We start from the raw sequence: 72,089 nt of genomic DNA on the forward strand, positions 1-72,089 counted from the left end.
AACAGTGGGAATAGAAATAAGCTTCTGACTTTCAACTTTACAGTAAGGCCAAATCTCTTCCTATCCTCGGGTCAATTTTATAACGAAGAACTGGTGAATGTAATAGGCTGTGTATCATTTACCACGGTGGTAAATGAAGTCATTACTACTGTTCAAAAAAGGCCCTAAGGCCATCCTGTTATAAAGAGATAAATGAGACCAGGAGACACTTTTGTTCTGTGAGATCAACAGTGAGAAAACGGGGACCTGGCTGAAATAAAACAACAAACACATGAAATTTCTCATTTATAATTTTAATCGAAGCATTGCTATTCATTTTTTCTTAACTCTTTCTTATAAGCACCAAATTTTAATATCTAGGTCAATTTTTTTGGGAAAGAAACACCATCAAAGAACTTCCCTCCAGAATAAAACAATGATGTTCATTCCTCCAAACAACTGAATTTGAAGTCTACTGAAACAAAACAAAAAAGCCCACACACACACACAGAAAAGTAACAAAAATCACATTCTAGGGGTTCAGTGCATTTAGCAGCCTTCACTGTGCTGTCTAATCATCCTTCAGCTGACTTTCAAAAAAATTAACACCCCAGCGCATCAAAATATACATTTTCCATTTGTTTTGTTTAAATTAAAAATAATAATTAAAAAAAGAAAACTTGAAGGAATTCACAATCAATTGCCTGACTCATTTCGATGTCATGTACAGCATATGAAGGTCAGGAAGGCTATTTGCAGCACACATGATTAGGAGATTGGTCTTCAAGGTTTAGCTTTCTTCCAAACAGTGTAAAATACCCACCTGGACAGGGAGTCAAGGAATAAGAGCAGGCAATTCAAGGAAGAACAGACAGCACTTAAAATTTGTTTGCTAACCTACAAATTGGAAGATGGATTGAAAGCTTCATGGATTGAAGCACTGAGGTGATGGCAATTAAGGCCTCTTAAAACATGGCCACTTGACCACCTGGACTCCTCCCCTCTGTGACCGGGAGGACACTGGAAGGGAGAAGGGAGCCAAGTGGAGAAAAAGGTAAAGGCATACAAATATTCCCTCAGGTGATGCTACTGCTTCCTAAGTCTTTAGATGTTTTAGGGAATGAATATGACAATGAAGGGTGGGACAGAGGGGAGAGATTGGGGATGGGGGGAGGGGGAGAAAGGAGAGGTAGGGAGGAAAGAGGAGAAAAGGTAGAAGGATGGAGAGACTGAGAGTTTCTACAATCTCTCAGTATATAAACAGATCTGACTGTAAAAAGTGCTCCAAAAGGAGACCGTTGGGAGGGGGAGAGAGGTCAAGGATCCCCACACGCCATGGAAGCAAACGGCCACCCCACAGACTGCTCCCCTCCTTCCCAGGACCTAGGGGGTTTCTTAGGGCTTGAGTCTCTGCCACAGGCTGCCAGGGCTCGTGGGCAAAGAGCAGTCACAGGATCCTAGACAGCAACGAAGACTGCTGTGACAGGAAACTGGACTCGGCCACCTCAGATAAGGAAGCTTTTATCTGGAGACTAGAGTCTGCCTTTTAGGAAGAACGGCATCTTAAATTTCCAACGATAATACTCTCATTCTGGTTTTTCTCAGGACTCACTTTACAAAGGGGAACTAACAAAGACGACCAACGTTATTAACTTTGCAATCCCCGGCATTATTTTTGGCTCGTGGTTTCTAGTACAAGCCAGGATCAGGTGAAGCGTAGAAGCTAATATTAAGGTGGGAGAATCTCAATATAAAAGTAAAATGAGTGACAAAACATGAGTCACCTAACTCTGGGAAATGAACAAGTCACCTAACTCTGGTAGTGGAAGGGGAAGTGGGCGGGGGGTTAGGGTGACTGGGTGATGGGCACTGAGGGGGGCACTTGGCGGGATAAGCACTGGGTGTTATTCTATATGTTGGCAAATTGAACTCCAATAAAAAAAATTTTTTTAAATAAAATAAAACTCCAGCAAAAAAAAAGAAATAAGAATGTGGAAGTAGTTTGTAAATAAAGTGATACACAATTAAGTATATTTCTGTTACATTGAGATATTAGTCTCTAGAACCATATTTTTCAAAATCTTATTAAAAATTTGAGTACTTTTTCAGTGTAAAAAAAATAAAATAACATGAGCATATTCATTCTTTTTGCCTGCTACAGCTCAAGTGGTGCTTCCCCGACTAGGGCTTCCGAAGCTATATATGTACGTCAGTCTCCTGGCCGGCCGGTTAAGACGGCTCAGCAGGACTTCCCTCCAGCCTCTCCTGGGTGGGGCCTGAGAATCTGCACCCTAACTTCTTCCCAGGGGATGCTGCAGTTCTGGGGCTAGCCTCTGACAACCAATGGCGCTTAATCAGCGGAACCACCTAGGGAGGCTGTGGTAAGCCACGCCCCAGAATCGGAGGGTGGGACCCAGGAAGCAGCACTATTTCAAAGTTTTGGGGAATGCCAACGTGCAGCCACGATTGAATACCGTGGCCTTATATAGTACAGAGCTAATCCCATTTATTATTGGATTTCAAATGTTGAACTGGCATGGGATTTACTTGGGTCTTCTGATCTGACAATACAGTGTTATGGTCCAAGGATACAATTCCAAGTATGAGGGAACACAGACGATCTCCTTTGAGAATTCCACAGGACAATACAGGCGCCCAAGCTGTTCTTCATAGAGCGACAAGGCTTCCGTCAAATTCACACAGTTACCCTAAATCAAAGAGAGAAAAGCAAACAATGGGATTCTTGAGTCTTACTGAGGGCCCCTGCTCATGGGAAGGTCTCTAATAAATGAAACCAATTTTATCATTAGATGAAAAAGTTCATCTCTGAAGATAAGGCTTCTGTACTTTGACAAACTGCATTCAGTTCTACTTACAGATCCATTAGCTCATTATCCTTCTACCTCATTTACCAAGCCATTTCAAACTCTTCAGAGTATGAAGCAACAGAAAGCAGGAAGACCAATGTCTCACTAGTAACAGAGTCACTGTATCAACACCATTGCAATGAGCAAAGATTCATACACAGTCATTCAAAATGTTTGCCCAGTTGTCACCACAGTGTTGAGAATGAAGCATCAAAATGATCAGGTTTTCCATTTCCAGAATGGCTTAAAACTACAACCTCCCTAACAATCTGAAACAATGACACAGAACTATATTCCCATCTCCATGCTTTCCCCCAAATAGGTGATTTTAAGGCCGAAGAGGACAAAAGTTTACTCAGAATATATGTGCTAAGGCTATCCTGAAATTCGACTCCTTATCATTTTCTCCTGACTTCATTGTTCTAAACTGTGGTCAAGGAGACACAGTGAAGTCGGCTGGGGGCTACAGGGACAGTTTCCACTTCTGGACCATCAAGGATAAAGAGTGAGCTACTCTGTGACCGTGGAGAAAAAAAAAGGATGAATCAGATGCTGGCTAAGAACAGGGTAGAGCTGTGGATATAGTATCTGCATGGTTCTACAGCAGTGCTGCTGTTTGTTTTTTGAAAGTAATCTCTACACCCAACGTGGGGTTTGAATTCACATCCCCAAGATTAAGAGTGCCACTTTCCGCGTTCCACTGATTGAGCCAGCCAGGCACCCCTAGAGCAGTGCTTCTTAATCGTTAATGTGTGTATGAATCACAAGTGATTTTTGTTCGGTAGGTCTGGGGTAGGGCTTATCATATTAGCACAATTTTCCCCCAAGGGCTTTTCAAAATGGGTACTTAATACCACCTATTTCCTTTTAACCTCTGAAGTTCTTAACATTCTGAAGATTACTGAACATGTGTGCTGATTCTATTTCTTCTTCGCTATCACTGTGCCTTAGAATAGGTAAGTACAATGTAAAATGAAAATCACTTACAAATGAAGGCAAGGCATCCTGTGATGTAAGCATCCCCAAGAAGGATATTTCGAAATCAACCAACCAGCTACAGGCAAGTGGGCAAAAAGAACTATTCTGAGAGCTGCCCTCAGTGGTTTTAACTTAGCACATTTGCTCAGCATGACGTCATCCTTCAGTGCCAGCCGGTTTAGTAACCCATCATCTAGGGTCCTGCAGTGGGATTTGGCCAAAGTGCCCTTCACCAGTATATAATTTGGTTTCAACATTAAGTTCACTGTGAGAGTATATAAACACCACATGTGTAATTTTAGATTCACAAATAGAAAACACTGCCTGGATGTTTTTAGAACACATCACCACTGGGGAAGCTATAGAATGGAAATGCCACCTAGGTGCACAGTTCAATGGCTTTTCTTGCCATCTTAAAATTGACACTGCATTCTCTTTATTGAGGGCATATGGGAGGATGTCCTTAGTAAGAATGTGGTAAGGAAATAGGAAAGTTTCAATTTGTTCTTCCCCAACACCGTCAAAAAGTAGTTTAAAAAAAGAAAGGAAAAAAACCTCACCACAAATGGAGACCTACCCAAAAAAAGTAATGTGATACATTTTACTTTACTTTCCTGTGTTTTTAAATGGAAATACATTTTTTTTTCTTAAGAAAGACATATTGGATCTGTCTCTGCTGCCATAATGGTGCACATCAATGTCCTGGCAGATGCTCTCAAGAACATTAACAATGCCGAAAAGAGAGGCAAATGCCAGGTACTTAATAAGCCATGCTCCAAAGTCAATGTCCGATTTCTAACTGTGATGATGAAGCATGGTTACATTGGTGAATCTGAAATCACTGATGATCACAGAGCTGGGAAAATTGCTGTGAACCTCACAGGCAGGTAAAACAAGTGTATGCAGAGTGATCAGCCCCAGATCTGATGTACAACTGAAAGATCTAGAAAAACGGCTCCCCCTCCACCAGTTTGGTTTCACTGTGCTGACAACTTTAGCTGGCATCATGGACCATGAAGAAGCAATACAAAAATACACAAGAGGGAAAATCCTGTGATTCCTTTTTCTAGGGATGTAATACATAGATGCAAATAAAATGCCTCAATGGACCCCCCCCCAAAAAAAAAGGAAGAAAAGACATATTGGAGATGCAGAACAAAAACCCAAGAGCAGAGAGTTAAACACCTCTTAAGGATGAGAAGGGAGTAAAAAAAAAAAGAAAAGGATGAGAAGGGAGTAATGTTGGAGGGGGTGGGGAGGAGTGCCATCCTAAGAGGTGAATCCCAGTTTAGTAGTTCGGCTCTAGAAAGTTTTCTTTGCCCCGTGTTAGCTGTGGGTAGAGGTGACACTTTTTATAGAATTCTGTATTGTTTTTATCTTTTATTATTATTTATTTGAGAGAGCACAGAGAGGGACACAGAGGGAGAGAGAGAATCCCCAGTAGGCTCTATACCCAGCATACAGTCCAATGTGGAGATCGACCTAAGCCAAAATCAAGAGTCTGACACATGGGGCACCTGGGCGGCTCCGTCGGTTAAGTGTCTGACTCTTGGGTTTCGACTCAGGTAATGTTCTCATGGTCATGAGGTGAAGCCTTGCTTCAGGCTCCATGCTCAGCAGAGGGTCTGCTTGAGATTCTCTCCCTCTCCCCCTCTGCTGCTCCTGTTCATGCTCTAATAAAATAAATAAATCTTAAAAAAAAAAAAAAGTCAGACACTTAACTGCCTGAGCCATCCAGGCACCCTTGTTTTTCTTTTAAATTTAAGTTAGCAGGTTATGAATTCTGTAATGTAAAAAAAATTAACAGGTCCAGAAGAATACATCCTTAACAACACCATTCTTATCAAGTTAAAGCAAACTACAAAATATAATGATTTAGGAAATTACACATGTAAAACACCTACAAAGAAAAGTACAGGGTGGAGGGGTGTCTGGGTGGCTCAGTTGGTTAAATGTCTGCCTTTGGCTCAGGTTATGATCTCAGGGTCCTGGGATCGAGCCCTGCATCAGGCATCCTGCTCAGTGGGGGAGCCTGCTTCTCCCTCTCCCTTTGCTGCTCACCCTGCTTGTGTTCTCTCACTCTTATCAAATAAATAAATAAAATCTTTAACAGAAAAAAAAGGAAGAAAAGTACATGGGGGTACCTAGCTGGCTCAGTCAGGAGTGTGTGACTCTTGATCTTGGAGTCAAAAGTTTGAGCCCCACATTAGGCACAGAGTTTACGAGAGAGAAGAGGAGAGAAAGAGGAAATAAGAGAAAAACAGGAATAAAAAAGAATAACAGTAAAGATAGGTTACCTTCTGGAAGGTGGACAGGGATTAGGAAGGAATGTTGATGTGTCAAGCGAAGGTACTAGTTAATGTCCACTTCTCAAGCGAGGGGTGGTGGTATTTTGCATAACTTATGTGAATGCCACATACATAATTTTATATCAAAAGACCTTCAGGGTTTATCTTAATGGGGAGTGGAGAAGACAAGTGAGGGAGGTAAAGTCCCAGGACCTATCTCTTCCAGTCTCTTGAAAGCAAATCTTCCCTGGATTCAACCCCCACCGCCCCCTGCCCTGGCCCACCAGAGCCACTCAATTCCCACCCACTCCACAGCACAGCATTCCCTACACCTCCCCAGCTTTGTGGTGCAGTAACTAGGCTGTGTTCGTGCAGTCACAGTCATACTAGTGACATCAAGAACTTGCTACTGTGATGCAAGCGATTTGAGGCAGGACATTCAGGTTTTGTCTGTCGCCAAGTAACAGGTCAAACAACATTTTCATCCCATCTTGACACTTCAGTTCTGAGCTACATGCTCTGGGAAGGGGAGGTAGGCGTGAATCAAGAGTATCTCCTGAACATTATCACATGGCAGTTTTAAAAAGGACTACGGGGGTGCCTGAATGGTTCAGTCGGTTAAATGTCAGACTCTTGATTTCAGCTCAGGTCATGATCTCGTGGGCTGTGGGCGAGCCCCAGGTTGGGCTCCAGGCTCAGTGGAGAGTCTCCCTCTACCCCTCCCCTCAAGTCATGCACGTGGGCACACACATGCACTTTCTCTCTAAAATAAATAAATCTAATTAAAAAAATAAAATAAAATAAAATAAAATAAAATAATCTTTAAAAAAACTTTTAAAAATTTAAAACATACATCATGACAAATCAGCATATCCTGAATCAAACCACCCTGTGCTCTTGACTCAACTACTGCCTCTTCCAAGGCCTTCTACACTTACTCCACATGGATTGCACCATGTGACACATTCAACCACCGAAAGTACCATATGATCCCAGAGTATCGTAAAGGAGCTTGCCCTGTGTTTCCAACTGTAATGAATGCAGGGACAGGAAACCTATCCTAATGTATCTTTTGAACAGCCCTGGGCGTGATTTTTCCTAAAAGTTGGTTGGTAATGGCAAATTATCAAAGCCTGGATCATTAGTATCTACAAACCAGCTGTGGTGATCTGCTCAGCAAGCAGCACTTGTAGTAGCCCCCCACCCTACGATACCAGCTCCCCAAGACAGCAGTCTAGCAGGCAAACACAACAAAAGAGAACAGTCACACTTCCTTCCTAAGTCTGCCTGTTCTGTGCCACGCTGCCTACAGTGGCCCCGAACGGTTTTCAGTCTCTTTTGGTGAAAAATCCCAGAACCTCCCATTCTTCCCCAACTTAAGCTGCTAGAGAGTTCTATTTACGGAAACCTAAGAACCAAATTCTAGCCATATGCTCGGCTTGAGAAATAGCCACTCATGAAAAAAACCTAACTCATTGAATTTGGTTTGTTCTCACAAAAGTAAGACAACTTTAAGCAGGTTTCATGGTAGACTTCCTATAAATCATGGGTCTGCAAACTCCATCTGTAAAGGACCAGAATGAAGAGTTTAGGCATAGAGATCACAGTCCCCATCCCAACCACTCAGTGGGCACCTAGAGCATTAGAGAAGTCAAAGGTAAAATGTCACGAATGGGTGTGGCTGTCTGGCAAGAAAACCTTATCAAAACAAGCAGTAGGAGAGATCTGGCCCATAGTTTGCAGACCCCTGCTTTAAGAGAGTCAAGCCTAGAATGTGTTAAAAAAATTTCATTTCTAAACATCAGGCCAAAAAAATCCATTCATATAGTCATCTGTTTCCCTTGAAGTTCCCAATACTTTCACCAAGGGCAAGGTCTCGGATTAATCACCATGGGGAAGGGAAGGGGAAGAAAATGGGATGGGCTGAAGACTAATTCAAGATGTCTGACAGTTGCCAAGTTGTTTTCAGCATTATTAATCTCAGATTCCATCAACTGCCCCGGGCCTGCATTAAAATGCCTCCTTGGGAGAATAAAGTTAAGACCTCTCTACTAGTTTTTGACATTTAAATATACTAAAGCTTTTTAAAGGGGTGGGGGAGATCTCCCGAAAGCACTTAATAAGAATTATAGGGACCATAGTGCAGTACTACCTAAGTAAGTGCTTATCTTCTGCTAATGAATCAAGGGATTGTTGTAGCAATAAAGTGACTCAGATCATCATTTAGCTCCTTTTGTGGTCATTTTCAGAATTTTCTTCAGGGCTTTAGTAGGTTATATGTATATTTTTTTATATAACATACAAATTTTAAACTTTTTTTTTTTCCAATTTAAGAATCCCATAGAGAAGGAGGAAAAAAAAACAATTTGCTTCCATCTGGTGGTAGGAGCTCATACTACAGTCAAAGCAATTTATGAAAGTTATGTTGATAAATCGGCTTTCCAGTGAAGAATCTCCTAGAGGATGAGAGGGAAAATTTTAAAAAACAAGACCAAACAAAAATATCACGATCTGTGTCTCCATCTGGTGGCAGTACATCATAGTACAGCCACAGCCCCAGGTCAGTGAGTGAGGACACTGCGCAATAAAAGGACACAACAGAACTCATTAATTCCCACAAGATGACAGGTCAGCTATTTATAACCTACTGTTTGAAAGAACATAATTCAGTTACAATGTTCTATCCTTAAGAGACAAATTCCAATAAAATGCATGCAAATTTCAAATATAAAATTCTTATGGAGAGTTTTGGGAAGAAACAGTTAAGCAGTCTACCTGTGTAAAATATTTCCCATCCTGTTTCAGTACTTTCATTGAGAGGTCAAGAATCAGTCTGAGAAACTCCCATGTGGAATCTGGATGTTAAAAAGAAAAATGTATGTTATACAAACATGGGTTTGCGTGCATCAGAAACAACATCTAAAGTCAAATATCAAAAAAATAAATAAAGTCAAATATCCACATTAATATTCAACAATACCAAAAAAAGAAACAGCCAAGAGCTTAAGACCCAATATTCAAGAGCTCATTCGTGAAAATTTGCTGTCATTTTTGGGTGTCCTGCACACACGTGCACAGACTTACGCATGATCAAAAGCAAATATCCATGTGCTGAGCACTGCTTTCACGATACCAATAATGATTTGACAGAAAGGCAGAAGTGGAAATCTGAAAAATAACAGCTTTAAGGGGGAAGTAGTGACATCCCGAGACAAACAGCAAGGGTCATCAGGTGGGGACTCAGTTTGCAAACTCAGCAGGAAGGCAAAGTTATAGAAAGAACAGTAACACCAAAACGCCAAGCGGGCAGTGGTTTGGAGTGTGTGTTTTGAGAATGGGGAACTGTTTCTAGTGTTGCTTAGAAAGGTCACCAGTTTGTCCCATGACAAGTTAAAAATCACAGAATAGAACTAAATTACCAAACAAGCTAATTTCTCAATGATGTGATTATGCATCATTTTATTTAATGTTTCTCTCAAATGACTGAGTAAATTTACTCATTTGGTGACAGAAACCCAGCCATCCTTCCACTGTGGGCCTCAGTTGAACCACCCTTGAAAACATGAAGGAACTTATTAAGGAGACAATCTCTAAGAGCCTTCCATTCTAACAGGGTGCGCCCCCAAAAAATCATTTTCATTAACATGTTGGTTATAAAAGAAAAAACAGAATCTACCTTCTTCTGGAGACGTGGAGATTGGAACAGCTGTCAAATCATTAATCACATAATCAAACTCTCTCCCTTCTTTGGCGTACCTCTTCAGTACTGGAATACAGTCTTCTATTAGAACCTTCCAAAAAAGAGGAATAGATGCGTGTAAGCTGGCTCCTATGGAAGCATATACACCCTTCTAGAGGAGGGAGGAAAATGCAAACTGCTGCTGGGATCCACAGCACCTGCCACATGAACAAAAATGACTTCCATCCATGCCTATAACAGCTACAAATCAGTGCCTACTATATGCTTTGTCTGCCTTCTGATTTAATCTAAGCAACACATCTACAGGTACTATTATTATCCACAGTTTAAAATGGGAAAAATTAAGAGGGGTTACAAAGGGGCGCCTGGGTGGCTCAGTTGGCTAAGTACCTGACTCTTGATTTTGGCTCAGGTCATGATTTCAGGGTTGTGGGATGGAGCACTTGGGCTCTGTGCTGGGTGAGGAGTGGAGCCTATTTAAGATTCTCTTCTCTCCCCTCTCTCTTCTTCTCCCTCTGCCCCTCCAAAAGAGAGAGAGAGAGAGAGAGGGAAAGGATATGCAGCGTTTGCTTCAGCAGCACACATACTAAAATTGGAAGGATACAGAAAGATTAGCATGGCCTCTGCACAAGGATGAGAGACAAATTCATGAAGCATCCCATACTCTTGGGAGACAGAGTAAGAAGGAGAAGGGGGGGGAAGGAGAGGAGAAGGGTTACGTAGCTTGCCCAAAGGTACCCAATAGGAAATGGAGCCAAGAAGTACACCTATATCTATATGAAAGCCAAGTTCACACTTGAATCTATATTGCCTCTCCTACTACTATCTATATTTTCTTCTACTTTTAGTTTTTCTTTTTATGCCACTTAATGACTACATTGTCTATTGATTTTTTACATCTCACCTCAAACTATTAACCTACAGTTTTTCAAGATATTTTTTTTTACCACTTTGAATACTGTTGGTAATACAATTATGTAAAAGAATACCAACTCCCACAATCACAATTATTAATGAGTACAGCAGTTAAGAGCTGGAATTCTCAAACAGATCCTTTACAATAAACAGTTATCCTTGAACAACATCGGTTTGAACTGTCTGGGTCCACTTATTTGCAGGTTTTTTTCCCCTAATACCATAGAATATTGTAAAAATATTTTCTCTTCCTTATGATTTTCTTAATCACATTTTCTCTAGCTTACTTTATTGTAGGAATATAGTATATAATACATATAACATACAAAATGTGTTGACTATTTATGTTCTTGGTAACACCTCCAGTCAACAGAATGTTATTAAGTAAAGTTTTGGGGGAGTCAAAAGTTACATGCAGGGCAGCCCAGGTGGCTCAGCCATTTAGCACTGCCTTCGGCCCAGGGCATGACCCTTGGGGGTCTCAGGATCGAGTCCCACATCGGGCTCCCTGCATGGGGCCTGCTTCTCCCTCTGCCTGTGTCTCTGCTTCTCTCATGAATAAATAAATAAAATCTTTAAAAAAAATTTTTTAAAGTTATGTGCAAATTTCTGTGTGTAGGGGTCAGCATTCCTAACCCCCATGTTGTTCAAGGGTCAACTGTACAAGGAAGTAAGTTTGGGGCTTTCCTTATCTTTTAAGTATTGAAGCCATAGGCTGGGGACCCATCTGGCTGTAGGTAACATCCTGAACTAACAGAGGAGTTACTCTCCTTGCCTTATATTTTTCTAGTTACAAAATACATACTCATGAAAAATTCATAGAAGTCAGAAGTCGTTTGCCAAAATTCCCTAAAATAACCCATTCCAGGATTTTTCCTATGAATGTTCTCACAGAGATCCTCAAGTCACAATTTTAAGAACTCGATCTTATAGCCCTAAGGTTTTATAACTTGCTTCACTTAATGTATCATCTAAGTACAACCATTCGAAGATCTAGAAGACACTAATCAATCCTGTGTGATATGCTCAGTTTTCTCCTATGCTCGTATACACTCTTACCAACACACGTTCTCAGATAAACACACATGCTGTTCTTTTTAGAACTAGGATCACACATATTCTGAACTTGAAGTTTTTCATCTAACACTGTTCGGTGTCATCGTAGATTTTTGGGGGGGATAATGATTTTTTTTTAAGATTTTATTTATTCATGAGAGAGAGGCAGAGACACAGGCAGAGGGAGAAGCAGGCTCTATTGGAAGGAGCCCGACGCGGGACCCGATCCCGGGACTCCAGGATCAGGCCCTGGGCCGAAGGCAGGTGCTAAACCACCAAGCTACCCAGGGATCCCCTAATTTTTTTTTTATATTGTACCATTCCATAAAAAACTACTCTTTAACCTCCTTGTATAGATGTCTGGCTGTAAGCCAGACATTCAAACACTAGGTTGCTGATACAAAAGGGATGTAGATTTTAGTTTTTATAGTTTGGATAGTAACTCATGCCCCAACTAGCTATGCATGCAAGCACCTATTCCCTTGCATCCTCCCCAACACTGGATGTTGTCCCTCTTCTATTGCGACAGGTCCTTCGCTAATGTCTTCACGTGAACTTGCTGGGCCACTAAAAGGGGTGAGCATCTTGTTAGAAGTTTATAGGATATTTAATTTTTGTCTTCTGAGAAATACCAGTTCATGCCCTTTACATTTTTTCCATTTAATTATCTTAATTTTTAAATTTTAAATTGTAGGGGCTCTTTATATTATTAAAGGGATTAAATCCCTGTCGTGTCTGTTACCAGTTTTTCCAGCTTCATTTATGGGATTAGGTTGTTGTTATGGTTTCTGGGTTTGTCTTTCTTTTAAAAGGTTTCCTAAATCCAAAGTTAAATATGCTAAATTTCCCTAAATGTATTAAGTTTTTGTATCCAGAGCTTAAGCCATCTGAGATTAACTTTTCTATGGCTTCCAAGGTCATGTTAACTTTGTTCTCATGGGAATGGACAGCCCATTGTGTTGGCATGGCCTATGAAATCAACTAAATCTCCTTTTCCCAAGCAAACTGAAATATAGCTTAGGCCATCTATTACTAGTACAAATATATACTCAGACATGTTCAAAGTCTCTGTGCCATTCCTTTTATCCATTCCTGTGTCAACACCACACTATTTAGTTACTATGCTTTAACAGTAAATGATAAACAACAGGAAAATCTCCCAGCAGTATGATTTTTTTAAATTTATTTTTTGGCTATTCTTAGGTATTTATTGTTACAAATGAACTCAAAAATCATTTGATCTAATTCTAAAAACTTTCGGATTCTGATTAGAACTACTTGTAATTAGGAAGTTACAGACATTGTTCTGGTGTTCTCGTCTTAAAAATATAACATGTCTCTCCGTATATTCCAACTTCAGTTATGGTCTTTCAAGAAGATCCTGACATAATTCTTACCAGTACCACAATACCATTCTTATTTAAATATATTCCCAGGTATTTAACAATTGGTCATAAGTCCTAACTGTAAAACCTGAAACCATAAAAATCCTAGGAGAGAGCACAGGCAGTAACCTCTAACATTAGTCATAGCAACCTTTCTCTAGATAGGTCTCCTGAGGCAAGGGAAATAAAAGCAAAAATAAACCACTGGGACATCAAAATAAAAAGCTCCTGGGCAGCCCCAGTGGTGCAGCGGTTTAGCGCCGCCTGCAGCCTGGGGCATGATCCTGGAGACCCTGGATCCAGTCCCACGTCAGGCTCTCTGCGTGGACCCTGCTTCTCCCTCTGCCTGTATCTCTGCCTCTCTCTCTCTGTCTCTATGAATAAATAAATAAAATATTTAAAAATAATAAATAAAATATGAAATGCATCTTTTAAAAAAATAATAAAAAATAAAAGCTCCTGCACAGCAAAGGACACAATCAATCAACAAAACTAAAAGACAACCTATGAAATGGGAGAAGATATTTACAAATGACATAGTTGATAAAAGGTTAGGATCCAAAATATATAAAGAATTTACACAACTCAATACCCAAAATACAAACAATCCAACTTAAAAATGGCCAGAAGATATAAACAGACATTTTTCCAAAGACATCTAGATGGCCAACAGATACTTGAAAAGATGCTCAACCTCACTCATCGTCAGGGAAATGCAAATCAAAGCTACAGTGAGGTATTGCCTGACACCTGTCAGAATGGCTAAAATTAACAACACAAGAAACAACACGTGTTGGTGAGGATGTGGAGAAAAGGGAATATTGGTGGGAATGCAAACGGGGGCAGCCACTATGGAAAACAGTATGGAAGTTCCTCAAAAAGTTAAAAAAAAAAAAAAAAAGAACTACCCTATGACCCAGCAATTGCACTACTGGATATTTACCCAAAGAATACAAGAACATTATTAATTCAAAGGGATACGTGCACCCCAACGTTTATGGCAGCATTATTTACAAGAGCCAAGATATGGAAGCAGCCCAAGGGTCCATCAATTGATGAATGGATAAAAAAGTGTGTGTGTGTGTGTGTGTGTGTGTGTGTGTGTGTTTATACACAGCGGGATTTTATTCAGCCATAAAAAAACAAAATCTTGCCACTTGTAATGACATGGATGGAGCTACAGTGTATTATGCTAAGTGAAACGTCAGTGAGAGAAAGACAAATGCCATAGGATTTCACTCATATGTGGAATTTAAGAAACAAATGAGCAAACAAAAGAGACAAACCAAAAACCACCCTTAATTATATTCATCAGATGGTTACAGAGGGAAGGTGGGCAGGGGGATGGGGGAAATAGGTGATGGGGATTAGGAGTACACTTATCGTGATGAGCACTGAGCAATGCAGAGAATCGTTGAATCACTATATTATACATCTGAAACTAATATAATACTCGTTAACTACTCTAGAATTAAAATTACAAATTAAAAAAAAATTGATTATTCTGAATAGGCTCTCCAGCCCACTCTCTACCTCCAATTTCTATTCAAACTTTTTTGCATTTAACATAGCTTAAAAAATTTTTTTTGATTGCCCAATCACTTTACCAAATTCTCATTAACTCAACTAATTTTCTAGATGAGTTTCCTAGATTTTCAAAGCACTCATATCATCTGCAAATAATGATTCTTTCTATATTTATACTGTTTTCATTCTCCTACCTTACTGCATTAGCTAATACCTCAAAAACAATGTTGATGGACGCCTGGGTGGCTCAGCAGTTGAGGGTCTGCCTTCGGCTCAGGACGTGATCCCGGAGTTCTGGGATCAAGTCCCACATCGGGCTCCCTGCATGGAGCCTGCTTCTCCCTCTGCCTATGTCTCTGCCTCTCCCTCTCAGTGTCTCTCATGAATAAATAAATAAAATCTTAAAAAAACAATGTTGAATAAAGGTAACAATAAGCATCTTCACTTTACTTCCAGTTTTACTGGAAATGCCTTCTGTATCTCACCATTTTACATTAACATTAAATTTGATAGTTTGTTATGTTTGGGTAGTCTCCCTTCTATTGCAGTTTTATCTTTATTAAGATAAAAGACTTTATTAAGAATGACTGCTAAATATCCCCCAAATGCTTTGTCATCTGTTAATATTTTAAAATAATTCATTTAATAATGAATCATGTTGACAGGTTTCTTAAGATTCCCATTTTTATGTTTCTGAACTAAATCTTTCTTGGGCCTAATGGAGTTATTTTAAATGAACCGCTAGATTTAATTTACTCTTTTACTTGAAAATCTTATACACTCCTCAAAACCAATCTTTAGGTTTCCTTTTTGTACTACCTTAAGGATTTTAGCATGAAGGTTACTCCACCATTATAAAAGGAATGGGGAGCGTTTTGGAACATTTCCTATTTTCTAAAAATGATTAACAGGGGACGGCTGCGTGGTCAGCAGTTGAGCGTCTGCCTTCACGCCCAGGGTGTGATCCTGGAGTCCAAGGATCCAGCCCCACATTGGGCTTCCTGCATGGAGCCTGCTTCTCTCTCTGCCTACGTCTCTGCCTCTCTCTCTCTCTCTCTCTCTCTGTGTGTCCCTTATGAATAAAAAATAAATCTTTAAAAAAAAATTTTAATTAAAAAAATAAAAATAAAAGATGACTAATGGAGTAATTATGTGTTTTCCAAATAATAAACATTTGCAAAGGGGCACCTGGGTGGCTCAGCAGTTGAGCCTTTGGCTCAGGTGGGGTCCTGGGATCAAGTCCCACATCGGGCTCCCCACGTGGAGCCTGCTTCTCCCTCTGCCTATGTCTCTCTCATGAATAATTAAATTTAAAAAAATAAAAATAAACATTTACAAAGAGCTGGTGTATTTTTAATGGTAGTATTTTAATGGCTAAGGGGCTTGCCTATTATTATCCCCAGACTAGCAACCCCCAACCTCAGAAGAATTTTCCAGGCTTCCCTTAATGGTTGTTCTAATCCAGCAAGAAGACAGGAGGGGTAGGCAGGTGCATTCAGGCATCCAACTTCCTCAAAAGCAGAACCACTTCAAATAAAATACTACTTTTCCATTTCCTGGAATGTCCAATTGTCAAAGTCACCACCTGCCTTTGGTGCTCTGCTTTCAGACAGACTTGCAAGTCAAGAGTTGTCTTCTAAAGCCATTAGTAAATCATCCCACATACATTCAGCCTCTAATTATAACAACCTACAACTCCACCTTACTGCAGGTTTGGGTTTGTGGTTCTATTTATGCTTAAATTGTTTTTCTGAATTCATACAAGGGAGTTAACAGAAGGAGCCAGGGAGACAGGAATCTTACTGAATTACTCTTCTAAAGTTACCCTACAACCTTGAATAAATGTCTTTTAAACTCTGTTAAGTTTCATCTTCTTTAGCTATAACATAGAAACAATAGCCACTTGGTACAGGTTTGAGGATGACAGGTTAAAACACCTTAGGCAGAGAGTCTGGCTAACAATGCAAACATTATTTGACAACAATGGTAACTTTTAGCTCCATGTTAAACAAATCTGTCATGCTCTGATTAACTTAACCCTCTGTCCCTTCTTAAAACTCTCAAACAGTACATGTGAAATATATACACACATATATATATGTATGTGTGTATATATATGTATGTGTGTATATATATGTATGTGTGTATATATATATATCCTCCTTTCCCTTTTGCCCACAAAACAATCACACCTACATTGCAATATAGAAAGAATTCTCTCTGCTTAAAAAATTAACTTGTATGCACCACGAGATCAAATTTGGATGCAAATACATTAGGCAAGATGGGGTAGGGTTAAGCAATTTACAGATCAATAAATTAAGGCACTCGTCTAAACGGTTTATAAATCTGAAGACAGGGGATCCCTGGGTGGCTCAGCAGTTTGGCGCCTGCCTTCAGCCCAGGGCGTGATCCTGGAGTCCAGGGATCGAGTCCCCACATCAGGCTCCCTGCATGGAGCCTGCTTTTCCCTCTGCCTGTGTCCCTTCCCTGCCTCTCTCTCTCTCTCTCTCTCTCTCTCTCTGTGTGTGTGTCTCTCATGAATAAATGAATAAATTTTTTTTAAAAAAATTTAAAAAAATAAATCTGGAGACAGATACCTTTTTTTTGAGACATTTAAGATCCTGTTCAAATAAAATGTATGTTATATTGCTCTAATTAGTATAGATATGAGCACCGAACACATGCATGCTCAAAATACAATACAAAACGTATCCTACAAACTAGTAATTGATCAACTTGCAAGTACAGTACAATTTAGGAGAGAAACTAATTTGCTCAGCAAGAAGCAACTGTTCAGACATTCATAGAACTCACACAAAGAGTCTGAAGTGCAGCAGAATATGCCACCTCAAAATATGGCACTTTGGTATATTGATTATTTTGAGCTGTGGGCACTTGAAAAACAACAAATGCAAAAAGCAGATTTCTCTGGATTCTCCCTTTAATCTGCCTAAACATAGATCCTCCGAAATAAAACTGAATTGGGGGAGATCCCCTCTCTAGGGGATTCTACAAGGGAAGGTTGACCTTTATTTATCACGGGACAGGAGATGGATACCACCATCCAGACAAACTTAGTCACAAATATTGTACCTACCCCATCCAGTCTTGCAAGGGCCCATTATCTTTCCTACAAGTCACTCACTCCCCAAGGCACCTTGACCCCTTTCCCTATTTAGATGATATTTAAACCTAAATTCTAAAGCTACCTCTGAGTTACTCAGCTCTGGGTCTCTCCCAAGTATACGCGATGTATATACGTCAATCAACTTCTGCTTTTGTTACTCTTTTATTATAGGAGTCTCAGCAAAGAACTAGAAGAGCAGAAGGTAAGGGTGCTGATAATACGGAGTCCATCGCTGCCCCTCTTATCTTGGAACTACATGTTCCAACACCTTGGAGATTAATATCCGTACCTCAGAAATGCCTGCCAAGGAAGGCTGGGATGGGTTTTGGCTTCCCATGAATCTCTTAGAGGTAACAGCCTTTCCCCTTCCTGATGCACAGGTGGTGCCATAAAATCTAATTAAAGATTAGCTTGATTAAAGGTCAATTAGGTGCATGCCTACCCTCTGAGGTACATGGGAACTGTATGATCTCACTACCATGCCCTTTCTTTTTTTTGTATTTTTTTTTTATTGGTTCCATGCCCTTTCTTCCTGTCCTTTCGCTCCATAAAATCTGTGGGCTATAGTCTGGACTTTGCAGATAATAACTACACAGCTGCCATGGATCATTCTCTGCCCAATCCTGTCAGTCAGTGTCCCTGAATAAAACTCTGTGTAAACCTATAGAATGGCCTACTTTGATTTAGGGTCACAAAGTACCTTCTCAGTTTGGGGGGGGGTAAATTTCCTTCCCTGGAAGAGGATTTACCTTCTTAACCAATTATACTTAAAGCTGTTTAGGAAGGTATAATTCAAGTCAATAACATATTATTAGTTGACTTAAAAATGTTATCTAGAAAACATAATTACCTGATAGCAGTCTCCTTTAAGATTGTCTAAGACGTCGCCACATGTTTTCCGCATGTATTTCTTACATCCATCAATCACCATTTGGTCGATGTTCAAACAAGTCAAGGAGAAATTTATCCTGAATTTGGATCTACTAAAGAATTCTGAAATAATATTTTAAAGAAAAAGTAAGGGCACCGGGGTGGCTTAGTCGGTTAAGCGTCCAACTCTTGATTTCAACTCAGGTCATGATCTCAGTGTTGTGAGATCATCCCCTGTATTCGGCTCGGCATGCAGTCTGCCTGAGATTCTCTCTCTGCCTCTCCCTATGCCCCTCCCTGTGCGCACACTCTCAAATAAATAAATAAATAAATAAATAAATAAATAAATTTTTAAAAAGATTTTATTTATTCATGAAAGACACAGAGAGAGAGGCAGAGACACAGGCAGAGGGAGAAGCAGGCTCCATGCGGGGAGCCCGATGTGGGACTCGATCCTGGGACTCCAGGATCATGCCCCGGGTCAAAGGCAGGTGCTAAACCACTGAGCCACCCAGGAATCCCCAATAAATAAAATCTTAATAAAGTAAAATCAAATCTTAAAAAAAATAAAGGTAAGACAAACAAGGTTTACAACACTAATGTAGATATCAGATTTACTACAAAAAAAAAAGAAGAATGAGACCATGATTTCATTTTTATACCAAGGTCACTCAAAAAGAACTAAATTTTCTCTTCTCGTGAAGACCTTTCAGAAAGTGCTAAGCAGTAGACACAAAACCAAGGTTGCTTTCTCTTTTTCTCAACTACATCATCTCTGCTGCTTTGTTTGTAGCCACATAAAAAGCCTATTGGTTAGCCAAACTGTGGAAGGAGCCTCAGTGTCCATCGAAAGATGAATGGATAAAGAAGACGTGGTCTATGTATACAATGGAATATTAATTACTCAGCCATTAGAAACAACAAATACCCACCATTGGCTTCGAGGTGGATGGAACTGGAGGGTATTATGCTGAGTGAAAGAAGTCAATAGGAGAAGGACAAACATTATATGGTCTCATTCATTTGGGGAATATAAAAATTAGTGAAAGGGAATAAAGGGAAAGGAGAGAAAATGAGTGAAAATATCAGTGTGGGTGACAAAACACGAGAGACACCTAACTCTGGGAAATGAACAAGGGGTAGTGGAAGGGGAGGTGGGGGGGGGGTTGGGGGGGTTGGGGTGACTGGGTGACGGGCACTGAGGAAGGCACTTGGTGGGATGAGCACTGGGTGTTATGCTAAATGTTGGCAAATTGAACTCCATTAAAAATTTTTTTTAATTTTTAAAAAGGCTATTGGTACTAAATGGAAATGTTTGTTCAAGGCAGTATTTATAACGCATTTGCCTCATAACAGTAACTGGAGTCTTAAGACAAAGAAGGAGGAAGAAAACGTAAGAACCCAATTGAACTTGATCTCCAAAGGATATCTCTACCATAGTGACCATCTTTGGTTTCAGTTTGACTATTTCACATAATATGCCCCCATCTCCACCCCCGAGAATCAGTACATCTTTGCCACTGTAATCTTCTTTTCCACTGCCCATGATGGCCTGGGTATATGCCAAATCACTCTCCGCCAGATCTAGGGAGGAAAAACAGGTACAAAATGGTTATTCTACCCAAACCCACACTGTAACTGGACTCATCACACTAGAAAGTGCTGGAATCTAGTCTAAAAGGCAATTTTTTTTTTCATTTTCAATCTTCAAAAACTGTAACCATGTGCAGAAGAGGTACTTTTTTCTTTTTTGATTGTGGACTTTTCATCAACCCTACTCATCTGACACCCAATACAATATATTACATACAGATACCTTGGTCGGTAGGGGAAAAAAATTCAGTCTTGAGAATGTTCTGATATGCTAATTAAAAACAATTACTTCTTTTATTACATGAAATATGACATCTAAGAGTTGTTCCAAATAATAAGAGAGGAGAAAGTTAACCAGGGTTTAGGGGAAACAAAACTGGTCAGGAGTTGCTAATTGTTAGCACTCAATAGCGAGGACACATGGGTTCATCATACTATTTTGTCTACTTAGGTTTGAAATTTTCTGTAACAAAAAAGATTAAAAAAATAAGCAATCATATTTTCTTTATATACGTATAATCTAAATACTCAACACTAAGAATACTAAGAAAAAGGAATTATTAAGACAAAGTTTTCATGATATATAAAACATCTGCTATAAAACATCAAAGCCTGGGGCGTCTGGGTGGCTTAGTTGATTACATATTCGGCTAGCTCAGGTCATGATCTCAGGGTCGTAGGTCAGAGCCCCAGGTTCAGGTCCAGCTCTGCCCTGAGCAGTGTCTGCTTCCTCTGTCCCTCTGCCCTTCCCCTTGCTCATGCATTCTCTATCTTTCAAATAAATAAAATAAAATCTTTTAAAAGTCAAATAACAAAAGAAAACATGAAAGCCCAGATAATCCACAGGTTAATAGGACATAAATATTCCTTTCAAAAAAACAGCACTGCCAAGGACAAACTAGGACAAATCCATAATGGTGGTATTTGTCAGGAAAGCACCACAATCTAAATAAAAAACACTGTCACTTTGCCATGTGTTTGGGGTAGGGATGGAATACTTACTAACATCCCCACTAAGGATGAGAATATTTCCAAACTGCTTCGAGTGTAGAATTTTAATGTTCTGATAAGGTGAATCTTCATCATACACCACTTCATCTATGTCATACTCAACCAGGCGACCATCAGCAGTGGGCCAGTATCTGTCGATGGCCCCTCCTCGAACTATGGGTGGTAATCTGGAAAAAGGGAAAACAAGAATGAGCCTTACAGAGGAACACTGCTAATGGTAATGCTGCCTTGAAAGTGAACCTGGAGGCGGCTCAGTTGGTTAAACGTCTGCCTTTGGCTCAGGTCATGATCTCAGGTCCTGGGATCAAGCCCCGTGTTGGGCTCTCTGCTCCATGGGGAGGCCTGCTTCTTCCCCACCCCACTCCCACTGCTTGTGCTCTCTCTCAAATTAATAAAATCTTTTTTAAAAAAAAGTGAATCTGGAGGGGCGCCTGGCTGGGTTAGTCGTCAAGACCATTCATCCCTTGATCTCAGGGTTGGGAGTTCAAGCCCCGGGTTGGATGTACTACTTTAAGAAAAAAAAAAAAAAAAAGCAAACCAGGAAGGAGTGTACCAAAGCAGGTCACATGACCTCAGGCCAATTCCTGAATAGTATACAAATCTGAAGCTTGAGCTTTCAAGCTCTTTAAAATCTTTAAAAAAAAAAGATTTTATGTATTTCAGAGAGAGAGCGTGTGCGCGCACAAGCATGAGCAGGGGGAAGGGCAGAGGGAGAAGCAGACTCCCCACTGAGCAGGGAGCCCAACACGGAGCTCGACCCCAGGATCACGGGACCACGACCCAACCCAAGCTGAAGGCAGAAGCCAAACCAACCAAGCCACTCAAGGACCCCAGCAGGAATCTCTTAAGACTGCCTACACAGCCACACTGCCACTACCACATTCGTGCAAGCGCACATGGATGTAATACCATCATCTGGTACAGAATCCATATTCAAATACCCCCACAACTGTCCCAATCATGTCATTTATAGCTGTTCTGCTTTTGAATGAAGGATCATATGCTGTATTTTGTTTTCCTTTCTAACCCTCATTTCATCTAGTAGGTTTATCGCCCTATGTGTTTCAATACATCTCAGGAAGTCCAGACCAGGTATTCCGCAGAAAATCCCTAAGGTGGATTTGCCTGAAGATCTCTTCATTAAAGTCAGGTTGGCATATATTTACACAAGCATCACCATCAGGGCCAGAAGATGTGTGCATGTCCTATTATTAGAGATGCTAACTAAATGTGACCACTTGGTTAAAGTGGATGGCATCAGATCCCTCCATTTGCAAAGGTACATTTTCTCCCTTTGAAATTACTAAGCAGGCTGCCGAATGAAGGGTCTGATCTCCCAATAAACCTCCAGTAGTGGCTTTGGCATCTAGACGATTCTTGCCTGAATCAATTATTACTAGAAGGGGACTGCAAAGTGATGATTTTCCCACTCCCTTCTTTTGTAAATGCTCAGTATTTCAGACGTGAATGTATTAGAAACTACCAGCAGAGGACACTAAATGACAATGAAAACCAGACCCAGAAAAGGGGGTTGGCAAATCTAACAGGAACACAAAATGAGAACTCGCTGCATACAGAACACAACTGCATCCAAGTCACGTGTTCTCAAACACGGTGGTGTTCAACAGTAAAACAACTGTATGCTGAGATCTGCTACCTCGGACTTGCTGTAGTGAGGAGTCTGCCCTCCCACTCACCTGTTTCCGGGAATACAGTCTGAACCTGCCCTACTGAAGCTTCCTCTGAGCTAACACTATTAACTATAAAGAACACTAAGATCGGGGTGCCTGGGTGGCTCAGTCGGTTGAGTATCTGACTCTTGATTTCAGCTCAGGACATGATCTCAGGGTCATGGGATAGAGCCCCGACTCTCACTGGGTGTGGAGTCTGCTGGAGATTCTCTCTCCCTCTGCCACTGTCCCTCCCGATACTTGCACTTGCAAGCACACTCTCAATAAATAATCTATTAAGAAGAAAAAAGGACACTGAGATTTACAAAGCAAATTTCCATGAACTCTCATTCAATCCTAACAACTCCTGATTTAACCACTTTTCAAGTGAACAAATACAGCTGCTGGAATGTTCACAGACCAGAGGTTTGTTTTGTAAAACGTAGAGCTCCAAACAGGCAATACCAACCACCTCCTCCACCATCAGCAGCAAACAGAACTTGGGAGAGGCCTCTTCTGCCCCTGGCTGATGGTTGGCGGGTGGAGGGAGGTGGGAGAGTAAACCACTTGTGACATTAGATGAAGGTGACAAGTATCAAGTCATGGGTTTTGGGATGCCTGGGTGGCTCAGTGGTTTAGCGCCTGCCTTCGGCCCAGGGTGTGATCCTGGAGACCCGGGATCGAGTTTCCCATTGGGCTCCCTGCATGGAGCCTACTTCTCCCACTGCCTATGTCTCTGCCTCTCTCTCTGTGTATCTCATGAATAACTAAAATAAATATATCTTTAAAAAAAAAGTCATGGGTTTTCAGGGGAGGAAACCCATCCTCCAGTTGACACTCAGCCAGCTAGACACAATTACTAACTATGCACAAACTCAATGAAAATAAATATCCATTTTCAACTGTGTCACCAAGTGCTAAAGATCTCTTTCTTTGATTGCAACACAATGGTTTATAATTTTATTTCTTTTTTTTTAAGATTTCATTTTTAAGTAATCTCTACACCCAACATGGGGCTCAAATTCAGGACCCTGAGATCAAGAGTCGCATACCACAGTGACTGAGCCACCCAGGCAGCTCACAGCACAGTGGTTTTTATTTTTATTTTATTTTTTTTTTTTTGCACAGTGGTTTTTAAAGACTGGCCAAGAAACAAGGATCTCTAACGGGTTGAGGAAGCCATTGATCTTGATGAAGTACTCCTCCTCGCATGAAGTGCATCTCCTTGTCATGGGCTATAGGAGATACTCTGGAGCCCTGCACAACTCTGGCTTCAACGTTCACTGCTAAAAATCAAAAATGACTCAGAAAGTCAGAATACATCCTGGGTCTCACATACACTGCGTCAACTGTGACATCTCCCTCACCCCCAAACCTCAACAAAACTTAATGGATGTAAGCTTATTCTCCTGGTTTCTTTCTTTTGAAAAATAGAATACAAAAATAAACTTTCTAATACTGAAAATTCAGATTTAACTCACCAGCCACAGGGGAATACTAATTTCAGATAATGTTATAAGTTACTGTTAATGATAAAATTTCTAAACAGGTCATTCTTCAGACAGAAAAATGGCACCATCCTTGTCCTTTTGAGGCCAAACCAAAAAGCCTGCCATCGAGTATTCCCAATAACTTCTTGACTCCCTCTACCCTAATTTTATGAAAAGATGTAAGAACAGGGACATTGCAAAAGCAAGGTCTGTATTTTGAACTGAAAATCTGAAGCTTAACTGCACTCTCACTTATAAAACTCCTATTGCAAAAACAAAGACTTCGGGATCCCTGGGTGGCTCAGCGGTTTAGCGCCTGCCTTCCGCCCAGGGTGTGATCCTGGGGTCCTGGATCGAGTCCCACATCAGGCTCCCTACGTGGAGCCTGCTTCTCCCTCTGCCTATGTCTCTGCCTCTCTCACTCTCTGTGTCTCTCATGAATAAATAAATAAAATCTTAAAAAAAAAAAACAAAGGCTTCTCATGAATCCTGAAATCTATAAATGCTTTCCATCTATTTACTTACTCCTAGAAGTAGCCCCAATAAAAAGCAAGACCAAGAAAAATCAGAGGCATTTTATCTATCATCGAGTTAACACATTTCAGAACACAGCAGGAATTCAAGTTGGTGCATAGATGAAAAACTGCAAGCACGGAAAGATGACAAGTCCAGAAAAGTGTGTGGGTGTAGACATGTTTTTAAGGACAGGGAAGAGGGAAATTTTAGAGCTGAGGAAATGCATACTGAAGTTAGGTGGGGTAAACAAATCTAGGTGCTCCGACAGATTCCAACAAAGCAGGTAAGTTGTACACTGTTAGGTTCGTTTACCAGCAGTTTGCTGCTTTCTACCCTACCAGAGATTAACCAACCTTCTAGTTCTCTTACATCAGTCCTGGAGCTTTCCTATGGGCTGATGAAACTACGCATACTGAGCTATTAAGTCCTTCACATCCTAGGTCTTGCCAAAACAAATTCTATCTTCTAGAAAGTGTCAACGACGTAAATCTGTATTCTGGTTGCTTCCCTCAGTGATGGCTCATAGTGTGTGTTCATACATTTTGGTCTTGTTTGAGTGTGAGGCACCCATTAGCTCAGTCAGTCTACCATGTTGCTGGAAGCGGACGCTACTCCGGGAAAACGCCACCATTCCAATTATTTTACCAGTGAAATAAATATGAAAGGACATTGAGGAGTGGACTTACCGCTTCACCCGCCCAGTACTGTCCTGACTCAATTCTTTCATTCTTTCTTCTACTTTGTTCAAAAGCTACAATTAAAAGAAAAGAAGTCAAGGGCTTATAGAATAAGCGGAGTGGAACAGCTAAATTTCCAGAAGGCTCAAGCCACTGTAACAGAGCTGTGTGATACTCCCGTCCTCCTGCATTCCTACAGCAGCCTCCAAGCCTGGCTCAGTTCCACACCCACACCAACTAGCCCACATGGCGCTGACCTAGCCTTAGTGTAAGTCACCAGCAAGATAATGGGGACAGGAGAGAACCTAAGGATAATGCAGATATCACATCCTGCTTAAAGGTTTACATTCCATCCAATGGAAAGTAAAATTACTCAGTATTCAAGCAGTCGAGGGAATGATGGCAAGCCAGGTTCCTAACAATTGAGGAACCACTGTTTTTCTTCTAAAATCACTTATCTGTTGGGAGGAAAGTTTAAAGTTAGCTGGGAGATCAGCAATTAAGCAAAATCATTTTATCATTAAAAATATGAGACTTGATGATCCTCAAATACTTATAATTACAAGTAAATAAAAATTAGATAAATAAAAGTGAAAACCAACACTGTCAACTTCTTGGCCTTGCGAATCACCATCATAACTCTGAAGATCCAACAACACCAATCCATGTGGGTAAATTCTCAAATTGGCAAAGCTACAAAGGAAAGCATAATTTTAAGGTTAGGAACTGTATCATGGCGTTCAAAAGAAAAGACACCAATCCACCCAATTAAAAGGAAAGACCATTGTTCTTTTTGTCCCTAAGTTACAAAGTTAACCCTTTTGCTTTCTTAGGAGAACCTCTTAGGGGTGAGGGAGTCACCAATCATTTAGGGAAGATTTATACAGTCACCTTATGCTAATGTTTTCATACATAACAGGTTCTTGGGCCCAGAAAGTGATTTAGCAGCAAGTTCTGTGAACCTGATTTTTTCAAATGTATATATATATTTTCTATATATATATATATATATATAAATTTTTAAGTAAACTCCACTCCAAGTCACACCCCTGAAATCAAGAGTCACATACTCTACCGAATGAGCCAGCCAGGTGTCCCTATGAACCTCAGTTTTAAGAATATTCCCTGGCACGTGATCCGGCCAGGTTTAGTAACCACGGCCTTAAAGTGAAGAGAGGGTAAGAAGCACAAACTAGGTACTCCCAATTAACCTTCAGAGAGTTCAAACTAGAGCCGTGGTTTTCTGACTGCAAGCAGGTAGTGGTTAAACTGATTTAGCTTGGGGACTGCAAACCAGATCCAGCCTGCAAGACATTTTTTTGTAAAGCCTGCAGACTAAGAATGGTTTTTACATTTTTTTAAAGATTTTTTTTTATTTATTCATGAAAGACAGAGAGAGAGAGAAGCACAGAGGGAGAAGCAGGCTCCACGCAGGGAGCCTAATGTGGGACTTGATCCTGGGACTCCAGGATCACACCCTGAGCCGATGCTCAACCGCTGAGCCACCCAGGCGTCCTGGTTTTTACATTTTTAAAGAGTTGTTTAAAATACAGAGAATGTGACAGAGACTCTTCATGGCTCCTTACCGAACAAGCTTTCTGACCCTTAATTTAGTGGGTCAGCACATTTTTCTTAAAATATCAGAGTGTATCACATGCAATAAAAGTCAGTTATCTGGAGAAAGTATTGTTTCTATCATAAATGTGTATATGTACTGTAGAGACACAGACGAGTATGCACGGGCTTATAATATAAAATTACTTCTTGGGGAACACCTGAATGGCTCAGCGGTTGAGCATCTGCCTTTGGCTCAGGGTGTGATCCTCGGATCCAGGGATTGAGCTCCCCACCCATCAGGCTCCCCATAGGGAGCCTGCTTCTCCCTCTACCTATGTGTTTGCCTCTCATGAATAAATACCCTTAAAAAAACTATTTCTTGGTAGAAGTCATAGTTAAAGAAACATTTGAAAAATACTAAATGACAAGAATTCTATTCAGAGTACAGGCTGTGTGCTTGGATTAAAAAGTAAACACTAGTAGTTAATTTCACCTTCAGCCTTTAAGTGGGCCCCCCCCCCCAATCAAGTTCAGGCCCAGGAGACCACAAATCATTTACACCTGAATGTGCCTATCATCCCTTCCCCCTCCACCACCATCAGCACAAAGGACAGGAGCTGGGGAGAGGGAAGGGTAGAAAAACATTAACCTTAACCACTTGGATGGTTCTAGCGGTGTCCTCTGTCAGAGACCTCCAAGAACACAACCGATGCTGGAATTTAAGATCAAGTACCAACTTCAAGAGAGTAAAACCAGAAAAAAAAGAGACAGGAAAAGTTGCAGGGCGGGTGGGCTGGAGAAAAGGAAAAAAAGGTGGCTGAGGACCAGGGCCTCAGCATCACAAAGTGGCCATTAACCAGAAGAAGTCAGGCCAGAAGCAGGGTGCAGTTCCCCTGGTCCACCTGAGCTGGTGCCTGGTCGCCCAGGCAGGGGTAGATAAGTGAGGTTTCAGGACAGGTACCATGGGGATGGGTCCCAGTTGACCAAGTGAGAAAAGAGGGAGACCAAGGTTGAAAATAAGTTTTTAAGCGTGTCAATTTTCATTTTCTGCTTTCAGAAGCAACTTCTAAACAGCTCTTGTCATCCAAAATTCTGTTCCAGGAAGAATGCTAGGCCCCCCAAACAACTGGAAATGGTGTCAAGAAGTGAGGTAGAGAGGTGGGTGGGGCCGGGCTACAAAGGCAGTTTAGTTAGGAGATTCTAAGAGAATCAAGGCTTCAGAGAGCCTGCCGGGGTGACAAGGTGACATGGTTCGATTTGCTGTGGTTCCCAAAGGATGGACCACATCCAGGACAGCAAGAGATTGTGGCAGGCAAGGTGGAGAAAAGAGGCCAGGACAGAGAGGGGCTGAATGCAAGCCTGCAGAGCTGGAAGGATAAAGGACAGCTGCAAACCTCTACTTCCAGGAAAGGTGCTAGGGGCTGGAGCATGGAGGAGGGTAGGTTGGAGGGTTTGGTGGTGGTGTTGATTTGGAGTCACGCTTGAGGAGGGAATCATTTTAGATATATCTGAGGTATCTGCTTAATACATACGTGGAGATTTGCTACATAGTTGGAAATACAAATCTGGGTTGGGGAGAGAGGAGCCAGGAAGACTCCGGGAGGCATTAAGAAAGAGAAAACCAATTACCCCCCCACACACACATGGGGTGGGGCACGTTGACTTATAAAGAGAATAACAAAAGGGGGTGCTCAAAAGTAAAAGTTCCCCTCATCTTCCAGCATTGCCTTCTGGGCTTCAGTGAGATCCTGGGGGGTGGTTATTTTTCCTTTTAATAGAAAAACAAGGGAGAGAATGTGGGACACTAATGAAACCATGTGGAATTCTAGTACTTTGTACTCATTGGGGGAAATGGAATTAAAGCCATTGAAAATACCCAGGCGTTCACATGTGAAAATTAACAGTGCCAATTATGAAGCATCTTACTAGTTTTACATACTAAACCAGTCTAGACAGGATACAAACCTAGACTTAGGAAAGTGCAAAGAGCTCAACACTCCGGGGTCTTCGATTATTGGTCAGTTCTCAATTTAGATTTCCTTTCCTAGTCCCAGAACACACTGGCTCTCATCTACATATTGATTAGGTAAAGTCTAGATAGTCTAATAAAGGTCTTAAGGAAAAGAAAAAAACTTGAAACTGGGTATCTTGGATCCCCTCAGCTTCCTGTCAACCTCCCGGTAGACATTCTCATTCTGCACTTGACTACAGTCCGCATTAATTGCTAATAACTTATCATGGTGAGGTCCACTGACCAGCAGCATCAGCACGCCCTGGGAGCTTGCTGAAAATGCTATTTACAGTGCTGCCCCAGAGCTGCTGCATCAGAAACTCTTGGAGTGGGGCCCAGGAATCTGTTGTGACCACGTCTGAATTGTGGCTTGCCAGTTCACACTGCTTCTGCTGCCCAGGGGTTCTGGGACCTGGCCACACAGCAGAATCACCTCGGCAGGGGGGAAGGGGTGCTTTGGAAAAATATTGATGCCCAGTGGCCTCAACCTCTGGGAGAGTGACTGGGGTAATGGCCTCTTGTGAAAGCACTCTTGGGAGAGTTCTACTGTGCAGCTAGGGCTGTGAAACACTGAATTCTAGCCACCCACCCCCGCAACAAAATGTCACTGAGAAAATAAGAATATCTGGATACTAGCCCTCTACCCCCCTTTTCTGACTGGCCCCTATCCCCCAAGAGCTGACGTGCTCAAATCTGAAGGCCGCCTCACCTGCCATTTTTGTTTATGTAGGTCGCTAGATAACCATGGTCTTGCCAGGTGTGCACCGACTCCGTCATCCCTTGCTCCTGGAAAATGGACTGGAGGCCTTTTAGAATGGTCTCGCCATCAGCTGGAGAAGAGGAGACAGAAGGCAAGGTGGTCAGGATGAAACACATTCCAAAGGAAAGCCAATGAGGCACGGTTTGAGGACTGAACTTTTTAAGAAAACCTGAACAAAGAGTTGCCAATGTCACTCACACCCGTGACGAGAGGCTACACAGATTACCAGGTAACACAAGAAAGACACCAAAAAAAAAAAAAAAAAAAACAACCACAAAATAATTGTGTCATGGATGCAGACAGGTGTTCAGGCAACTAAACAATGTTTAGTCTAATCAGAAATCAAAGAGACGCAAATAAATGAGCTTCCATTTTAGAGTAAAGAAGTTAATGAGGATATACAGTACTAGAAGGGACATGTCCACCCGCTGTTGATGGGTATTCTAAAGGACTTCGAAACTTTTGGCTTTATGCTCCAGGTATCTCGCAGTAAGGCTGGGTTGTTATTATAATAGGAAAAAATAAAGGGGGCCATTCAATCATACATTTCTAAATGGTAGAGACTGTCCTTATGGGACAAGGAACTCCTTGTTCTCACTCCGCACTGTGACCCCCTCCTTGGCCAGTCGCCCATCTTCCCCTCTCCCTCCCACCCACCGCCAAAGTGGAGCTCAGTATCACCTGTAACAATGGGTAGGACTTCGGCCAAGGTTATAGAAAGTGCATTCATCTCTGCAGGGTCAACTAAAGCCAGAAACTTCAAGTACATCCAAGATTATGACAGAGGAGAGGCAAAACGCAGTTTGGTCCCCTGTAGTTCGATCTGCCTGCCCCTAACTGCCTGAGAAGTGTTAAGGCAAAGAACTGAGATGGGACAAAAGGAATTACTCTGTACCGTCCCATGAGCCCTCCACGGGCCGGTGCTTTTTCCACATGACGGGGAAAAAACAGTGTGGGCTGCAAAGCATCAAAACGAAGAGTATGTACAAAGAGTATGTCTGTGACCTGAACCCAGGCAAAAGGAAAAAAACATTCACAGCTGACCGCAGTGTGGTTTCTCAAGAAAATCACACTAGAATTTCTTCCATAAACTAAGTAGTGCCAATGCCTGGACTAGAGGTTAAGATTTTTTTTTTTTCACCTTACACAGAATCTATCTCCAGCAATGTCTGGAACAGTGTTCCGAAGACCTTCCAGAGCACAGGGAAGAATGAAGACCACAAACTGGGTTCGGAGGCTGACGTAGACAGCAGATATGTCTTATTCTGACAGGCAACATCTTAAAAATCTAAAGTTAGTTGCCACTTAGAGCCCAGACTTCACCTATCCCCACTGTACTGGGTGGAACGGTGGCCCCCAAAAAGATATATCCACATCCTAACCCCCAGAACCTGGAAGCGTGACCTGATTTGGAGAAAGGTTTTCGCAGATGTAATTATGGACCTAGAGATGAGATCATCCTGGATTATCCAGAGGGGCCTAAATCCAGCGACAAGTGCCCTTATGACAGACAGAAGAAGAGACACAGGGATAAAGAGGAGCAGGTGAAGACAAAAAATCAGAGACTGGACCGCTGAAGAGCCACAGGCCGAGAACACCAGAAGCCACCAGAAGCTGGAAGAGGCAAGCCAGATCTCCCCTAGAGCCCTTAGGAGGACCACGGCCTGGCCAACAGTGTTTTCGGACTTCTGGCTTCCAAAACTGGGAGAGAATATGTTTGTTGTTTTAAGCCACCCAATTTGTAGCACTTTGCTCTGGGCTCTGGTGACTCACACACCCTCCAAAATGTGTTATTTTCAACTTCACTAAACACCATAGCAAACAGCGTGGCCCAAGGGGCGGGAGGGCATCCTTTTTTAATCCTTCCAGTCCCTGAATGTGGATGGAGCTATTAGGACGGTGCAACCAAAAGGCACGGACACCACTTAAAACCAAACCAGATGGGTGTGCAGCCCCGAGCCCCCCAACAGGAGCAGGTGGAGACAAGAGGGTCACGACCTCGAGACCGGTAGGAGGCAGGAAACAAAGGGACCTCACACTTCTCACGGCCCCACCGGCTGGGGCTCGCCCCCACGGCGGGCATCTCCTGGAGAGGGCAGCCCCCGGGAGGCCCGCGGAGCCCGAGAGCACCCCGCGGGCGGAGCCGCTGCCAGGGCGAGGCCGCTCGCCAGGGACAGGGCGCTGCAGCAGAACGCACAGCCCCCGCCAGCGCAAGCACCGACTGACGCGACGGGTGACCGTGTCTCGTGTGCCTTCGGGAAACTCATTTGGCAGAAAATAGCCGGCTTCACTATTCTGAAATTGGTTTCAGAACTTAAAAAGGGGGGAGCCTGAATTATACCCTTTGAGTGATACTCGGTTGTAAGAGAGAAATCCACTCCCAAAAAAAAAAAAAAAATTTCCAATTTTAGGGACGCCTGGGTGGCTCCGCGGTCTAGCATGTGATCTCAGTCCCGGGATAGAGTCCCGGTCGGGCTCCCCGCGGGCAGCCTGCTTCTCCCTCTCTCTCTCTCTCTCTCATGAATGAAATAAATAAAATCTTCAAAAAAAAAAATTCCGATCTCAAACTTCACAAAAAGAACTGATCTTACTCAGTGTGCTTGTCAACTGAAGCCTGGCAGGGCCAAGCCACCGTGGTGAACACGGGGCGCCCGGCACGCCCGACGTGCACGTATCCCAGCAGTCCTTGCCCTGAACAGGAAAGCCACTGTGTCATTATTCAATCCCTCCTTGGCTAGAACAGATGTTTTCTGTTTTGGAAGTGTATAAAACAAATCATCACTCCTGGTAAACGGCCTCAAGACTGGGTTCTGTTGGCACAGTACACCAGGGAACACAAGTCCCCTCCGCTGGTGAGGGGGACAGCCCACACAGGGCCACCCTGCAGGTCACTGGCCAGGCTGCACAGCGTAGGAGCACCTGGGCCCCAGGGCTGAGCCGGGGCGAACTATCTCCTGGGCCAGGAAAAGGGGTGGCTTTGTCTCCTACAACCCCTGACCCGGCCAGGGACAGCCTGGCAACCGCCCCCTTTCTAACTGGCACCAGTAGCAGAAAAGCACCGATGGGGCTAATGGAGGCCCTCCAGTCAGCCTTCAGATGGAAGAAAAACACATTATGAAAGACCCGCTTGAGAGTTGTCACTTATTTCTATACTATGGGCTTGCTCCTCAGGTCAGAAGAAATCTGCCAGGTCTGAATGTTATTTCTGGCTGTCACCGCCACCTGGTCTTTTGTGGGCACTGGACATGCCCAGCCCTGCGGGGCTACAGGGACCGTCCCCCTTCTACACTCTCCTCCTGTCTTCTTGTCCCCCACATTGCTCCCGGGCCTGAGAGAAGACTCCAGCAAAGGGCTCCAGAGCTAATCAACTGCCCAATAACTCTTTTCCAGAACCAAGGTTTGAAAATGAAAACAAAGCCAAAGACATGAGCTCCGTTAGGTTCAACAATGTGGCTTGCTTGGTCATCTTGATCTCAGGGGCTCAATAAATGCTTTGTGGGTAAATGAAAATTTATTTCAGCTGGCTAAATTCATCATCCATATGGCTAGATCTTTGCAGAGTTTCCAGAATATCTAAACCAGTGGTTTTCAATCCTAGCAGCACATTATAATTACCTGGGGAGTTTTTAAAACCAGTATGTCACATCCTAGATCAATTAAATAAAAATCTGCGGGTAAGAACCAGGCATCAGTATTTTTCAGAGGTCCCTGGGAAATTCCAATGTACAGCCATGGTTGAGAACCACCGAGCTAAACCACTAGATACAAGAACAAGAAATCCCCACTATTTCCTAACTAATTACACTCGAGTCACCCAATGGTTATAGAAAATGTTAAAATGGGTCTGAAAAAAGCCCAAACTCCTTACTAACAACAAGTAGCCTAGGACGTGCCCCAGAAAATGCTTTGCAGTTATCCAATTTCAGTCTTCATGCCTGTCTAGTAGAAACATGTAACATGACCAAACAAAACGTACTTGACTGTATCAGGGTTCCTCAACTGCGATTGACAACATACGGTGTGAAAGAGTGTCTTGTCCCTCACAGGTCTTTGGCAATCCCAGTCATACACACAAGTAGGTAGTGCCCCCTTTTGTTAAAAAAAAAAAAAAAAGACACCCCCACCTCCCAGGGGCAGAAGTGGGGCGGGCAATACAATTCCTTGAGAACTACTAGATACTCCACAGGAGTGAAAATAAGCCTTAGGTCAGAGCATACCCAAATTTGGAAACACAAGACTGCAATGTCATAAATGGCTGCAAATCAGAAAATTTGAATTTTCTTTTATTGGTGTTCAATTTGCCAACATATAGAATAACACCCAGTGCCCATCCCATCAAGTGCCCCCCTCGATGCCCGTCACCCAGTCACCCCCACCCCCCGCCCACCTACCCTTCCACCACCCCTTGTACATTTCCCAGAGTTAGGAGTAAAAGACAATCACAGGGCTTTCAAGGGGGCAAGGTAATCCAAACTAGGCTAACAAAACTTCTTAGAAAACTCTTAAGGACTTCACTTACCTCGATTTTGACCTCAAACTTTCTAACTGACATGCAACTAGTATGTGACTAGTATCTGACTCAGCCTTGCAAAGCGCTCAGCAACACAGTGACCTGTCTCCAGGGCAAAATGTGTCCTTTGTCCGTTAAATGACTCAATGTCCCCGTTTCCAGACCATTGCCCACTTTGTGTTTATTCAACAATAACTTAAAAAGAATTAACTTGGAGGTCTGGTCCAAATTAAATGTACCACTCCCAAAATAAAGAGAGGGATGAAAAAAGTGGGGTGGGGGTGGCACAGGGAATGAAGGCCCAAATTTCATCTCCCTGCCTCATTTTCTCCCAGAGATCCATCTATAGGCCGCTCTTGGGAGGGCTCAGACTCTGACCATCAGCTCCATCCAGATGGCTGAATCCCAAATCCATATGGAAACTGTGTCCTGCCTAATTGCCTACCACACTGTCCCAGTCAAGTCTGAAATTGGACTTGGGCTTCTTTACTCCCTCCCCAGATGTTAATACCCCTGCCACTATTTAAAATTCCCATGATGCTCCCCTTGAAGCTTCTCCCACAAATCACCCACCACAGCCTTTCTACCTACCCAAACTCACTTGGCCAAGTACCCTTGCCACCCATATATGTCATTGCCTCAACCGTAAGATGGAGATAGCACTCTGCAGGGTTCCTGTAGGGAATGGGGCACCAGTGTTCCTTCCCTCCATCTCTCATGGTCTGGTACTGCCATTTAATCAGCACTCCAGGGCAGCCCTGCATGGAGCCTGCTTCTCCCTCTGTGTATCTTCCTCTCTCTCATGAATAAATAAAATCTTTAAAAATAATAATAATCAGCACTCCAGGCCCGCCTGGGTGGTTCAGTGGGTTAAGCATCTGCCTTTGGCTCAGGTCATGATCCTAGGGGTCCCTGGGATGGACTCCCACATCAGGCTCAGCTCAGCGGGACGTCTGCTTCTCCCTCTCCCTCTGCCCTTGCTCATGCTCTCTTCTCTTCTCTCTCTTCACACACATACAAATAAAATAGAAATAATAACCAGTGCTCTTTAAAGGGAGGCAGCCCCGAGTGCCTAAGCTCCATGGAGTAGCTGCACACACCCAGGCTTACTAGCCCAACCTGGGCAAAAGGGGGGGGGTGGTGGGAGGGAACAGGGGCTCCTGGGTGGCTCAGTGGTTGAGCGTCTGCCTTTGGCTCAGGTCGTGATCCCAGGCTCCTGGGTGGGTGATCCCAGGGTTCTGGATCATCCCGCACATCAGGCTCCCCACAGGGAGGGAGCCTGCTTCTCCCTCTACCTATGTCTCTGCCTGTGTCTCTCTTGAATAGATAAAAATCTAAAAATGGGGGGGGGGCACAATGTGCTTCAGTTATACATATTCCCACTTCTTTCTTCCATTTCAAGTAGTGGATAAAATGCAGTAACCTTCTTAACATGGTGATTTCCAGTAGCGGCTGCCCTGAGGGAATAAGCAATTCTCCCACATCCAGAAAAAAACAGAGGACCTCAACTTGCACATTTCACTCCTTTCCAACTTCACAAACTTGAGCAAAGGAAACTTGGGACAGAGTGTGCAGCAGTCACCCCTTGTGCAGGACCATCAGCCTGCCCCGCCACGGGGGCCACCGGGCCAGAGCTGCACTGGCCTCCCCACACCCAGAGGGCAGGAAAGTGCGATTCACTCACATTCTGGCAGCATCTGGGTCATGAAATTAGAAGACAAATTTCTATCCTTGCCAAGCATATCTTTAACTAGGACTGGAAATTCCACACCTCCCCTTCAAGCCCCTGGCCGGTTACCTTGCTTCCTAGTTCTCCCCACGATGGCCCAAGCTATTCCATCACCAAGAGGTCCATCATTCCTATCACTGCACCATGCCCAAGCGGTGAGTGAAGCCCAATGCTGGCCTCCTTCCAGCTCGCCCCTCCTCCACAGACCCTGGTATCTTTTGAGTCCCGAGCCCCTCTCCCCCAAAGTCCGAGCCCCTCTCCCCCAAAGTCCAATTGTGCCCTGATTCCCACCCCCCACCTGCCCCTCCTTCCGCTTGATATCCAGGTCAGGGACCACCCCCTCACCCCCTCCTCCCTGAGAGCTGGGCTCCCCTGATGGAGAGTGGCAACAGATACACCAGCAGCTCACAGCAAGGGGACATCTGGACTCCAACACAGTTTGAAGCCATTCAAGTATCTGCTTGAGGAACCACCCAGATGTCCTAATCTTGACAGTGGTGGTGGTCACAGGACTGTATACATTGGTCGAAACTCAGAAGTGTACACAAAACTTCCTCGATGTAAATTATATCAAGTTTTAAAAAATCTGTTCCAGGGATCCCTGGGTGGCGCAGCGGTTTGGCGCCTGCCTTTGGCCCAGGGCGGGATCTTGGAGACCCAAGATCGAATCCCACATCGGGCTCCCGGTGCATGGAGCCTGCTTCTCCCTCTGCCTATGTCTCTGCCTCTCTCTCTCTCTGTGACTATCATAAATAAATAAAAATTAAAAAAAAAGAAAATTAAAAAAAATAAAAAAATAAAAAATCTGTTCCAGGGACGCCTGGGTGGCTCAGCGGTTGAGCGGCTGCCTTCAGCTCAGGGCGTGATCCCGGGGTCTAGGACTGAGTTCCACATTGGGCTCCTTGCAAGGAGCCTGCTTCTCCCTCTGCCTCGATCTCTGCCTCTCTTTCTCGGTGTCTCTCATGAATAAATAAATAAATATTTAAAAAATTAAAAAATCTGTTCCAGTTACCACCACCACCACTGGCATAACTGCTCTGAGAGTAACAAAATAGCACAGCATTCCTTATGGGCTCCCTCTCACCCGCATGGGTGCTCAGAAGTGCCTGAGGGTGTAAGAACATCATTTGAACTCACTTGGAATACGCTAGATGTAATCAAAAACATCAGTGTTGATAGGCAGCAAGTCTAGATTACTGCAATCAAGTGATATACAGAGAAAGCATATTTCACAAGCAAAAGGAGCTTAACACTTAAAATTGTTAAATTTTTTTCATCTTTAAATTTTAACAAAAGGTCTGTGCATCGGGAGACTTCTCAGACATTCAGAAGCCTAACATTCCCAGAGAGTAAAGTGAAGGTCAAGCAGGTGGTTCCTCGGGCTCTCTTACTCCGACAGCTTCATCTTCAATTTCCCACGTCCAGTTCTTTTTACAACAGCTGCAAGACAATTAATCCCACAAAACCCAAGACAACAGCAAAGTTCAGAGCAGCAGGTTTCACAATAATCGAAAAGTGGAAACACTCAAACTGTCCATCAAGCTATAAATGGATAAGCAAAATGTGGTCTATCCATACCATGACCTATTTATTCAGCCACAAAAGGAATGCAGTACTGATACTTGCTACAACATGGATGGCATGATGCTAAGTGAAAGAAACCAGTCACAAAGGACCACATGTTGTAGAATTCCATTTATATGACATAGCCAGAAAAGGCAAATCCCTAGACATAAAAAGCAAATTACTGAATACCAGGGACTTGGAGGAACAAAAGGCTGGGAGGAATGGGAACGATGGCTAAGGGGTACAGGTTTCTTTCTGGAGTGATGAAAATGTTTTAAAATTGTGGTGATGGGTATCCCTGGGTGGCTCAGGGGTTTGGCGCCTGCATTCAGCCCAGGGTGTGATCCTGGAATCCTGGAAACGAGTTCCGCGTCGGGATCCCTGCAAGGAGCCTGCTTCTCCCTCTGCCTGTTGTCTCTGCCTCTCTCTCTCTCTCTCTCTCTCTATCTCATGAATAAATAAATTAAATCTTTAAAAAATAAAAATAGGAGATCCCTGGGTGGCTCAGCGGTTTAGCGCCCGCCTTCGGCCAAGGGCATGATCCTGGAGACCCAGGATCCAGTCCCACACCGGGCTCCCTGCATGGAGCCTGCTTCTCCCTCTCCCTCTGCCTGTGTCTCTGCCTCTCTCTCTGTGTGTCTCTCATTAATTAATTAATTGATTACTTAATAAAATCTTTTAAAAAATAAATAAATAAATAAATAAATAAATAAATAAATAAATAAAAATTGTGGTGATAGTCACACAACTCCAAATGTACTGAAAATTACTGACCTGTATGAACTGTATACCTTAAATGAGGGAAGGGTGTGGCACAGGAGTCACCTCAATAAATCTGTCTTCAAAAATCCCAACACACACACTGAACTTTTAGATTCTCAATTACTATGAGGTAATCAAAGGGACAGAAAGTTCCAGAAGTCAGTTGCTCCCCTTCAACCAACCATAAGCCAGGCCCCAGGCACCAGGTTAAAGGGGCTGCAATGGGCATTCTCTTCTACCCATCCCCACTCCCCACCTGTCAACCACTAACAAGTGTTTGAGCAGCTGCTATGTGCAGGCTCTGTCCCTGGCACTGAACATGGCTTTCATGCCACGAATGCACATCTGCAGCCAGTCTCAATGCCTCAGTTCAATCACAATGGCAATGTACAGAGCAGCCACTACAGTTAATAGCTGTGTATCATGTATTTGAAAGCTGCTGGGAGAGTGGCTCTTAAAAGTTCTCATCACAAGGGAAAATATTGCTTAACTATGTGTGGCGACGGATCTTAACTAGACTTCCTGTGATCGTTTCACAAGACATACAAATATCAAATCATGTTGTACACCTAAACCCAATGGTTTATGTCCATTATACCTCAATTTTAAAAAATTCTTTTACATTTAAAAATCAGGGATGCCAGGGTGGCTCAGTGGTTGAGTGTCTGCCTCAGGGCGTGATCCCTGAGTCCTGGGATCGAGTCCCATATCAGGCTCCTTGCATGGAGCCTGCTTCTCCTGTCTCTGCCTCTGTCTCGGTGTCTCTCATGAATAAATAAAATCTTTATAAATAAATAAATTTAAAAATCATAGCAGTGACATGGCGCCAAAGAACACAGAAAGGGCCAAATGAACAATTGGGAGGGCTTGTTTACAGAGTTTTTTTTTCTTTCTAGAAAGCGAGAGAGCAAGTGTGTGAGAGTGAAGAGAAGGGGGAGGGGGGAGGGAAAGAGAGAATCCTAAGCAGAGTCCATGTCCTGCGCAGAGCCAGATGTGGTGCTACATCTCACGACTCTGAGATCATGACCTGAGCTGAAAGCATGAAGAGTCACACGCTTAACCAACTGAGCCACACAGGCGTCCCAGAGCAGTTTCTGATGTTCATACACAAGAACAACCAAACCAGGAAAAATCAGCTACAGAAAGAAAGAAAAAGACCTACTGACGCTGGATTGACAGCCATACAACACAACACAGAAATAACACCCAAGCTCTTTTCATGCAAGTGCGCATTAAGGAAAACCACATGGGACTGTTTACAGTACCAGCCACAGGGACTATTTCTTAAAACCCACATTACAGTATACTAGGCGTTCTGTAAATGTGTTGCTAATTATTTCACTGCCCTGCCTTTCCTTCCCCACTCCAAGAGCACAGTCAGAAAGGCATTTCCCATCACCCCCAACACCTAACACCTACTGGAAAGTGGCCAGAGCCCCCTTCTACTTGAATCTAAGCACTTAGGTCTCTCCATGAGCCAATCCCCTCAGAACACTGAAGAAGGGTTCATAAAAATATAATTTATGAGACACAATCCTAAGCCCTCTTTAGTCTGGAACCCAAACAGCAATGCAATCTTGTACCCTCTTCTTCCTGGTAAACTCGTTTCCCCCACAAGACTAGAGTCTTCAAAGCAGCCACAACCCACAAGCCTCAGTCAGCCCAGAGAGGGAGGCACCCCCTTGGAGTGCTCATAGAGCTCTAACTCTCCAGTCCTCACATCCTGACCAAGCCCACGTGGGAGGCTAAGCATGAGTTATAAAGAAAGGCACAGGGAGGGGAGACAATGCAAAGGCCTGGCTTTCACTTGGGGAGAAGATTGCCAATTTTGGCCATGAGATGAGAGGCATCTGGCCACCTGAACTCTGCCCAGCGTCATTTGAGCAACGTAAGGCACGGTTCAAGGTCCATGTTTTCAGAAGAGGAAGCAGTAAACTCTGGCTAGAGCTGTGGAAGAAAGCAGAAGACCACCAAGGCAGAGGACACGAAGAGACCAGGTCCCCTCTCTGGGACTGTACTCAACCCAACAGAAGTAGTCCAAGAAATGCGGTGAAACCAGATCCAGCAGCAGCATAAAAGGGATAAGCAAGGTGGGGACTGGTAGGGTCAGGCTGGAGGCCAGGAGAAGACTTAAGACACCTGGACCAGGAAAAATAACCAGCCGTTCCCTTGAGTTCGCGACTGCCATCCACAGTCCACTGTGAGTGCAAAGGGTCCCAGCTGCCGACAGCCACCTCCCTTCATCTCACAAGCAGCAGGATGAAAACGGGTTATGGGCTGGCCCAAGGTCAGATGGCAATGGTTTCCTTCAGCTCCACCCAGAAGAAAACCAGATTTTTCTCCCAAAGTACAAAGTATGGGATTGTCACTTTCATTGTTCAGGAGAACTTAACCAATATCATGAATGTCCAGCACTCTTCTCACTAACTTTAGGTGGGCAGACTACCTTACAGGGTCAGATCTATTAACCATTTGTGTCTCTACAAACAATTCTAGGGTTTGTGCTCAAGACTCCACGCCAGGCTGCAAATCAACAATGAAATAATATTTCCAGAGAGAAATCAGTTTGGAGTTGGGGTCGTCAAAAATCACATTTTTATCAGGGTCGTCCCTGAGATGACTCCCCGGCACGTTCTCTTCCTCCAGCTTTGGCCAGGGCAGATTCAGCAAAGTCAACATTCAGAACTGCGCCCTTCAAAATGAACCTCCCACCCGGAAAGTGCTGGAAAAGTAAGTGCCACAGAGATGAAAGTCGAAGGACATAAGTCAAAACTCCCTGTTCAGAGGGAGGAGTGTGTACGATGATGGATTCCAGATGAGAAAAAGGCCATGTGGGGGCCTGGGAATCTGTACTTGAATATTTTTCCAGATGGCTCTAAAGCAATCCACTGGACTTAGATGTTCTGAAGGCATGAGTCTACAGGGACGCCTGGGTGGCTCAGCGGCTGAGCATCTGCCTTCGGCCCAGGGTGTGATCCTGGAGTCCAGGGATCAAGTCCTGCACCAGGCTCCCTGCAGGGAGCCTGCTTCTCCCTCTGCCTAGGTCTCTGCCTCTGTGTCTCTCATGAATAAAATCTTTTTAAAAAAATTGAAGGCATGAGTGGACAAACTTGTTCTATAAAGAGCCACACAGTAAAGATTTCAAGATTTGCAGGCCAAATCACGGTTCTATCAGTCACCAGGGCCATACAAAGGAGGCCAGAAGAACAGAATATGGCCCAGCAGCCCAAGTTTTTTGACCTCTGTAAGGTCACTTCCAGCTCTAAATTCCTAATCAATAGGCACAGGGGCACTCAGCTGGAATTCTACAACCTGAATTTCCAGAAGGGACAGCCTTAGAATTTGAGACTAGAATAATCTGAGGAATACTTCCTTCATTCAAGTTAGCAATCTTATTAAATGCGGGGGTGGGGGGGGGACTGTGAATAACAGCTAATAACCTATATAACTATGACCCCTGCGTTTTAAGGAAAACATAGAAGTAACATTAGCAGACGATGGAGAAGCTGTACCGGTCACCATTTTAAAGTCACAAATTGCTAATTTATGCTCCCACTCCAAGAACCTAGACAAAGAGAAAAATAAAACCAAAGTAAGCAGAAGGAAAGGAATAAGGCTAATAGGAGACATCAATGAAATTATAAAAAGAGAAAAACCATAGAGGAAGAAAAAAGAAATCAACTAAACAAAAAGCTATTTCTTTGTTAAGATAAATAAAAATGACAATCTCTAGGCAAGACTGACAAGGGAAAAAAAAAAGAGAAGACACAGATTGCCAGGACTAGGAACAGAACGAGAGAGCATTATAGACCTATAGACACCAAAAGGATAATAAAGGAATCCTACAAACTCTACACACACAAATTTAGCAACTTAAAAAGGAAAAGGGCCAATTCCTCAAAAAATACAAACTACCGCAACTCACCAATGAAGTAATCTGAATAGCCCTATTTAACTATCAAAGAAATTGAATCTGTAATTTAAAAATTCCCAAAACAGGGATCCCTGGGTGGCTCAGCGGTTTGGCGCCTTCGGCAGAGGGCGTGATCCTGGAGTCCCGGGATCCAGTCACTCCCTGCATGGAGCCTGCTTCTCCCTCTGCCTGTGTCTCTGCCTCTCTCTGTCTCTCATGAGTGAATAAATAAAATATTTCAAAAATTTAAAAATAAAAAATAAAAACTCCCAAAATAGCAATCTTGAGGGCCAGATGGGTTTCACTGGAGAGTTCTATCAAACATTTAAAGAATAACACCAATTCTATACAAAATCTCTAGCAGAAAACAAAAAAGGAATGCCTAATTCATTTTATGAAACCATTATCCTAATACCAAAACCAGAGACAATTCACAGAGAAATGTACAGACCAGTATCCCTCATGAATATAGAAGCATGAAAATCCTTTGCAAATCCTTACCAAATAAGAATTCAGCAATAAACAAAAATAATTACATACTATGATCAAATGGGATTTATTCCAGATTTGCAAGACTGGTTCAATATTAAAACAAAAGAAAAATCCATCATATTTTTAGATTAAAGAAAACTTACATATTAATTGATGCAGAAAAAGTATTTGACAAAATCCAACACCCACTCAAAATAAAAACACACAGAAAACCAGTAATAGAGGGGAACTTCCACAACTTGGTAAGGAGCATAAAAAACCTACAGCTAGGGCACCTGGGTGGCTCAGCCTTTAAGTGTCTGCCTTTGGCTCAGGTCATGACCCTGGGATAGGTCCTGGGATAGGTTCTCATGGGGCTCCCCACTGGGAGCCTGCTTTCTCACTCTGCCTTTGTGTCCGCCGCTGTGTCTCTCATGAATAAATAAATAAAATCTTAAAAAAAATAACATTCACAAAGTCCTTAAAAAAATAGTCCTATAAATTCTTGCATCTCATACCAAGGGGTGTAAATTAATATTAAGCCCTTTCCTCTCCAACCTAGACAAACCCCACTTAGGAACATCAAACACTTAGGCCCAGGACCCTCTTCCTCCTCTGAACTCTAGAACCAGCCAGGCCACTCTGCAGCAGCAATACACAGTTCAAAGATTCAGTGTTAGATCGTTTATAAAACCTACACCATTACTGTTTCCCAAAGCGTGATCCATGGCACTGGCCCTGAAAAACACTCTGTAAGAAAAAAAAGGTGGCATAAGTCATGGAGATGTAATGCACAGCATGGTGACTCTAGTTAATACTGTATTGTGTATTTGTTTTTTGTTTTTGTTTTTTTTAAAAAGACTGTCTTTTATTTATTTTTTTTATTGGTGTTCAATTTACCAACATACAGAATAACCCCCAGTGCCCGTCACCCAATCACTCCCACCCCCCCCCCGTCCTCCTCCCCTTCTACCACCCCTAGTTCGTTTCCCAGAGTTAGCAGTCTTTACGTTCTGTCTCCCTTTCTGATATTTCCCACACATTTCTTCTCCCTTCCCTTATATTCCCTTTCACTATTATTTATATTCCCCACATGAATGAGAACATATGTTTGTCCTTCTCCGACTGACTTACTTCACTCAGCATAATACCCTCCAGTTCCATCCACGTTGAAGCAAATGGTGGGTATTCGTCATTTCTAATAGCTGAGGAATATTCCATTGTATACATAGACCACATCTTCTTTATTGTGTATTTGAACGTGGCTAAGAGTAAACCTTGAAAGTTCTCATCAAGGGCAGCCCGGATGGCTCAGCGGTTTAGCACCACCTTCAGTCCAGGGCGTGATCCTGGAGACCTGGGATCGAGTCCCATGTCAGGCTCCCCGCATGGAGCCTGCTTCCCCCTCTGCCTGTGTCTCTGCCTCTCTGTCTCTCTCATGAATAATTTTTTTTAAAATCTTTAAAAAAAGAAGTTCTCATAAAAAAAAAGCCTTGTAAAAAAAAAAAAAACCTTGTAACTACATGGTAATAGATGTTACCTGGACTTACTGTTGGTGATCATTTCAGTGTTTAACAAATACAAAATCATTACATTGTATATCTGAAACTATTATACATCATTTCCATTAAAAAAAGAAAAGCATTCCCTGCTGTACCAAATTTAAGATATATTCATTTTACAGTCACCTCTAGAAATTCAGAATGTCCACCAGCATATCAGTTTGCTTAACCACTCTGACCTGCAGTCCTTTGGATCAGATGACATGGTCTTTTTTTTTTTTTTTAAGATTTTATTCATTGATTTACTTATCTGACAGCACGGGCAGCCAGAGTGGCAGGGAGGAGGAGAAACAGGCTCCCAAACACGGGGCTTGATCCCAAGACCCTGGGATCATGACCGGACGGAATCAAAGGCAGACACTTAACGGACTGAGCCCGCTCAGGCGCCCGAGATGACTTGGTCTTAAATATAACAGCATCCTATACATTTTCAGGGCTTTCACTGGAGAAATTTCTATTCTAGGGAAAGTGGAGTCAGGCAACACAAACACATATCTTAAAACTCAAAGTGCTCCCTAAAAATTCTGCTTTCGGGACGCCTGGGTGGCTCAGCGGTTGGGTGTCTGCCTTTGGCTCAGGGCATGATCCTGATCTGGGGATCGAGTCCCACATCGCACTCCCTGAGGAGCCTGCTTCTCCCTCTGTCTATGTCTCTGCTTCTCTGTGTCCCTTAAGAATAAATAAAACCTTAAAAAAAATTCTGCTTTCACTTAAAGAGCACCTCTAAATAAAGACCAACCTTCAAATCACATGCCAAAGCATTATTTTCTGCCTCTACTTTTGCCAGTAGAACTTTCCTTATCTTTCAGTCAGTTAAATTCACACCTCTTTATAACTGAGCATCTTTATCCACTGGCACAATCTCAAAGTACTCAGCCCTAAGTATTGCAATTAGTGTTAAGTGTTTTATGTATCATTTGACAGTCTTCCAAACATTTTATTGGACATCCCACCCAACAACACAGTGTGTGGGATTTTGGTATCATTAGCACCTTTACGCAGAGGGAGAAATTAAGGCGCATGTGAAACTACCCGAGGGTCATCTAGAAGATGCTACCGGTTCTTAGCAGCTCCTTTTGGGTTTGCTGCTTAACACCAACACGCGTCTGATCCCAAGCATGGTCACTAGCTCAGTGGCTCCTTCCCGAACACAGATGACAGTATCAGTTTAATGAGATCCAGGCCCACCACAACATGGGGCCCCAGAGTGGTTTTTCCTGGGGTCTGGATAAGTGCCTAGTTGTAAGGGTTTCAAAGAGCATTTGTGCAATGGTTTACATACTTGGTTTCAAGATTCAATTGAGGAGGTTTCCTGACTCTTCAAAAGAACTGAGCCTGGAAGTAAACTCCCATGAAATGGTGGCTGGCGCGGCAGCACACAGGGGCAGGCCTGGGTTACAAGTGCGGGCCGATGCTGGACTCCAGAAACTCAACTCACTAACAGCTCTACTGTACTTGGTTGCAAAAACAGACGCCCAGTGCTCGCTTCGGCAGCACATATACAAAAACAGATGCCCAACCACAGCCCAGTAACTTTCTAACTGATCCTTACCTGCCAAGGATTAGTATGACCCTGTGGGTCTCAAGTCAAATTACAAAGCCTGTCATTCCAAATTGTACCCGAGTACAAAGCCTGACACCCACAGCTCTAACTTCCTAACTCTGAGATTGTGTCTCCCAAGGAGGTAACAAAGGCCTGAGTGGCCACTCAGATACAGCCCATTTCATGACACAATGAAGATGCAAAGATCTCGAAACCGGTAACTCCTCCACTGCAAAACCTTCCATTTGGGTGGACGAGTTCCTCATGCTCTAAATATCGATACCTTAAGTCTTTCTCAGTTTCCAATTTGCTTCTCTCCTTGTTACGTGGGACACCTTTATACTTCTAGGCAGCTTATATGTTTTTTTTCTTTGTTACATTACCTAATCACAGGACTTTGTTTTTTTGTTTTTGTTTTCTTTTTTTTTAGGACTTTGTTTTTAATGGCATACTAGTATCTATTCATAAGACCTTCTGGCTTGCTGTTCGTTAAAAATATTAAATTTTTGCCACACACGATGTATACATTTTCTATCTCGTCTTTAATTTTAACCACCCTAAAAGCACCTTTCCCACCTCAACACACACGGCAAAGGGTCTAGAAGCTGATTAGTAAATTGGAAAATGCTATCCTGAAGAAATGTCACGTGCAGGGCTTCAGATGACTTGAAAATGCACCTCTCTCATTAGCTGGGGTGGAGACTGTTCCTAATGCCTGGATGATGGAGTCAATTTCTTCAACAGCTGTTATCCCTTGCACAGCACTTAAAGTAACGACAGAGAATGACCAAATAACTAGATGAGGCTTCTTGAGATAAAGCACAAGCTCATTTTACCGCACACTACCTCTACAGGTTTAAAGAAATGGGTGTAGCCTTGGAACTACACTCTAAAAAGATTCATTATGCTTTATACAATTTTTTAATGGCAAGCTCACAAAACTAATTCCCAGCAATGTGCAATTACTCAGCCTGGAGTCAAATAGAGCTTGATTAGTGCAATTAAGAATCTTTTGCAGAGTTGAAGGGAAAGAGAGTCAAAAAAAAAAAAAAAAAAGCAAAAGAGTGTGCCAAATGCAGGGAGATTCCATTGAGACCTCCCCCAAGCAGTCCATAAAACATTTGCAAACAGTATTCAAGTATGAGAGAATACCTAAAGGACGAAAAATGCCTTCCCCAGAGCTGTTAAATTCTGTGCCTGGGTGCCTCCCAGCTACTTGGAAGCACAGGGAGTGTGAGACTCAAAATGTGTGCTGGGGGAGGGATGGCTGGGTTGAGATGGCCCCAGGAAGAGCTGACGAGGAGTTTCTACTTTATCCACATGGTGATGAGGACACACAGGGGGCTTTTTAAATGAGAAAAGGGACAGGAATCCGTTGAGTTTGTGGTGATCCGAGCCCTTCCCCAAAATGGAGACAGACTGGGAGACTCTGGCCAAGAAATGTAGCCAGGAAAAAGGTGAGCAAGGAAACCGAGAGCATAGCAGGCCCAATCCACAGGACTTAATGCTCTGCTGACTGGTGCCTGGGGTTAGGGGGTGCCCCAGGTTCCCAGTACAAGGGGTTTTTGTTTTTAGTGAGGATCCTATTATAGTGATTCTCGGATTCACTTAGCATCAGAATTACTGGGAGGAAGCCGGTTAAAAATGCAAATTCCAGAAACTCCCCCAGCCCAGACTTCAGTCAATCTAGAAAAGGACCCAAGCACGCATTTCCCCCTTCCCAGTCATCAGCCCCCTTCAGGCTTCATTGTTAAAGCGAGAGTGTGGGGGCAGGGGTGTTGTTATCACAAAGGTGGATAAAGTGTTTGGACAAGGGATGCTAATGCTGAGACAAAGGGGAAAGCTGCTTCTCCTCTTGAACAACCAAAGCACTAGATGCAATCAAAACTGGATTTCTTAGGTTTTGTGCTTATAGCTATGAATCACACAAAGACAATATGCTTCTACCAGAAAGCAGCTCGCTCAACAAACACACGGAAAGAGTGGAAGCTCTGAGGACGGGCAGAAGGCTCGGGAAATCAGGGAGGGAGGGAGGGTCATCAGAATCATCTGAAGTCCCAGGCTCAGCAGAGCAGGAAGTACTGGCCGAGCCCTCTGCTCCTAACCGACCCCAGGACAAACCCTGGAGGAAGGTAAAGCCCACCCTCCCCCTCTAACTACTGATTTATGCCTAATGGAGACTTCCTAAAAGAACCGTGGAAATTTTGCTGATGATCTGTCATGTGCATTATAGCAACGGCCTAGCTAGAACTTCCATCAGGGATTCTCTGCCCCAGCACTGTTGACATCTGGGGCTGTCAACGCTGCGGGGGGGGGGGGGGCGGCTGTCCTGTGCACGGGGGATGTTGAGCAAGCACCCCTGACCTACAAAATACTAGCAGTGCCTCCCCACTTGCAATAACCATAAAATGTCCCCAGGAAGGGGGAGGAAGGGAGACAGGGTCTTTGAGAATCACTGCCTTAAACTAAGAGGCTTCACAGTCGTGGAATTAACAAAGGCCTTGGAATCAAATAGACAGAGCTTTGAATCCCAGCTACCCCATTTATAAGGTGAAAAGCTTCAATGGGCCTATTTATTCATCTTTAAAATGGGGATAACAGGACCTACCACAGGGTTGTTGTGAGGATTACGTAAAATAACGTGTAATGCGCTTAGGGCAATGCCTAGCCCAGGAGGCAACTAATAAATACCGGCTTTTATGTTTTCAAAGAGATGTCTGTCTTGAAGAGGAACCAGGGACATTTGCTTACAGTCTGGGCTTGAGTGGAAACCTACTCAGCCTGAAAGAAACAATATACAGAACTGGCCCCCTCCTTTCCCTCTCCAGTTTGTAGGGGGTCTGAACCAGGGGTCCATGGACTCCCCAGGGGCCAGTGGATACAATCCAGGGGTCTGTGAACTCCGATGGAAAAAAAAAAATACACATCCTTATTTTCACTAATTAAAACTTAGCATTTTCTTCAGTTATGCTTGTAAAACCACACATCAACGATGGTGGCCATCGTCACCAATAAAACCACAGCTTTTTCTTACATCACAGCTGAAATACGATTTTCTCAGCTCTGCTTCAAAATTATGGAAATTAGGCCTGATGCTAGAATGTATCATATTAAATGTGCTACTGAAGAAGCACATATTACTACTATGCTACATTATTTTGGATTTTAATTCTGAAATTGTATCTTAAAATAATGTGGTTAGTTTATGCATTTAAAATTCTTACACTGAGAGGCGCCTGGGGGGGCTCAGTCGGTTAAGTCTGATTTCGGCTCAGGTCAGGATCTCACGGTTGTGAGATCGGCCCCTGGGTGTGGAGCCTGTTTAAAATTCTCTCCCTCTTCCCCTCCCCCCACCAAAAAAGTAAAATTACTCTAAGAGGGGCTCCAGTCTTCCTTGATGAAGGTCAAAGGTACAAAATAAGAACCCCTGTCCTAAACGTTTCTGGCTAAGCCCTACTCAAGTAGCCTTCTGTTATTTTTTTTTTAAGATTTTATTGATTCATGAGACACACACACAGAGAGGCAAAGACACAGGAAGCGGGAGAAGCAGGCTCCATGCGGGGAGCCCGACGTGGGACTCGATCCCAGGACCCCGGGATCACGCCCTGAGCGGAGGGCAGGCGCTCAACCGCTGAGCCACCCAGGCAACCCTGTTCTTTATTTTTTAAACAAGATCTTTGTTATAAAACTTTCTGAATTGGACTAACGAAAGTCACTTCATTTCCCCATGTAAACTGTAGATCAGTGGTCCACAACCCGAAGAACCTAACAGCATCAGGCAGGTTTGCTCACACAGGACTCCTAAACGTGTGCCTTGTTTTCCCCAGGGCATTTGAACTAGCTTTCCATCTTGACCATAACATCCATCAGGTCCATCTTAACCAGCACTTATCAAACATCTCTGATGTTCCAGAATTGTGTCCAGGATACAGACTCTGGAGGTCTGCCTATGAGGATACTCCCAGCCCAGGGGAAGAAATGAGACATGGAGAGAGCAAAATTGCTAGAGCTTTTGAAGGCTGGCTTGAGACTTTAACAGGGCAGGCAGAGGCCAAGCGTACCCCACTCACGTCTGTGTATGCAGCCCGCTTGCTGCCTAGAGTCTCAGACTAGGAACAAATCATGTGTCCTCTACCAGTCCAGAGATGAGGTTTTGTTTTTTAGCAAAAATCAAAATTTCCTGAGTTACATCATCAGCCACAACACGAAACAGGCACCACCAGGCCCAACCTATAATTGCCCTTAGTGGCCCGGTGGCTGCTGGGTACTAGCTGGCTTGCACTGCTAACTAAGTTACATGGAATCGCATCATAATAACTAAGTGGTTCAAGTTTAATTCCATTAAAATCACATCATGGAACTGGAGCATTAGGAAGGATTACTGACAAATGGGAAAAAGAACATGAATCCAGGCTCCACAGGCATTTGACTCACCCTTGAGTCACATCCAGGACTCACCATGCCAAGACTAATGCCTTTTGACTCATTATTATCAATTAAAATAAATGTTTTTGGAGACCTCACACACAGGTGATAGATTTCTCACCAAGTGCCCCTCACTGAAAATTAAAAGAATTTACAAGATCCCAATCTAGCCAGATCCTCTCGTTTTCCAAGTGTAGACACCTACTGATGGATGGCAAGGGTGACAGGTCTCCCCCAAATTAAGTGATGGGGAAACACAATAAGAATCAGAGTGGTCTTCCTCCCAAAACACTTTTGTAGGGACTTAAGAATTAACAAAGATGAATATATACACATCCCCCTCCTTATTATTTCTTCCTAGAATGTTCTTCAGCTCGCCATCAAAATTTTCTCATCTTTAAGATCAACAGGCTGAGACTGAAGGATAATTGGCTGGGAAATTTTTTTAATTTCATTTTCTCCTTGCACAACTAAATTAATTAGATGCCGCTTCCACACCTTGCCAGCTTAGAACCTGCCAGCTTCTCCTGCTTCCTTCTAAACTGTGCGTCTGTGGTTCTGTCCCTCTCGAGCCAGGGTCAGCCCCAAGTGTTAAAGTTCTCTCAGTCCCTAGAGCATGGGACTCTTGATCTCCAGGTCCTGAGTTCAAGCCCTGTGCTGGACAAAGAGATTACTTAATTAAAAGAAAAAAAAAAAAAGAAAGAAAGAAAGATTAGGAAGGAGCACCTGGGTAGCTCAGTCGGTTAAGCGTCCCCCTTTGGCTCAGATCATGATCTCAGGGTCTCGGGATGGAACCACGTGTGGGTCTTCCTGCTTCTCCCTCTCCCTCTGCTCCCCCACCCCCAGGCTTGTGCACTATCAAATAAATTTAAAAATCTTTTAAAAAGCATGTTAAGAAATAAAGCTCTCTCACTTTTTCTCCATAAAGTGAAGGTTCCCCTGTCTTTTCCAAGAGAACACAGAAGCCCGTTGTGAGCCATCACTTGAACATACCACACCTGTATTAAGCTGAAAGCTGTTTAAGGCTTCAGGCACTGACACAGGCTGAGTAAGTGCCAGAATCATCCAGCCTCATCCTGAAATCACCCTCCGTAGAGCCTAGAAAACCCATGTTCAATAAGTACAGGTCAGTGTTCACACCTGCTTACCACCAGGGACCCTTCCTAGATGCCCCTCCTAGCTGAGGGACCCTGACTCACTATTCTTCCTCAAGCAGCACCCTTCTCACCTCTAAATTGAGTATGCAAGAACCTTCACTAACCACTAATCCCTGAAATTGGCAGGGTAATTCCTCAACAAAACCTTAGGCACCTCACACCCAACACTATCTGCACGCCCCAATCACCATTTTATCTCCTGACTCTCCCAGTCATCTCGTCTCTAGCCTCAACTAAAAAACATGGGAACTCAAAAGTGCTTTGTTTTGTCCAAGTCCCTTCCCAACCACGAATACACTGACATAACTTAAGAACATTGTAGTGTTATACGGTAAGTCCCTTAATATTAACATTAAGCCAATAAAATCTTAAAAAAAAAAAAGGCCGCGGGGGGGGTGGCGCCTGGGTGGCTCAGCGGTTGAGCATCTGCCTTTGGCTCAGGGCGTGATCCCGAGGTCTAGGAAACGAATCCCACATGGGGCTCCCCGCATGGAGCCTGCTTCTCCCTCTGCCTGTATCTCATGCATAAATCTTAAAAAAAAATATATATATATATATATAAAGGTTAAGCTTTATGAAGTGTGTGCCGTCCTCCCCCCCCCCCTTTTTTTTTTTTTTTTTTTTTTTTTAACCACCGGGAGGATAATACTCAGGTGGAGACAGAAGGCCAAAGTTCCATGCAGAGGCAATGGAGAAAGACAAGATGCAAAAACCCCGGTCTTGCTTCGAATCCTCAAAGTTTTGTTTTTATTAAATCTTTGCCTTCGGAGGGCCTTACAGCTTGGGGGCGAAAATGCAAAATGAGTTTTCAGAATTTCACAAAAGGCGAAGAGAAAGTGAGAAAGTGCAGGTTTTACGTGGGAACAGAAAAGGCTGATCCGTTCCATTCGAGGAAAACGGTGAAAAGGCCAGATCAGAGGCGCCGTCCCAAGTGCGAGGTACGGGCAGCGCAGATCCCAGCCTGCAGCACTTCAAGGTTCCAGAGCCACCAGAAAGCAGGGGGGCAGTGCTTCCCCTCCCCCCACCAGCAACCCGCAGAGAAAAGCGTGCAGAAGCCCTTCCCGTTCGTAGCTACCGCTCGGGGCCCACCTCCCAGCGCCCTGGGTGGCCGCCTGTGTTCCGAGCCTCCTGGGGTCGGGGAGCTGGAGTTCCCGCGCCCAGACTTCACTCCCCCCCCCATCGCCGCTTCCTTTCCCGTCCCCTTCGGCGGGACCCGTCTCCTACGCAGCCGGCCAGGAATGCGGCCAGCGCCGCACGGTCCTGCCCCAGCCCCGCTCCCACGAGGGGAGCCCCCGCCCGGGCTGGAGGGAATTTACCCGCCTCCGCGAACAGGAAAAGGTCACGCGGGCGGCCCCGCGCGGCGCACGCCCCCCGCCCCGGCACCGCCGCCCTAAGGGGCTCCGCCGACGCGGGGGGGGGGGGGGGGGCCTCCCGAGCCGCGCGGCGCCAAGGGGACCCTGGCAGGGGCGCCCACGCCCGCACGGGGCGCGGGTGGGCGACCCGGGCCTCGAAGGGCGGCGCCGCCGGCGGGCGGGGGCCGGGGGGCCGAGGCGGGCGGCGGCCCCTCCAGGCCCGGCGCTGCGGCGGGAGCCCGGGCGCGGCCTCCGGCCCGGCCTCCGGTGCGCGCTCGGCGCTGCGGCCGCAGGGACGCCGGGGCCGCGCGGGCCGTCCGCATTGTTCGGCCCGCGGCGCGCGCCCCGCCCGGTCCCCGCTGGCCCCAGCCCGGCGGGCGGCGGGCGGCGGGGGCGGCCGGGCAGGTGGCGGCCGCGCGCCCTCACCTCTGGCGCCGAGCTTGAAGTCGAGCGTGCTGTGCCGTGCTGCTGCCATAGTGAGGCGAGGCCCTGGGCCATGCCTGGGGCAGGCGGCCGCGGGAGACGGGGGGCCGCGCGGCGCGTCGGGCTGCGGCCGGCGGGGAGTGCGGCGCGGGGCGGCCGGGCGAGGAGGTGGGAGGGGCCGCGGGAGCGCTCCGGGGCGCGGGGGCGGGGCCGGGCCCGCCTCCGGGAGGGAGGAAGCGAGGACGCCCGCCGCCCCGACCTCGGCGCGCAGGCTGTGGGGCCTCGGCAGGCAGCGCTGGAGGCGTGGGCGCCCAGCTCCCCGGCGTGCGTCACCAATGGCCGCTCCCGCGCCCGGGATCGGCGGGCGCTCCCGCCATCCGTTAGGTCACCTTAGGTTTGAACAGCGCAGCACGACTTCCGGGGGGCCCACCCCCTGCACTTCCCCAGACCATCCCCCAGCCGAGGCCCCTCTTCTTTCCTGGCCAAGTCTAACGCCGCGATCCACCCGTACTCGGAAAGTGCTGCCGCCCTTCCCCTGACTCTCCAAACGCTCCACTTAAGCCCTTTGGAATCGTTGCCATGATTATCAGCGACGGTCCGCTCGCATTCCAGGACCAGACGAAAACGCCTTGGGTAGTTCAGTTACCCACGTTTGCGTGAGAAACGGGAAGGGTGGAGAAGCGAGTGGGAGGAGGCAAGGCTGCTGCTGTGGATTTGGGGAACTGCGGCATCCCCAGGGCCCCGGCATGGCTGATGCCCCCGTTCGAGGCGCTGGCCCTTCCCGCCGTGGGCTTGCCTTTCACTTTGGGTGTCCGGCTGGCCTGCAACGCGACGTGGCACAGGACAGAACAGGAGGGCGCATGAGCCCCCTCCCTTCCACCGACAGGGCCACGAGCCAGACGCTTCCATCATCCCATCAGTCTTCCCCAAGCTCCGGGAAGTGCCCGAATGGCTGGACCGAGGTCAAAGGAGTGAACTTCCGTGCCCCCCCCCCCAAAAAAAAGCATGAAGAACCTCGGCAGGAAACCCACCTCTCCCAAGAGCAATCCCTAGTGGCTGTTTTCCTGAGTCTTTCACCCTCTCACAAAAACTGGGCAATGTCTTCACCAGTGTTCTCTTAACAGACCATCCCGTTAAGAACTGGATCTCCTTTTCAGGACTTGCATTCATCTTTTCCTACCCACAGCCACCTGTTTGTTGCCCTCAGTGTTTTCCTTTCTCCTGGGATTCCCAGATCCTCGAGTCCCCGAGCTCTTCTGTTATCTCAGCCTTTCAGCCTCTGTACCTTAGACTGCATGCAGCTCCTGCTTTTGTCCAGGAATAATCTCCAATGCTTCTCCTCCCCTGGAGTCAGGTCGGGGCGACACAGTTGTCCCTCGCCAGGCAGCATGGACAGTAGGACTCCAGAGGTCTCAGGTGTACCTCTTGTCATGCCGCAGTAGGGTGGGCCTCTAGAGCCGGTGACGCGTGCACTGGCACAGAGCCTCGCACCCAGAATGGCCCTATACTTGGTTTCTCTGCTCTCACTTTCTTGAAACTCTTCACAGTTTTGAACAAGGGACCCCGTGTTTTCATTTTGCACTGAGCCTGCAAATGATGTAGCCGGTCCTGCTCAGCAGCATGGGGCCTGCCGTGCAGCCAGCAGTGGCCAGCCTAAGTGCCCCCACCTTGCTTCTGCAAGGTGGAAAATAGAGATGGAATTCCTTGAGATGCTTTGCCATTAGCTAATCAGATAGCCGTAACAGAAGTGGACTTTAACAAAAACGCTTCCTGACATAGCACAATATCAGAGATAAATAGGCCCCGAAATGCAGCGCACATTGTTGAGGTGATTTTAGGAGTTGTAAAGATGTTTGCAATGTAGCGTATTACCTACTAATGACACAATCCTGGCAAGATGGTTAAAGGTAAGTCATGGGCTTGAAGCCTTGAGGCCTCTTTAAACACCTCCAGGGCAGCCCGGGTGGCTCAGCAGTTTTGTTTTTTGGTTTTTTTTAAGATTTTATGTATTTATTCATGAGAGACAGAGGGCCTCTTTAAACACCTCCAGGGCAGCCCGGGTGGCTCAGCAGTTTTGTTTTGTTTTGTTTTTTAAGATTTTATGTATTTATTCATGAGAGAGAGAGAGAGAGGCAGAGACACAAGCAGAGGGAGAAGCAGGCTCCATGCAGGGAGCCCGACATGGGACTCGATTCTTGGGACTCCAGGATCAGGTCCTGAGACAAAGGCAGAGCTCAACCGCTGTGGCTCAGCGGTTTAACGCCACCTTCCTGGTGTGTGATCCTGGGTGTGATCCTGGGGACCCAGGATCGAGTCCCACCTCGGGCTCCCTGCAGGGAGCCAGCTTCTCCCTCGGCCTGTGTCTCTGCCTCTCTCTCTCCCTGTGTCTCTCATGAATAAATACATAAAATCTTTTAAAATATAAACACTTCCAGCTGTGCTGTGAGTACCTATTGGGATGCTAGAATGTGTTCTCATTGTCTTGGTTTTATAATCTAGGTCCCTGGCTTCAAGGCGTGTTACAGGATGAATAATCATTTTGTTTGTGGGAATTGCTTGTGGTACAGTTGACCGGTATATCCTGAGCAGCTTTTGTCACACCAGCCAATTCAGCAACCTATCCTACAACAGAAAAGCAAGAGAAATTTACCAAACCACAGCCTGCACTCTTGAAACAACCTCTTAATCAACAGAATCTTGGCAAAGGTGAAAATGTGGATATTCATGGATTCATATCCTCTGGCCTGACCTTGTCTGCTCTTGGCCGAAAGTGAGGCCTGAGACAGAAAAGCAGCCCCTGCCATCTGGGAACTGGCCAGACAGTCTTCCGTTGAACATAAATAATTACCCAGAACACCAACATCAGACAAGGCCACTCTGTGACCGGGATGGGACAAGACCAAAACAAGACCACTCTGTAATCCCGTCTGAACACGGAGAACAAGCGAACCTTGTCCAAACCACAGAAGTCCCCACACATCCCCCGATCCTGGCTCATATGAGTGACTGCTGCTTCTTTACCATTCACAGCCTTTGTCCTGTCTTCGTCCTCCCTGCTGCCCAATGATAAGACCTACCAAGGGCCCCAATCATGGAATTACCTCCAGTCCAGAGAACAGCTGGCCTCCTTAAAAGCTCCCCTAAAGCCCCTGCCACAGGCCCAGTCCTCGTGTGACAGGCCCACACGGCTCCCCGCGGTCCGAGTTCCACACCAAGTGTGCTCCGGGGGGTGGGAGGGTGGCTGGAAGGCGGTAACAATTGTGACAATAACATGAAGTCAGTGCTTAGAGTGAAGAACCAGAGGTGATCCTCTATAGCAAAATGCTACTTGTGTCAGGTATTACTCTTATCCAAGGCTCACCTTCACATGGGCCCACCTGCTTCTTCACGGTCAGGCCAACTTGAACGTCTGCAACAGAGTTTTTGTAAACTCAGAGGAATAGGGGCGCCTATGTGGCTCAATCGATTGAGCAGCTGACTCAATTTTGGCTCAGGTTGTGATCTCAGGGGCGTTAGATGGAGCCCCACGTTGGGCTCTGTGCTCAGCTCGGAGTCTGCTTGTTCCTCTCCCTCTGTTCCTCCCCCTGCTCTCTCTCTCTCTCTCTCTCAAATAAATAAAATCTTTTTTTTAATAAAATCTTTATAAACTCAGAGGTATAGCTACACAGTTTGTCCAGCTCAGTTAGCAAAAGTAACTACCTAGTGGGAAGAAGGAAGTTGAAAATGGTAAAAGGAAAAAAAAAAAAGAAAAGAAAGTGGTGAAAGGCTGTCTGTTAGAGAGGGGAAGGTGGTGGCAGAGAAGCAGGGTGCTAACTGGAAACCTCTCCCGGGTGTAAGAACCCAGTGGCCACCACCTGTGCTGCTTTTCCATTCTTTCCTTGTGAACGGAGGTGGGGGGCAGAGTGGGGACCAGCAGCCCTCAGCAGCTGCACCTGCCACCGAAGCCAGGAGCCTTTTGTTTTACCGTTTCGTTTTTTCTGTTTTCAGCAGTTCACTTGGGACCCTTGGAGATACCCTGCCTCCCTGCCCCCTGTGTGCAGCTGTGGTGAAATCACTTCCTTTCTTTTAAACAAAACAAAACAAAAACAAAAACCTGGCCTTAGCTATTAGGTTTGGAATGGCTGACAGAAATCTGTTATCACTCCCCCGCCGGTTTTCAGATAAATGTGGGCCTAGCCCAGTAAGTTAAACATGATCTGAATTTCTGATTAAAAAGACCGTGTAACCGAGAGCATCCTGGAATCTTCGACACAGTGATTCTCAACTTTGCCTGATTACTGGAATCACCTCGGGAGCTTTGAAAGCTGCTGACAGAGGTGCAGACCACACAATGGGATTTTTACAAAAAAAATAAAAACCCTGGAGATTCCAAGGTAAAACCAAGTGTGCCACTGCAAAGCTAAAAAGCAGTGTGAACCACGACAGATACAACTCCACACCCACAAGGCTAGCTCCGATATAAGTGAATAAATTTTGAAAGCCAGAAAGTTACAAGTTTCAGCAAGGATATGGTGAGATTGCTGGTGGAAATGCAAAATGGTGCAGCTGCTCTGGAAAAGTTTGACGATTCCTCAAAAATCTAAACATCCAGCTACGATATGACCCAGCAATTCCACTCTTGGGTATGTACCTCAAAGAATGGAAAACAGGGTCCAACCAAAAACTTGTACACAATTGTATTTACAATCGCCAAGAAATAGAAACAACCAAATTTCTATTGATAAGTGAATGGATAAACAAAATATTATTCAGCCATAAAAAGGAATCCATACTAACTCATGCTACAACATAAATGAACCTCAAAAACATTATGTTAAGTACAAGAAGCCAGACAAAAGGACAAATATTATATGATTCCATTTGAAATGTCCAGAACAGGCAACTCCATGGAGGTAGAAATCAGGCTACTGTGTGAGGGGAAGATGTGAATGATTAATGCGTATGGGGTTTCTTTTTGGGGTGATGAAAATGTCTTGGAATTAGATGCAGGTGGTAGTTGCCCAACACTCTAAATGTACTAAGTGCTGGTGAGATTTTCCCTGTAAAATAGCTAATTCTACGTTATGTAAATTTTACCTCAATTAAAAGAAAAAAAAAAGACTTAGAGCCAAAACAATTTTGTAACGTAAAGCTATACAGAAGTATTTTAGGGCAGCCTGGGGTGGCTCAGCGGTTTAGCGCAGCCTTCGGCCCAGGGCTTGATCCTGGAACCCCGGGATCGAGTCCCACATCGGGCTCCCTGCATGGAGCCTGCTTCTCCCTCTGCCTGTGTCTCTGTCTCTCTCTCCCTCTGTGTCTCTGATGAATAAATAAATAAAATCTTTTTAAAAAAGCAATGTTTTGTTTGAAGTAGGCTCCATGCCCAATGTGGGACTTGGACTCAAGACCCTGAGACCAAAAGCTGCCAACTCTTCTGACTGGGCCAGCCAGGCGCCCTTGCTGTAAAGCAATTTTTTTAAAGATTTTCTTTTTTAGGGGGACGCTTGGATGGTTGAGCATCTCCCTTCGGCTCAGGATATGAACCTGGGGTCCTGGGATCGAGTCCTACATCAGGCTCCCTGCAGGGAGCCTGCTTCTCCCTCTGCCTGTGTCTCTGCCTCTCTCTCTCTCTCTCTGTCTCACATGAATAAATAAAATGTTTTAAAAAAAATATTTTCTTTATTTGGGACACCTGGGTGGCTCAGGGGTTGAGCATCCGCCTTTGGCTCAGGGCGTGATCCCAGTCGGGGGATCGAGTTCTACATCGGGCTCCTCACAGGGAGCCCGCTTCTCCCTCTGCCTATGTCTTTGCCCCTTTCTCTGTGTCTCTCATGAATAAATAAAGAATATCTTTAAAAATGTTTTTTCTTTATTTATTTGAGAGAGAGAGAGTACAGAGGCAAAGGGAGAAGCAGACTCCCTGCTGAGCAGAGAACCCAAAGGGGGGCTAGATCCCAGGGCCCTGTGATCATGACCTGAGCTGAAGGCAGACACTTTACCCACTGAGCCACTCAGGTGTTCCTGTAAAGGAATTTTTAAATGAACTTCATTACCTGAAGCACATTTCAAGTACATGCCCGGTGGGATGGAATTTGAAGTGAGGTGTTTATGAAAAAGCAAAATTGAAGGCTGCTGGGAAACCATCCTCATGGTTGTGGTTTTCCCAGAGAAAAGCCTTCTTCAGCCTCAAATGCTAACTTACTTAATCATTACAATAGCTCTGAGAAGTAGGTGTCATTATCCCTATTTTACCAACAAGTTCCGAGAAAGGTATTTTACCAACAAGTTAACTGAGGCATGACGAGGTTCAAGGGCTAGAAAATGGTAAGGCCAAGACTGGAAGCCCGAGGGTGGCTCCCCAGTAGGGCTGCCCACACGGTCGAGGCGCTGTCCCCGAGCGCAGGGCCTGCTGGTACAGCTCCTGGAGGCCAAGGGGTAGGAGTTCCCCCCCCCCCCCCGCCAAGCCGTGCCCACTCCCCATCAGGGCGTGACTGTGCTTGAGAGGACGTTCTGCCTCTCTGGAGCTATTGCCTAGCTCCCCCAGACAGTTTCTGGGGTGAGTTGCTAGCCCACATCCTCTGGGCTATGTGACAGTCAACAAACAGGTCCCTCGAGTTCTCTGTGCCTCCTTCCCCACCTCTGGAAAATGATCGAGGAATAGTCCCCACCTCACAGAGCTGTTGAGGCCATTAAATGAGTGACTATGTGACCAGCACAGGGGCCAATATGTGGCACATGGTGAGTAGTCAGTAAATGGGAGGTCGCGGCGACCAGGAGGGTGTTGCTATGGTTATTACGGCACAGTCTACTTTTGGCACCATGCTCCTTTGGGATGCCTGGTTGTTCACCTCTCTGCTCCCAGTGCTTGGCACGGCGCCTGCACACAGTAGGCCTTCAACATCTGTGTCTTGGAAAGGAACTGAGGAAGAGAATATCCTGCTTGACACTCCAAAGGACTCCACGCAGAGAACAGGTTCTCTGAGTACTGATGTTGGGAAAGGGAGATGAGGCTCACAGGCAACCTGTGCAATATCCCCACTCTGTTCCCCATCGTTTGACTCACATTCCCACCCCCCAGGGTGCCAGGCAGTCGACAGCCTAGGCCGAGTTCTCTAAACATTTGTTGGTAGAACTCTCTGGACAATGATTCAAGAAAAGTAAATGACAAGAGAGGTTTTCCTTAAGATATGTCAAGCCAGCACACTGAGGGCCAGTCATAATCTTCATCTGTGTTCCTGCTGACCTTTTTATTTTTTTATTTTTTATTTTAATTTTTTAAGGGTTTAATTTATTCATGAGAGAGAGAGAGGCAGAGACGCAGGCAGAGGGAGAAGCAGGCTCCATGCAGGGAGCCCGACGTGGGGACTCGATCCCGGGTCTCCAGGATCACATCCCAGGCTGAAGGCGGCACTAAACCACTGGGCCACCCGGGCTGCCCTTTTTTTAATTTTTAAACACGTCTTTTTTTTTTTTTTTTTTTTTAAGATTTTCTTTCTGTGAGAGAAAAAGAGAACAAGAGAGCACAGGCAGGGGGAATGGCAGAGGAAGAGGGAGAAGCAGGCTCCCCCCGAAGCAGGGCTCCATCCCAGTACCCCGGGATCATGACCAGAGCCGAAGGCAGACACTTAACCGACTGAGCCACCCAGGTGCCCCTCTGCTGACCCTTTCAGAACAAGCATGTAGGACGTGAAGAGTCACTTCTTGCTGTTACCCTGCAACCACTTCCTTTACCCCTGCAGAGTCACAGTGCCCTCAGATGTGTCTGAACACCCCCAGAGGGCTCCCCCAGCTTGAGAAAGCCTGACTTAAAGGTAAGACTGCCAGCTTGAGGCTCTGTCACACAGGCCCAAGAAGACACACCAGGCCAGCCTCCATAAGAGAACCTCCACCTGAGGGGCTCCTGGCTGGCTCAGTCGGAAGAGCTTGCGATTCTTGATCTCCGGGTTGTGAGTCTGAGCCCTAGACTGGGTGTAGAGATTACTTAAATAAGTAAAAGAGACAGAGAGAGAGAACCTCCACTTGACACAAAGCCCCCACGTGAAATGCTGTCCAACTCCTCCCACTTCCTCCTTTCCTCTCACTTCCAACACAGAATGGCATTAGGGGGAGGGGAGACTGCACTATTGCACTGCATTACCTAAGTGACTGTGCCCAAATAGTGACACAATCAAAAGTGTTACCGAAGAAAATAATAGAGCGTATCTGGGTCCAAAAAGTACTGCCTGGCTTCTTGTCTGAATGCAGCATTTACTATAGCTGTGCTTGAAGACGTGACTAAATTCTCAACTTCTAGTACTAGTTAAATATATCTTTTTCTGTAAAAAATGATTTCTTACTGCCTCAAGTGAAGCAGTTCACAGAATAGTTAGGGTCAGAGCCTTTGTCAGCCAGCCTGGATCCTAACCCCGATTCTTCCATTTGCTTGCAGGTGACCTTTGACAAATGTTCTCATCTTTCTCTTTTTTTTAAGAGATTTTATTTATTCATGAGAGACAGAGACACAGGCAGAGGGAGAAGCAGGCTCCATGCAGGGAGCCCGATGTGGGACTCGATCCTGGGACTCCAGGACCACACCCTGGGCCAAAGTCAGGCGCTAAACTGCTGAGCCACCCAGGGATCCCAATTGCTAGTGAGTTAAGATTACTGTTTAACTGGTAGTTTCCTTTGCCCCGTCCAAACGGTGAGCACGGTGAGCACGTGGACATTTACAGAGCACTCCCATTTCAGCTGCCATTTCCCTGCAGCAGAGCTGAAGGATTTCCAAAGCCCAGAGAGGGGCCATTTGTCTTAAAATGTACTTGATACAACTCAACAGAGATAGTCCTAGAAGCCGATTGCAGTGGGACTGGAGTTGAGCTGCCATTTGGCAGTATGGCAGCCCTCCCTGCCCCCCTTTTCTTAGGTAGGCTCCATGCCTGGTGTGAGCCCAATGCGGAGCTTGAACTCACCACCCTGAAACCAAGACCTGAGCTGAGATGTAGAGTCAGATGCTTAACCAACTGAACCACCCAGGTGCCCCTGGGCTTTGCCCTTTCACCTACTGGACCTTTGGGTCTTTGTTCTCACCTGAAACACCTCCTTTGTCCAGCAGAGAAGCCCACACATGAGCATTTGAGGCCCAGATCAAGTGCCAGCCGCAGCCTACTCACTTGCTCAGCTGTGATCCCATGGCACAGCAGTCAGCGCTCCAGTGAAGAACTCTCCACCCTGCATTAGTGGCAGCATGCTAGTGCCCCTCGTACTTGACCTGTGTTTCTCTCCAACCAACACTCCTTCCTTATTGGGACTAAAATCCAGAAAGTTTGAGTGACCAGCCCAAGGTCAGGTGCTTGTTAGTGAAAGGAAGGCTCAGGGAGCAGGATTCTGGTCCCCAGGTTCCAGGCCAGGGCTCTTTTTCCTTAAACTCTATTGCCTTTATGTCCAACTTCTGTTATTGAATGTTGTTCACTATGGGCCACAGTATTTGTAATGTATGTCACCTCAAATCCTTCCAATCTGGCAAAATTGATTTCCTTTTTAAAGACACAGTGAGGGCAGCCCGGGTGGCTCAGCGGTTTAGCTGCCTTCAGCCCAGGGAGTGATCCCAGTTCCCCGGATTGAGTCCCGCATCGGGCTCCAGCATGGAGCCTGCTTCTCCCTCTGCCTGTGTCTCTGCCTCTCTCTCTGTGTGTGTCTCTCATGAATGGATAAATAAAATCTTAAAAAAAAAGACACAGTGAGAGGGCAGCCCCTGTGGCTCAGAGGTACCTGGCTGGCTCAGTCGCTTAGAGCCTGTGACTCTTGATCCTGGGGGGTTGTAAGTTAGAGCCCCATGTTGGGTATAGAGATGACTTCAAAAGAAAATCTTTAGAGACATAGACACAGAGGCCAAGTGACCTGCTCAAGGCCACATGCCAGTCTGTGGCAGAGCGAGGTTAGGAATACGGGTCAGTTTGAGTCCAAAGTCAGGAGAATTTCTGGTCTATCCTGTTGCCTCCGTACCAGAAACAAGAGCATATTAACAGCAATGAATGGCTCATTTAAAATATACTCATTCTACATGCAGACAATTGTTGTTTTAAGGAAAGGGTAGAAGAAAAAGAGAGATTACATTTTGGCATGCAAAGGCAAAACAATAAATATTCTTTTTCCTGTTCCTGGATCCCATTGCAGCTTCTTCAAAGCAAGTGAATTTATGTATGTTGACACAGCTCTGATTTTAAAATCTTCTTTGGCTCCGTTTTCAGCTTCTTCTCCTTGGCACAACCAGTCCCATGACTCTCCTCTGTCAGGCTCTGAGAATCTACCTAAAATCCTTATGCAGCAGTTACTGTTAAGATTCACACGGCAAACCATACTTCACTCCTCCCCACTAAGTCATAGATTTCTTCTGGTTTCATACTACATCGCCTGGCATATCAACATGTTAATCATAAAAGTCTTGAACTTTAAGGATAGACTAATGGTTCATTGTGTCAGGAAATTTTTCTTAATCCTAACCAGCATATTTTTCAAAATTATATAGTTTTCTCATTTTTGTCTGAAATAGATTTTGTTTCAATCTAGGTATACCAGTTGACATTAAAGCTCCACTGATAAAAATTAACACACATTATTTTAAACATGCTGCCTTAAAGAAAGCACACCAGTTTGTTGCATTTTGGTTATTTGCAATTAATTAAAAGGTTTAGAAATTTTGCATTCTCATGCTTCTGCAAAAAAGAAACCTGTACTGCAATGCAAAACGTCTGCCAAATGGGAAAAATAAAGCTAAAAGAACATTCCGTTGCTGTTACAAAGCAAAGGTAATATCGATGATTGGACCACTGAGATTCACTGAGAAGAACCCAATGTCCCTTCTGTGATCTCCTTGCCAAAAATGCGCAACCTGAAATGTAATCATGAAAAAAACATCAGACCAACTCAAACTAAGGGACCTTCCACAAAATGAATTGCCCATATTCTTCCAAAACTGTCAAGGTCAAGAAATACAATGAAAAGCAGAGGAACTGTACCAGATGAAAAGAGACTACAAAGATATGATGACTAAACCACAGCGTGTGATTCTGGATTGGATCCTGGACCAAGAAAGGAAAATAGCCATAGGAGACATGATTGGGACAAGTGACAAAAGTCGAACAAGGACTGTGGGTTGAACAATAGCTTTGTAGCAATGTTAAATTTCCTGACTTTGATCAGTGTGCTGTGGTTGTGTAACAGAATGCCCTTGTTCTTAGGAATAACACCTTGAAGCATTTTGGGTAAAGGAGCATAATGTCTCCAACTAATTTGTGGTTTGGGAAAAAAACGACAGATGCATGTGTTAGTATGTGTATGCACATATACATGCAGGGGCAGAGAGAGGGAGACCATAAAGCAAATGGGATAAACTGTCAATGATGGTTGAAACTGGGTAAAGAAAGGAGCTCCTTGTACTCTTTTTGCAACTTTCCTGTGCGTGCATTTATTTTATTTATTTTTAAAGATTTTATTTATTTATTCATGAGAGACACACGGAGAGAGAGAAGCAGAGACACAGGCAGAGGGAGAAGCAGGCTCCATGCAGAGAACTGGACGCAGGACTTGATCCCGGGACTCCAGGATCACACCATGGGCTGAAGGTGGCGCTAAACCACTGTGCCACCGTGGCTGCCCTGAATCAATAAATCTTTAACAGGGCAGCCCTGGTGGCTTAGCGGTTTAGCGCCACTTGCAACCCCGGGGTGTGATCCTGGAGACCGGGGATCGAGTCCCACGTCGGGCTCCCTGCGTGGGGCCTGCTTCTCCCTCTGCCTGTGTCTCTGCCTCTCTCTCTTTCTCTGTGTCTCTCATGAATAAATAAATAAAATCTTTAAAAAAACAATAAAAAATAAACCTTTAACAAAGTTACCAAAAACAGTGACTGCATAGAAAACCTAAGACTGTTAAAAAGAAGAGGGAAAAAAAGACCCACGTCTCCTGGAGTGTAGGTGCCACAGCCATGTCTGAGACATGCTTGCATCTCTTGGTAGCAAGCAAGCTTGACTTCAGGGCAAAGTCGGCCTTGTAAAGTGAAAGGCTAAAAAAAGAAAGAAAAGAAAAGAAAGAAAAGAAAAGAAAAGAAAAGGGAAAAGAAAAGAAAAGAAAAGAAAAGAAGAAAAGAAAAGAAAAAAGAGGCAGCCCGGGTGGCTCAGCGGTTTAGCATAGCCTTCAGCGCAGGGCCTGATCCTGGAGACCCGGGTTCGAGTCCCACCTCAGGCTCCCTGCGTGGAGTCTGCTTCTCCCTCTGCCCATGTCTCTGCCTCTCACTCTGGGTGTCCATCATGGATAAATAAATAAAATCTTAAAAAACGGGGGGGGGGGATGTTAGTTTCAAAACTATGTCTGTTCAAGCTAAGTAAATTCATTAATTTGTGCCAACTCAGTATTAGTTTCAAAGGGAATTATGTTACTTGAAAAGCAACACTAAATTTATCAATATAAACAAAGCATTCTTCAAATTTTTTCTTAGTTTTTACAACCAATGTACATAATACTGTTATAATTAAAATCTTCTGCATATCGATCCATGTTAGAAAAATGTATAAAATTATTGATTTGAATTATGAAAAGTGTCAATTTTAACATAAATTCTTATACCTGTCTCGTTAAACTACAAAAAAGCCTTTCCTTTCCATGAAACTTCAAGCTTATCCATGAGAAAACATGTAAATCACATTGCCATTTAAAAAAATTAATTAGTATTTAGCAAGCATTCCTTTTGTCTCAAGAAAATCTTGAATTACAGTCAACAGCACAGTAAAACTTTGTAAAACTTTTTATGGCTCAGCCAAAGACCATTGGCAACAAACACAAGATCATTAAAATCGTTGTCTACTTCTTTCAACGGTTCCATAACCACTGGTGATGAGTCACAGCATTTGCATGTATATGCTGAACAGTTTTAACAACTGTATCCATGACATGTTTCATAGTTTGTTTCAGAACTGAACAATCTGAAACTGGTTTTTTAGTGGGCAAAAATCCGAGCCATTATCAAGCTGGCCAAAGTTACAAGTCCAGAACCTGTTATCTTTTTTTTTTAAGATTTATTTATTTATTTATTTATTTATTTATTTATTTATTTATGATAGAGAGAGAGAGGCAGAGACACAGGAGGAGGGAGAAGCAGGCTCCATGCTGGGAGCCCAATGTGGGACTTGATCCCGGGACTCCAGGATAGTGCCCCGGGCCAAACAGCTGAGCCACCCAGGGATCCTCACCTATTATCTTTTTTGAAATATTTTTTAATGCATATTCAATTTTGAATGCAGGCAACTAATTTTATTGATTCTTTCTTCTCATCAAATTCACTCTGTATCTGCCAAAAATGTCCCTTACTACTTGTCCACTCTATTTTGTTTATTCAGTTTTCACACCACAAACAGCTTTTCTGTTTTGGTTGGCTGCAGCAAATTACATGACACTTGCAACATCCTTTCTTCTAATCTCTTTGTTTTTTCCTTCTTCTGGCACAATACTAGTCTCTGCATCTCCACTCAATTCAGCCTCGGTAGTATGCCTTCATTTTATTTATTTATTTATTTATTTATTTATTTATTTATTTATTTATTTATTTATTTATTTATTATTTATTCATGATAGGCACACAGTGAGAGAGAGAGAGGCAGAGACACAGGCAGAGGGAGAAGCAGGCTCCATGCACCGGGAGCCTGACGTGGGATTCGATTCCGGATCTCCAGGATCGCGCTCTGGGCCAAAGGCAGGCGCCAAACCGCTGCGCCACCCAGGGATCCCTGCCTTCATTTTAAACATAAAAATTGGTCCATATTTATTTCTTATTTTAAAAATTTAATTCTATTATAATGTAAAGCATAAGAAGTATTTCAGTTTAGAGGCAGCTGGATGGCTCAGTCGGTTAAGGATCCAACTCCTGATTTCAGCTCAGGTCATGATCTCAGGGTTGTGAGATTGAGCCCCTTGTCGGGCTCCTGGGTGTGGAGTCCGGTTAAGATTCTCTTTCTTGGGACGCCTGGGTGGCTCAGCAGTTAAGCATCTGCCTTCAGCTCAGGGAGTGATTCTGGAGACCCGGGATAGAGTCCCGCATCAGGCTCCCTGCATGGAGCCTGCTTCTCCCTCTGCCTGTGTCTCTGCCTCTCTCTCTGTGTGTGTCTCTCATGAATAAATAAATAAAATCTTAAAAAAAAAGATTCTCTTTCTTCCTTTCCCACCCCCTCTGCCCTTCCTCTCCCCTCTGTCTCTCCCTCTCTAAATAAAAATAGGTTTAGTTACAAATTATGATTCATGTAAGTATCCCTGTAAATAGTACAATTTGTACAGAAGGTTCAAGCAAACACATTTCAATGTTAAATTAGTGCATAGAAAGTTACTGAATAATTGACTCAATCTTCTGATACTAACTAGAGTGATAATGTGCTTATGTGTAATACTGGAGATGACTCATGTACTTACTGCAGGCATATGGTGCAGCAATATCTATGAGTTGCAAAAGTTAAAGTGAAATGTCGTCCTACCTAAACAATACAGTTGGGTTTGTTTTTTTTAATATTTTATTTTATATATATAAATATATATAAAGTATATATGTTCTAGAAAAACAAGTAATATATATATATATATATATATATGTATATATATTACTCACTCATAAAAAAGAATGAAATCTTGCCAACATGGATAGAGCTAAAGAGTATAATGCTAAGGGAAATAAGCCAGAGAAAGACAAATACCATATGATTTCACTTGTATGTGAAATTTTAAATTAAAGCCAAAGAGGAAAAGGGCGAAGGGAGAGAGAGGCAAACCATGAAACAGACTCTTAGCTCTAGAGAACAAACTGATGATTAGCAGAGGGCAGATGGGTGGGGTGATGAGTGAAATAGGGGATGAGATGGAGGAGTGCACTTGTCATAAGCACTGGGTGTTGTGTGGAAGTATTGAATCACTATAGAACACACCTGAAACCAATATTACACCGTATGTTAACTAAATAGAATTTAAACATAAACTTAAAAATAAAAAAAATAAAAAATAAAAACATCTTAAAAATAAACTTAAGAATAATTAAATTAGGGTAGCCCGGGTGGCTCAGCGATTTAGTGCCACCTTCAGCTCACGTTATGGTCCTGGAGACCCGGGATCGAGTCCCACATCGGGCTCCCTGCATGGAGCCTGCTTCTCCCTCTGCCTGTGTCTCTGCCACTCTCTGTGTGTGTCTCTCATGAATAAATAAATAAAATCTTTTTAAAAATAATTAAATAGAATTGAATTTAAAAAATTAAAACAGGATGGAGGTTCCTCAAAAAAATAAAAATATAATTACTACATAATCCAGGAATTCCACCTAGTGAGTATTTACCCAAAGAAAATTAAACACTAATTTGAAAAGATATATACATTCTTGTTTATTGCAGCATTATTTACAATACCCAAATATGGAAGTAACTCAAGCATCTATCAATCAATAGATGAATGGATAAAGATATCATATATATATATATATATATATATATATATACACATATATACACATACATAATGGAATAGCACTCAGTCATAAAAAGGAATGAAATCTTGCCATGTGTAACACCATGGATGGCTCTAGAGGGTATAATTATGAATGAAGTAAATCAGACAAAGAAAGACAACATGTACTTTCACTCATAGGTGGAATTTAAGAAACAAAACAAACGAAGAAAAAAAGAGACAAACCAAACGAAAACCAAACTAACAAACAAAATCTCAGACTATTAACTAGAATACAAACGTGGTTGCCAGAGGGGAGGTGTGTGGGGGCGAAAGGATGAAATAGATAAAGGGGGTTAAAAAGACATTTACCATGATGATCACTGAGAAATGTATAGAATTATCGAATCATATTGTATGCCTATAAGTAATATAACACTGTATGTTAATTATATTTGAATATTAATTAATTAATTAATTATGGCGAGAGGCATATGCATGATATCCAAAAACCCCCAAACCCAAACAACTTCAGGTTTTCAGTCACACTAGCCTTTCAGGTGCTCAGAAGCCACATGTGGGGCTAGTGGAAACCACACTGGATAGTGTAGATCTAGAGCAATGTGACTCTAACTTACTGATTGCTACTGATTGCGGCCCAGACTCCATGAAGTTACATATATACATGTTAATTTGTTGAAAAGATTGGTAAGACTGTACATGATTTCTTTTGTCCGGTAGGATTGCAAATGATTTCTGCCTGGTAAAAATGACACTAAGAGTTACATTTGTACCTAACTCTGTGGCTTAGTTAGCAATTGGGTTCCAACATTCTCTCTTTCCATATAGTGGTGTCCTTGGAGATCGTAGGAGAATATTTGTGGATGTGGAAAAACATTCACAGACTAGTAAGTGAGAAAAACCAGGTCACAAAAGAGAATATACAGATTGATTCTATTTTTGTATATTTTATTTTTTTAAATATTTTGTTTATGTATTTGAGAGGGAAAGAGAGAGACAGAGAGAGAGAGAAGGAGGAGGGAGAGAGGGAGAGGGAGAAGCAGACTCCTCACTGAGCAGGGAGCCCAACTCGGGGCTCCATCCCAGGACTCCAAGATCATGACCTGAGCCCAAGGCAGACACTTAACCAACTTAGCCACCCAGCTGCCCCCATTTTTGTATATTTTAAAGTATATATGTTCTAGAAAAATAAGAAGGAGATAAACAAAGATGTTTACCATTACCTTTGAGTGGATTTATGCATGACTTTTAAATATTTTTCTTTTTTTGACTTTTCATTTTTAATTTTTTTAGAGTAAACTCTGAGCCCAACGTGGGTCCTCAACTCACAACTTGGAGATCAAGAGTTGTGTGCTCAGTGGCCTGAGTCAGCCAGGCACCCTGATTGTCTTCATTTTCCCCCCCCAACTGTCTTCATTTTTAAAACCATAGTTTATGCTAAGAAAAATCTCATAAAAGTATTTCATAATTTTACCTCAGGTTAAGCGCAGGAGGGCTTTTCTCACCACCCTCTTCTCTGTCCCTATAAAACTCAGCACACTGGGATCCCTGGGTGGCTCAGTGGTTTAGCGCCTGTCTTTGGCCCAGGGCGCAATCCTGGAGCCCCAGGATCGAGTCTCACGTCGGGCTCCTGGCATGGAGCCTGCCTGTGTCTTTGCCTCTCTCTCTCTCTGTGTCTATCACAAATAAATAAAATATTAAAAAAAAAAAACTCAGCACACTACTCTAAAACAGTTGAGCAACTCTGGTTATCCCAGGTCCTTGTCAGTTAACTCAACTAATACTTTTAAAAAATGATGATGATGGTGATGACATTGATAAATATGTATACAAGACTGTGGCACTGTTGGGGATTTACCCCAAAGATACAGATGCAGTGAAACGCCGGGACACCTGCACCCCGATGTTTATAGCAGCAATGGCCACGATAGCCAAACTGTGGAAGGAGCCTCGGTGTCCATCGAAAGATGAATGGATAAAGAAGATGTGGTCTATGTATACAATGGAATATTCCTCAGCCATTAGAAACGACAAATACCCACCATTTGCTTCAACGTGGATGGAACTGGAAGGTATTATGCTGAGTGAAGTAAGTCAGTCGGAGAAGGACAAACATTATATGGTCTCATTCATTTGGGGAATATAAATAATAGTGAAAGGGAATATAAGGGAAGGGAGAAGAAATGTGTGGGAAATATCAGAAAGGGAGACAGAACGTAAAGACTGCTAACTCTGGGAAACGAACTAGGGGTGGTAGAAGGGGAGGAGGGCGGGGGGTGGGAGTGAATGGGTGACGGGCACTGGGGGTTATTCTGTATGTTAGTAAATTGAACACCAATAAAAAATAAATTAAAAAAATAAAGACTGTGGAGTCTTCCACCCGTTTCTCTAACCGCAATATATTCTTTGCACTGCTTCCTAAGACGCTGTGAGTTTTTTGCACTTCCCTGTGAGTCCTATTTCGATGTGCCTCAATCGTGACTAAATTGACAATGCCTTATAAATACAAAAACAAACTCACTGCATATGTCTATCAGTGCCTGCCCCCTCCCAAATTGTATAATTCACTGTTTATGTTTCTCTCTTGCCCTCTCGCCTGTGAGCCCCTGAAGCAGGGGATATGTTTCATTAACTTCTATGGTTCAATGCCTAGGACAATTCCTGGAGATAACAATTCATAGGAAATAACAGGAGAGTGGGCAGGTTATGATCTGTGAGTAATGAATGAAAGGACGAGAATTCCCATGTATTCATATATGCATGGATGCACACAGCCCCTACCATGTGCCACCCTAGGCACCAGGGATATGGCCATGGATTTCTAAGTTTGGAATATAAAAGGACTACGATTTAACTGCTTGAATATCATCAGACAATATATTTAAAAGCAGAAATCAAAGGCCATAACCAAGAAGGCCACATAGACCAGACAAGTTTTACACAGTGGGACCTTCATCCTATCTAGGAAACAACTGCATTGCTCTGAAAGTGAGAAGTAGTGTCCTTAATAGACTTCTTTCTCAGTGGGCATCCAATCCAAACTCCTTATGAAAAGCCTAAAATAAAAGGACAGCTCTTTGCTTCTTTTCTTTCTCCAAATCTCGTGATTTGGGATCAGAATCACAAGTTGGCAAACCGACACGGAGTTTGTAGCATTCTGTTTCAAGCACAGACTCTGTTGAACTACAAATAGAATGACGTGTTTTCATCACAGCTGGATTCCCACCTTCTCGGCAAGCTGTGGAGTCCACC

The 72,089-nt window shown here is 44.0% G+C and overlaps 1 protein-coding gene and 1 non-coding gene across 7 annotated transcripts; one reads left to right on the forward strand and one right to left on the reverse strand.

The window, feature by feature from the left end:
- Positions 1 to 277: 277 nt before the first annotated feature.
- Positions 278 to 54,703, reverse strand: SMS (spermine synthase). 6 transcript variants are annotated; one of them, XM_072816349.1, is made up of 11 exons: positions 54,679 to 54,703; positions 29,930 to 30,050; positions 26,255 to 26,345; positions 25,662 to 25,726; positions 21,291 to 21,466; positions 20,123 to 20,279; positions 18,676 to 18,763; positions 9,789 to 9,903; positions 8,888 to 8,967; positions 2,572 to 2,687; positions 278 to 802 (listed from the first exon to the last, which is right to left on the reverse strand). In XM_072816349.1, the coding sequence occupies exons 2-11, from the start codon at positions 29,995 to 29,997 to the stop codon at positions 763 to 765; spliced, it is 996 nt and encodes a 331-aa protein (XP_072672450.1). In that variant the 5' UTR covers positions 29,998 to 30,050; positions 54,679 to 54,703; the 3' UTR covers positions 278 to 762. The 6 variants fall into 6 exon arrangements, with proteins under 6 accessions (XP_072672450.1, XP_072672446.1, XP_072672448.1 ...); XM_072816345.1 differs by lacking the exon at positions 54,679 to 54,703 and adding an exon at positions 54,197 to 54,657; XM_072816347.1 differs by lacking the exon at positions 54,679 to 54,703 and adding an exon at positions 53,905 to 53,989.
- Positions 10,379 to 10,480, forward strand: LOC140628873 (U6 spliceosomal RNA). The gene has a single exon (XR_012026805.1). It is a non-coding gene; the product is annotated as a U6 spliceosomal RNA (small nuclear RNA).
- Positions 54,704 to 72,089: the final 17,386 nt, after the last annotated feature.

This window comes from Canis lupus, chromosome X, assembly GCF_048164855.1.
Source record: "Canis lupus baileyi chromosome X, mCanLup2.hap1, whole genome shotgun sequence".
Taxonomy (NCBI): Eukaryota; Metazoa; Chordata; class Mammalia; order Carnivora; family Canidae; genus Canis; species Canis lupus.

Excerpts from the sequence above, each read along its gene's own strand:
- SMS (XM_072816345.1), bottom strand. The coding sequence starts at position 54,305 with ATGATGGAAGCGTCTGGCTCGTGGCCCTGTCGGTGGAAGGGAGGGGGC. Across the intron at positions 21,467-25,661 it reads AGTACTGGGCGGGTGAAGCG|ATTACCACCCATAGTTCGAG; the intron begins GTAAGTCCACTC and ends CCCTTTTTCCAG. Across the intron at positions 8,968-9,788 it reads CTCCACGTCTCCAGAAGAAG|ATTCCACATGGGAGTTTCTC; the intron begins GTAGATTCTGTT and ends TTTAACATCCAG.